At 37.2% G+C, this 55,476-nt stretch overlaps 1 protein-coding gene across 7 annotated transcripts; it reads left to right on the forward strand.

Moving 5' to 3' along the window:
• The first annotated feature begins 886 nt into the window (after positions 1 to 886).
• On the forward strand, positions 887 to 44,775 carry LOC110454095 (protocadherin beta-16-like). 7 transcript variants are annotated; one of them, XM_021503448.1, is made up of 5 exons: positions 887 to 1,035; positions 17,549 to 17,624; positions 33,560 to 36,231; positions 42,572 to 42,725; positions 43,061 to 44,775. In XM_021503448.1, exons 3-5 carry the CDS (start codon positions 33,622 to 33,624, stop codon positions 43,687 to 43,689), a joined length of 3,393 nt encoding a protein of 1,130 aa, XP_021359123.1. In that variant the 5' UTR covers positions 887 to 1,035; positions 17,549 to 17,624; positions 33,560 to 33,621; the 3' UTR covers positions 43,690 to 44,775. The 7 variants fall into 7 exon arrangements, with proteins under 7 accessions (XP_021359123.1, XP_021359119.1, XP_021359120.1 ...); XM_021503444.1 differs by lacking the exon at positions 887 to 1,035 and adding an exon at positions 12,676 to 12,872; XM_021503445.1 differs by lacking the exon at positions 887 to 1,035 and adding an exon at positions 12,886 to 13,212.
• Positions 44,776 to 55,476: the final 10,701 nt, after the last annotated feature.

Here is a 55,476-nt window from a genome sequence, read left to right on the forward strand (position 1 = left end):
TCCTTTTTTTGTATAGTGTCTGAAAACCGGTTTGACATTTGTTTTGCACTCAAACAAAATTCCATTGAATATTGCGGTAAATGAAATAAATCCAATAGACCACATAAATAGCTTAGTTATTAAACAGTATTACTAGAAATGTGAGTTTAATTACGGACTCATCCTGTGTGTTAAAAGGATTTATTATTCTATGAAATCTCTTTTGTAGTTGATTTCCCTGCTGGTATTACCGTAACACTCTCTAAACAGCAATAGCATTAGGTACAAATGTTACATTATTCTCTACACACTCACCCCATCAAATAATGAAAAATAAATAAACAAATAAAGGTTCATTAAACACATTTTAAAAATTTCGGTTAAATTTCATCATTCATCGAACAATTTTCTGTTTATTTTGCAGAATGTATGTTTATTGGATAAGCAAGAACATTTTAAGATGGATCACTTATTGGAGTTTGGGTTCATGAATAACAACTGTATCATTGAAAATAACCGTAAACCCATGTATCTAAAACTCACCAAGATGTATATTATATTTATAATGGGTTTATTAATTAAAACGATTTCATCCTTTAATAGCGCATGAAAATACGCGTACAATGATTATGCCTTCATTATGGTCCTCCGTGTGTCGAGTGTAGGACGCGACTTCAGCATCAGTAGCCGACAAACACCATCAATATACATAACAGATGTCGGTAGACTATCACGCTCATTAACATTCATCAAAGTTACTTTTTAACCCAATTACGACTGGTGACGATATCGATCGCTGTCATTGCCAGTCAGCTGACCTGGCTACCTGGCCAGGTGACAAAGACATCTATCTGTCAATCACCCGCTCGGTCAGGTGGAAATCGACAACAGACGCGCGACCGATCCTCCGGCCATCAGTACACACGTGTGTGTATCGTAAGACGGGGGGACTCTGTGCTGCACGTGTGGGGATACGGGTGAGATATCTGTGTATTACCTGTATTTACCTATAGACAACAGATAATCGAGGGACATCACTTACGCGACAACAAACAGGTGAGTGGTATTTCTGTGTACATTAATTCGATAGTTACCTAATAACGTTGTACTTTAGCTATAGATTGACGCAGTGTATAAGTCATTGTTGTGTTGGCTCAGTATATAATATTCTTACAAAATCAAATACCATTTTACCTCATAAGGATGTATTGTTAAATGTTTATATACATAGCGTGTTTTATTTTTTTCTAAATATTTTAAAATAATCCATTTAAATAAATAAATAAATTCAAATACTTTCAGATTCTTTACTAATTGCCGAGAGCCAGACGACTTTATTGGCGTATATAGAAAATATTAAGATTTTTTTTCACATGTTAAAAAGACCAAACCAATAATTGTATACACATATGTTCTTACTGACAGTATTATACATATGTAATACAGTCTTTAGTAGCCGGGGTTTCATCTGGTCCTAACACCATTTAAACATCATTTTGACAGATAAATGTCAAAATGTGTGAATTCTTGTATTAGACCCATTGAGATACAACCGTCAAGTGTAGTATTCCCGAGGATAATTTCTCTATACATTGTATCCGAACATGATGCATTACGTGTCCTGGTCATACCGATTATACTTACATGTGTTCTGTATAAAACTGTTTATCCGTGGAGTCTGTGTGTAAAGAACTCTCAGCAATATCTCGGTATAGCCTTATTTGATTTAGAATATGATTTTTTTTTTTATTAGTATGGACTTATTTTGTAAAGGAACAAAAACACAACCCAGTAAGAATTTATTTTTATGCTCAAACTTTCTTGTGCAACTTGCCTTAAAAAATATACAAAGCAACAAGTTGTCGGGATGAAATTTGTTTTTGTTTCAGATTAATTAATGGCGATTTGAATTTGTTTCACGTGGTTGTAGATAAATTATCATTCGATATTAGCATATTTAAGTGTCAGATTACAACAATATGATTACGCATACCTTATAACAAGGCATTATTACCGCCCTTCCTAAATAAATACACAGTTCACCAATTTTACACCAATAACGTACATATTTGAATATTAACACTAATCTCTAAAATACGTGGAAAAGGACCCTGATTTGATACATGTTAATCGTTTCCATTGATTTTAAACTGTTTCCGGATTATATGATATTGTGGATTATATGATATTGTGGATTATATGATATTGTGGATTATATGATATTGTGGATTATATGATATTGTGCTCATTTCTAACAGTAAGTACACATGTTGCGCACCAATAAAGCTTCCGTTTATTTTTATGTGAAACACCAGTATGACGACCGCTACTCTGACAATTGTTTACGGTACATTCGTTTCAATGTATGTCAGGATTTAAGTCACGTCTGTCTTATTGTCTGTTATTTATTAGTTTCCGCTGTACACGAGATGTTTTAGACTATGTATTTCTTTACAAATGTGTTAATAGTGTTTTTGATTGTCCATATTTAGTCAAGCAAATGTGTTTTTTAGTCCCTGGTCGTAATCTACGATCAATTAGTTTCAACCAGTTTTACTGCCAGAGAAGTAGAATAAACGTTAGAAAGTATAGTATTTTAAACAGGATTCAATGCAATTTTAACTATCTTGATTTTGCACCAGACTGTGACATGTTTCGTCCTCTCTCGCCGAGTTCAAAGTACGGTTAAAGAAGATTTGCTATCACTAATTCCTTTTGTTTTACATATTAGTATCTTTTAGTCTGTGTTACATGCATAACAGACTGTGATATTTTATACTTGTGTTGTAATGTTGTTATCCATTCTGTAAGTGGACCCTTGGGTCTGTTGAATTTTGAAATAAATAAATAAATAAAACAACACATGTACGTAGTAAACAACGCGTCTCACTGCGCTGTAAATGAGTAGTAACAAATGCAAGTTTTTTACATGCCTATTTTTACCTAAATAAATATTATTATTATTATGACTGTGAACGTGTACTTGCTGTGATTACTATGAACACCTTAGTTTAGGTCCAAGTATAGCTGTAACAAATTCTCAGGTCCCTGTGATTCTAATTATATAGGGGGGAATCAATTTTATTTAGAGCAATGCCAACACTTTAGTATATCGTTTTTTTATTATTCTAACATAGGGTCGGAACCCTCGTACAGGTTACACAGCCATTATTAATAAATATTATACACCAGATTTTTTTTCATATCTACCTACAAAACAAAACAGTTTTAGCTAAACAATAGCGCATTTTGAAATTAAGAGACAATGACGTACACATTTTTATTCAAGAGGGTACTAGAATAAACACACGAAAAAAGTAAATAACAAAAAAAGAAAACTTTAATCAACGATTTTTCTCGAAGTCGAGATATATGTCTTCTCCACACAACACGGATTATAAAATGAATGTTTTACTCAAAATTTGTCCGACTAAACCGTCAGCCAATCATGTCTGGTTGTTAGTGCTATAACATGTTGTAAATGTGATTGTTAATTAAGGTAGAAAAACACCGAGTAACCACAACCTGATACCGAGGCGTAGCATTATACTGTGGATATAGATATCTGTGATACAGTGACATGTATCTTATATATTACCATAACATGAGCAGTAGAATCCATCGGTATGAAGGAAAAAACACTACCCTAAAATTGTGTAAAATAATGTCCTAGGGAAGGTGCTTATTGCTACTCCAATTTAACAGGGAATTGTCACGTAGTCTAGAACAGCTAACATCTTCCCATACCAGTATACAAATGTCTTTAATTTAATCAATCGAATCAATGAGATCCGCTTAGACTATGTATCGTATTCCACTGATGGTAATATTCTATCATAAAACCCAGAAATGTCTCAATAATGTCAGCGAGGCTCACTTCCGGTTTAACACGTTTACTGTCTTCCGGTAATGTGGTGCAATTTCCCATGTCTCGTTCAACCAGACGCTTGATCACTGGAAGCTTGCGCTGACAAAAAGAGTCCGTTTGAACGAGACTACAATTTTCCTAGCCGAGTCGATGCCATTAGAGAAAACTGACATCTCGTGATGACGCGAGGTCAGACGAGATCATGACATCTACAAAGAAACCATCACCTACGCTTTGAAACCTGAAACATGTCACTGTTGTCTGCTTCCCCCATACTTACTCTGCTAATTATAGGGTCTCGTCACATCTATCAGGGCTGACGGAGGAGGGAGGGGGAGGAGTTCGGAGTATCCGTCAGATGTCGTGCACCCGAGCACTACGAGATGGATGGCGTTCCTTACTCCACTAATCATACATTAATGCCTGCCTGTCCCGGATCTACTTTCCGCCATTGTCCGTATCGGACGATCTATTCTTTAACTTCATTCCTCCGTCCCTCTGCTGTCAGTAGCTCCATTTAACGGAAGAGGGCAATGATAGACGGCCCAGAGTTGATTTAGGGGTAGTCCCGGGCCAGGTAACACCCATAAATACCGGTTATAGTTAGTCGTGTATGCCTGGTGAACGTATCTATGTCTAAGTAAGCTTTTTGTAATTTATTACTGATACAAAGCCCATGCTACTACTGGGCATTGTACACGAAATGTAGCCATGTTTGTGATGCCCCAATGAATACAGACATGGTTTCTTCTTGTCACGTGCTTCAGATTCCGCCATATTGTCCACGAACGGCAAGAACGACGCAGACAACTTATTTGTTGATGCTCTTCCATACAACCCATAGTACATTTTTTGCAGTGGGCGGTTAAGTTAAGATAAACCTCTATTCAGCATTCCGAGAGTCGCTGAAGTGATGTCATCGTACCGAATAGCCGCTGTACGCCACTCATACTGTATATACAGGTTCATATAGCACAGCCAGTGGATTGATTGTTTATGTGTGACACAAACATTTCACTGGTAATACTAAACGAACCAGTATATAATATATACCCAACTGAAGAAAAGGGTCTGGAGTACGATACCCAGTATTGCTTCCCCATGTATGGAGGATGGTGCGGGAGTGCCGTTGGTCTGGACGGGCTTCTGTTTGTTGGTTTATGCAACATAAACAGCAAATGATAAAGGTTATCATTTTTTGCGCAATATTGCACGTCATCACATCCAATCACTTTATATTATTTTTAAATCGGAAATTTAGGTAGACCAAAAAGACACGGTAGTTAGTAGAGTATTGCAATGAGCTCCGCAGATCGAATGATATATTGTGTATCTCTAAGCAGAAAACAGAAGGAAGCACCCAACCTGGTACGGGACCACCAATTGTCGCCTCGTGTAATCACGCAGTGGGATACATCCAGGGTCACATGGTACATTCGTGAATGTTTCTTGCAATGGAAAGTTTGTAAGAAAAACATGCAGCATAATTTCAGAAATGTATAGAAGTTTAAGGGGATCACAAGATAACTGCAATTGATTCATTGGGAACGATCGGACGGATTGTAGAGGGAAGTTGACAGCGTAGCGGTGGAATAGAGGGGGTTGTTCGCTCATCTGTCCATACCTGTATTACGTGGCCGTATCGCCACCTTTATCCAGGTGAGAATTATAACGCATATCGTTATAAACAAATTAATCATCCGTAGGTCTGCTGGGGTAAAGCCTGGGATCGCGGTTATCTGAGGGGGATAGAGAAGGGTTTGACGGCCGTGATAAATGAACCTATATGTTCTCATTGTTAATCTGCATCGCTCAAAGACGCTCTATTGTGTTTGTACAACTTAAGATGGAGTCTTACAGTTGGTCGACATATTGGTTTCGATTTTACACCAGGTATCAAGTGTTTAAACAAGAGATACAATTGGAGATATTTTCCTGTTTTAAGTAACTCTGTATGTGATTAGAAGTAAACCCGTGGATACGTCTCGGCAAGATAAGAATACTAGCTGTCCATAGTAACCTTACTTAAGGGTGGCCGTACGAAAACTCTATCGACACGAACAATACCATTATAAAACAACTGTAAAAATTGAAAACAAACATTTGAAAACGGTTTACACCTTGTAATAAGTGCAGTGGACCATCCCGTAAAAATAGAAGACCCAGCTAAAGTCACCGGGGAGGAATTTGTTTTCCCCGATGTGATAACATCTGTAATTGGTACGAAATAAGAAAGAAACACTGACAAAGGTTTGATTTCGTGAAAACCAATAGTCCGGTTGAGTGTCAGCTTCATAATTAGCGGCCAGACCTATACATTGTCTCATACAATGTGTGTATGCTACCCAGACCGCGGAGGGAGGTTACCGTTACTCCTCTGTACCCCTGTCAGAGCGGGATAGTCGACAAGGACATCAGATAACGTGGGTTGACACGCGAACTCAGGGCTGTTTTTGTGACAATTTGTGTGGTCGGCTGGTCACAGGACCAGCACGTGGCGAGATCTCCCCCCAATGTCGTGTTTCCCCCCACCCAGCCATCACACGTGCCACGTGTGTCCATCCCGAACTCCCGCATCGCCCCGGAAGTACTACAAAACTAGATGGGTTCGTGGAAGCTGCACTCTGATAAAGAATGACATTTTATATCATTGTGTACGGACATTAGGACCGAAGTGCTAGTTTTAACGTTCTGCTGTTAAAAACAAATATAAGTGTTAGTTTTCTCTCTACCAACGCCACCATCTGTTTCGAAGATTGTGACGAAGACATTTCAGAAAAATGGGCCATGAAAGCCATGTGGCGCTCCGGATAGTGGATATGGCACTGTATGATATAGCCTAGCGATTAAGATTGGTCCAGATTATGTAAGAACCAAATGTGATGGCATAACCGAACATCAATTACATGGTTTCATATACATGTGTACTTCGAAATGACACGGCGCAGTTTTGTCGATGTAATGAAAAAAAAGTAGTGCTTATGCCATATTTGCGCGAACATCTCAGCATTTTTTTTTAAATTTTGCTTCCAAATGTAGAGATCACAAAAAAGTCAATCTCCAATCGATGTATCAATACCATTATTTTGTCTCGCACATTATTTAAAACGACTAAACACCAAGCATTTAGAACTAATGTGTTGTTTTTGCTGTTCACTGATGCTTTATACTCGCAGTAAAGTTTGTCCTGCATTTAGTTACTTTTTATAGACACAGCTTCCAGCCTATGACACGGTGAGTGAGCTTTCTTACTAAAGGACCAAGTCGGAAAAACACGCATCCATGAACGTTTGGGTGAAGAGTCGGTCTGTTTTGTATTCCTTATGCCTCCTTCGTGGCCTACGTTGGGCAGTCACCAGGTACTGGCCATAGGTCGGTGGTTTTTCTCCTGGAACTCCGGCTTTCCTTCACCACCAAAACCTGGCACGTCCTTAAATGACCACAGATTAATAGGACGTAAAATACAAACAACCCAAACATGGCACGTCCTTAAATGACCACAGATTAATAGGACGTAAAATACAAACAACACAAACCAAGCACGTCCTTAAATGACCACAGCTTAATAGAACGTAAACCACAAACAACCCAAACCTGGCACGCCCTTAAATGACCACAGCTTAATAGAACGTAAACCACAAACAACCCAAACCTGGCACGTCCTTAAATGACCACAGCTTAATAGGACGTAAAACACAAACTAACCAAACCAAGCTTCCTTCTAGAACTCAGCACTCGGCTGTGTTTCAGACGTGGCTTGTATTGCCAAGAATCGTCTTATGAAGCTTGTATATGCAACTAGTGATAACACTACCCTATATTCGTATGAACATCATCTTTAATAATTTCCCTGCTACTCACACCCTTTACGCATGCCGGTTATGCCTTGAGGTCATTCGGGGATCGTATCATGTTGATGGATCGTAAAATGTATTCATATCTCAAATGTCAATTTGGCATATGGTCCATAGGCACTTTTTACATGAGTTGAAATGAAGAAAACTCAGCATACGTCAATGATGGAAACATTAGTCTCACTTCCGTACAATCAGAGTCGACTATATAGGTTTGCATTCTGTCCGTCCGTTCGTCACTATATCTGGGACATATCTCGTATACTCTGCCACCTACAATTGCTAAATTGTGTACAGGGGTGCCTATCGTGAGTGTAGGCGCACGGATACTGGGCTTCAGGTCAAACAATATACAGAGTTATCGCCACTTTTTCAATGTGCATCACTTTACGGAAGTTTGTCCGGAGGTGGGTCCTATATATCTGTCGCAATTCTCTGACGAGTTATTTAAGCATATGTATTTCTCGTATCAGGAATTAAAATAGAAGGAAATTGAACTTAAATCCGGTTCCAAATCACACATGTTTTGGATCGCCAGAGCCAGTGTATCGATATTTATGAGAAACTACGACTCTGATGACGCCATGTACAATAAAAATAGATTAAATGGAATGAAATTATTCATGAAGCAGTATACCCGGGACTCATATGAGTGTTTATAAACTTAATTACAACGCTTCAGTCTCCAAATGTCACAATCAAAGCATTCCAGGTAGTCTACAGGTACAGGTTCGCTGTAATAGTCAATGTAATTAATGCAGATTGGAATAGTTAGCGTTCGAACTCTCCGGCGTGGAGGGCCGTTTAGCTGTAAATATGTTATAAGTGTCTATTGATTAGTAGGTGTATCAATTTCAGTTTAAACGTTTTACTACAATTAATTCACAGAGGAAATCGTAAATTTGAATGTGTTAACAGGGTCAAAGATCATGCTCTTAACTTTATTTCATGGGAACTGTTCCTCGGGCTGGAGCTAGCGACCCCCATTACTACCGGGTAGAACTCTGGCAGTAATGAGTGACTAGGTAATAACAGAGAAAACCAGAGCAGCACTTAACACAGTGATAAAATCTGTCCACTGATGGCGATGATTCAGAAAAAAGTGCGATTTACTTTGGTACTTATAGAAACATACAGGTACGTCCAGAAGGTTAAATGTTGCCGATTAAAGCCCGTTTAGAGCTTCTGATTTCTCAGGTATGACAATTGCGGGTTTTATACGACAACAGGTCCAGGCCATTTTACACGACATAAACATATCTTTTGGAAGTACATGGACGCCTGAATGAACAGAAAGTATTTCTTACTTTTTCTCTCTCACTAACACGTTAGGAATAAATGAGCAATATAAATTTCAAAAGTCATAAACGCGTCGGGGTTAGTTCAACATAATGAAAACATGGTTTTTTGGGTTCTTGAAATATGCAAAAGTTGTATATATTAAAGGTCAAAGGTCGTACATGCTTGAAGGTTACCAAGGTAACCGGGAACGGTGACCAAGGGTTGCTACGAGCTTTATTGCGTTTTAAATAGCTACGAAACACAATCGTCACAAAACCGTGTCCGGAGGATGTGGGAAAGCACCAGCAGGAGGGACATTACAAGTGTCAATTAATTAATCTTACAAATATAAACATATTAAACAGGTTCTTAATGAAATGTCTTGATCATTATCACGATTCACAAACATAGTTTCGGTCGAGTTTTATTTGTTATGTGCGTGTGTAACATTTGGGTATGGTCAAATCGTGAGGCTGAGAAATGCATCGATACACATCTCTGATCCGTGTCAGCCGGAATTATACTCGATTGCATACGACATATTTATGTGCAAGATTATATATTTATCTCACCAACTTCCCCCACTTAAAAGGTATTAGTAAAATCACACAAAACACACCTGATGCGCTTCGACTGAAGATACGCGTAATTTTATCTGGAAAAATGTTTTGTAATTCTGCACTGCTACCTCGCACGTTTAACCTGTTAAAACGTATCGGTTTATGAGTTTATATGTTTCAAATTTTCTCATGTGAATCTCAAAGGAAAATATTAAAAAAAAACAAAGTGCTTTTAATACTAATGGAGAAAGTTTTATGATGTTGACGTTTCTGCTTTATCATGGTTTGTCATCTTATATTTATCTAGAAGGAGCAATGAAGTACTCAGGGGGAGGGCAACAACACGTCAACGGCTTCACATCTAGATTGTGAAATGGAAGGGAACCAATGTATCAACACTGATGCATTTGTCGAATTACGGCCATAAAATGTTTCAGATTGAACACTTTCTCACATTAAAGACTAGTAAATTCTAGAGAAGAATACTTGTTGGTCGATCGAAACCTCTTAATAAACATACAGGTAAAAATTTACCCTGGTTCAAGAAAATCAAAAAATTAAGATTACATCATTATATGCGATGCTACATACCACTTGGCTCTTGGGTGCCACGACAACGTAATTATAATGGGATTGAACAAAATACGCCGATGCTATGACAACGTTGGTGTGTCACGCGCACGCAAGACGGATGCATACGCCTGCTGTTGTCTTAAACTGATTTGCATACAACACGTTACGAAATATCCAATCTAGTTCGAACAACAATGCACCCGTGACAAAGATATATTGGATATTTAAATGAGTGTGTCCACACATAACAAATACTTTAAGTTTTCTATGTGTTACAGGTAACGGCCTACGCTTTTGACAGCCATACCTATGTTGTGTAATTCCACCGTCTGTTTGGTGATCAGTTCTCTGGGATTTTATATCAATGTAATTACCATAAAATGGAGATATCTCCAAATCAAGTATCGACCCTGTCCTAACTCCGGTTTTATGTTCGACCTGTGTCACACTAACTTCTGTTATACATGGGAGTGGTTCTGTGTCGCAATGTGTGCAAAAGTTCATTCCTGAGAGAAACTTTGACGCCCCACAATTTGCTTTGACTCTGGGTCTGAAAGGACCGGTGTTTTGATGGTCAAATCTGACGGGAAATTTTTATTTGACTTAGGGAGTCGGCATTTACTATATTTTCAGTGTCATCTGAAACGGACATGATTACACTCTAATTGATAATATGTCCAGCTTTGCCAGAAATGACGGGGATTTTGTGCTAAATAAGAAATGATTATTATAGATTTAAATATTTAAAATTATCTGAAATTGCTACATTGAGATGAATTTTGACAGAAACACGTTGCTGTTGTTATTTTCTAGCGTTTTATTATGTATGACCATTTATCATAAAGATGGGACCAGCAGAGATACTTAACAGCGTATAATTATAATTGAGAGATGAAATCAGGAAACACGATAAGTGCTGCCATTCATCATGTTGTAATAGACTTTAGAATATCGGGTTTATCTTACAAGACGTCGTGATACGGACTTACAGTGTAAGTAGTTATCCTGTAGCCACAATGAACATAGATACGTCTAAATCACAGTAAAATGGGACACTCATTAACATTATTTATATATATGCTCTTTGTGGTTGTATTACTGTCGTTACTTCTGTGATGGGAAGCTGATCATATCGTTTGATATTTTCCATTTTCCATTAAAACTTTCAATTTATGGTAAAATGTTTGTGACGAGTGTGAGACAGCTGGGAGATCGTCACAGCTACAGTCAGCTGCAGAACGCTCCACTGCCACATGCTGTGTTGGAGTACCTACCCGTGTCCAGTATCAACATCATTTACTGTGTCCGGCAAAGTTGCACGTCCAGTGGAGTTGCGCACCCGCTTGTTCAGAGGCAGACAAGGGCGAGAGTTCACATCATAGAATACTGCAAAAAAAACACCAACTAAAACAGTGAAAGACTCAATTATTATTCCAATTCCTTGACGTCTTTGGTCATTTGTCCATCTTACTCAACCTCGACGTTTTTTCACCCGTAACGTTATTTTAATGGTGCGCAAGTCCATTAGACGTAGATTATGATACACACGAAACCGCGAACATTGGTGACACCAACTTAGTGTTCATATCCGCACACCATCGAATATTAGCAATTAGACGCTACCGGAAGTTGTTTTAAAATTAATATACGTGGTGTAAGCAGACCATGACTTTTGTATCCCAAGAGGTACAGGTGAATACACTAACGTCATATAACGTTGAAACAAAATGTAGAATGATTGTGTAGGATTTAGCAGGGAGTTTATAGTAATGGTTATAGTAATACCCACAACCATCAGTAAAATGTGTTCAGCAATACTACCGCTGACGTAGCAAATACTTACAAAAAGGAAAAGGAAAATTCGTTTCTTATGAACCAATGACGTCATGTCACAACGTCTGTACGCTGTCATGCAAACACGTTTACGAAGTAATTCGATATGAACAATGACAAACATGTTATATGAAATTGAATTAATTCCAATATTAGCGCGACTTACATACATCGAATACCTTTCAAAACGTGTCTGACGCTGACCTCTAGTTTAAACATATGACGTGCTTTCAGTGGATTAAACAGACAGTTATCTCTATGACAAACGTTATCCACCTCTTCTCATAATTAAAGGAACTGCCGTCAGAGCTTGTTCTGGAAAAGTGATATTTGTACTGTTTCAACGTACGTGATCACAAGATACCATGTTTATTTACCCATATGAACTAAATCTGTAGATGTATTTAACTTATTGTTTCTTATCAAAACTGTTTATGAAATTATTTCGTAATTTGGAAAAAAAATATACGTTGACGTATTAAGGTAGTGCTCTGAAGCCAGCTCTGTTACTTTCAGTTGATACAGGTACATATTGTTAACGTCTAGCTTTTTATGTTGTAACGTTCCTGTGAAAACAGAAAGTGAAATACATTAGTCTATCATATATATGGGTATGTTGACTTGCTCCACTGGGCCGCACATTTAATTTTAACATTTTAGTGGGTTTTCATGGCGACAATACCTAAGTTGTTACACTTTTGAATGGTGACAAGTGCCGGCGCGGTAAATGGTCCCTGCACCCTTTTGTGAAACATTTGATCGAGACTTCTAGCTATCTGATCTAAAGTGACTCGTAGCTTTTACCTAGCTTAATTATCCCATATTATACGGAATACATTTAGAATATAGCTATTTATCATATTGAAACAGCATCTTGTCCATACCGCCAGCAGTCAGCCTAGCGCAGCCAAGCTTTCGTTGCAGGTAGGTTTTGATGTTGATCCTGGGCACTGCCTGTGATACCTTTATTCCAGAGCCGATCTGACGTGAATGGCTTTATATTTTCCCGTAACATGTCGTCAGTCTTGGAGGGATTGCGATGGCCATTGTGGTACAGACACAGGCGATCACCTGTCGAGGATGTCTGATAGAAAACTCATCCATCTTGGAATTATTTTCGATTGTGTCAGCGCGTGATTTCTTTGAAATTAATGAGTCTGTCTCCTACAGATTTTCTTTCTCCGTCAACAATTATTCATCTTAAACGATTTCAGCACCCATATCTATGTGAGGCAGACTGGTACATTTGGGGTTCTCTACAAAGGTACGTCTGTGGCAGCCATTGTGTACAGGTGTGTCGACACATATGGCGGTTTTCATTTTTACAAGTGGTAATCTCGAGATGACGGAGGTTGGTTGAGGAAGTTCACTCGAGGTGTTTTGTATTGCTATTGGTTTTGTGACTGAATTGGAAATTCTTAAAACTGTAGTGTTATCTAACTTTGGTTTATGAACCTATCTTAGGCTTGGAACTAAAGATATATTAAACTCTATTTATCAAAGTTTGATATCACTGATGAAGATATTAGATTGTGTAGTCGGTAAGAGTGTCAAGCTCTGATAATTCAATTTAATTACATATTAAGTTTTTGTTGGGTATATTTTACAGAATTACACAGTAATGCCTCACTGAGGGTTTAGGGGTTTCTGTTAGTGGATGATGAAGTGAAAGATAAAACATTGGGGGCTTTAGAGTACATTCTCAGGACTATTGGGTGGTGTTGTTTTCCCATACTACAGCTTGTGACATCATCAAACTCTTTCTGATGTCGGTTCATTTCCAAATCAGTGGAGGTTCTCAGTGAAACAATAAACACCATCTCTCTGAAAGGTTCATTTATGTCTTTTGTAAAACATATAAGACACAGGTCTCAATGGGTTTTTTAAGGTTTTGCCTCCATTTTGCCTGGTATATTAAAGGGTTTGTCAAACTTCTCCCAACAGCGCTCAAAGTGACAAATGAATGACTGAACTGCTGTTTCCAATAAGATTGCCAGATTTAGTCACTGAACAAACTTAAGTTTGTCTTTTTCTTACCTGGACTTTCTGTTTGATTTGTTTTTAATTTGTTGACATTTTACTGATGTTTTAGATTTGTTGCTATACTTGTAATGTGGTAGTAGAAGAGAATGGGGTTTTAAAAACTCTGCTTCTTTTATGAGGTTTGTCAGCTTTATTGATGCCTTATGCTAATTATTTAATAGAAGGTAAACGTTCTTTATTTCCTCTTTAGTATGAAACAGTAGTGTGGTATACATACTGATTTTTATGGAGCAAAATGTGTTGTCTATATAAACATGTAGTTAATTGTCACAGTCACACAAGCTCTTTAAGATTTGTTTTATTGTCTAAAAACACAAATCATTTCCCAATTTTCTTAACCCAGTCAGTTTTTTACACCCCTGAAATTTCGAAATGAACTATTCCAACATTTGAATTAGAAGAGCTCACATGTGTCTTCAGGGGTGAACGAGTTAATTAATTAGCTGTTTAAAGAAGGAACTTCTAACAAACACATGTCAGCATTAGTCAGTTTAGTCTATGTGACTGTATTTTATGGGAAAGTCAGAGATAATATATTTTCCAACTTAATTGGTTTTGTTCAAAGTCTGAATTATTTTGTTTTGAAGGTAGAAGGTATCTTAAAATCTGTACTTAGAATCAAAACAAATTTTCTAAAACCAGTTTATATGTATATAAATTAATTAGACTGATGATCCAATTTTGAACAGTGATTGAAATCAATATGGTCAGTAGATAGCACCACCATATATTTATATATATTTAGGGGTAGGTATAGCACACAATTTTTATACTGCAGTATTTAATGGAATTTTGTAATATATCACAACATGTTGTATTCCTAGACATACAATTTTCTGTTGAATACACAAATAATGAGCATCAGTTCAGCAATTTCAATGATAAATTGAAAATTATTTTATGTAATATAAGAGGTTTATCAAAAACAAACAGGTTTAATTAGGTAAATTGATAAATTTCAGCATTATTTCTGTGAATTAATTTGAAACCTGTGCCTAAACCAACAAGAATTTAATTGAGAAAAAAAGCCCACAAAAATATCATATTTCAATTTGTTGGTAATTGCAAAAAGAAAACCCAGTCTTCAATATTTGAGAAAATGTGTTTTGCAAACCAGATCAAGGACACATATTGGTACACTGTTAGGTCTGTCAGGGACACAGCTCGGTACACTGTTAGGCCTGTTAGGGACACAGCTTGGTACACTGTTAGGCCTGTCAGGGACACAGATTGGTTCACTGTTAGGCCTGTCAGGGACACAGATTGGTACACTGTTAGGTCTTTCAGGGACACAGATTGGTTCACTGTTAGGTCTGTCAGGGACACAGAATGGTTCACTGTTAGGCCTGTCAGGGACACAGATTGGTTCACTGTTAGGCCTGTCAGGGACACAGATTGGTTCACTGTTAGGCCAGTCAGGGACACAGATTGATACACTGTTAGGTTTGTTAGGGACGCTTGACTGTTAGATTACTTGGTCTGTCAGGGACAGTAGACTGTAAGATTACTTGGTCTGTCAATGTTTGGGATTATTACACTATGTTTGTCAGGAACACAGATGTTTAACGCCTAGAGTGACAGGTTAGTTTGTCAAGAACTACGGTCACTTTTGATTCTTCTGTGCATTCTTTACTACCACTGTGTCTCAGAATGTACTTTCAGGAACAATTACATAAAATTTTAACCGTAAAAAGACATTCAAATTTAAACTTAACTTTTACATTTATGCCCTATACAAATGCCAATTATGTATTCATCGTCAGGATAAAAGGAAAATTATTACTGTTTTTCATTACAATTCATTGAAATGACGAAGCTTTAAATGTTGTGTTTCCAAGGTTTTCTATTTTAAAGTTGTTCATAAAAGTTAAATAGCAAGACTATGTTTGATTACAAATTCAATGACAATTTTATGATGTCATGGTGTTTGCATATTTGGCGGTGATAAAGGTGTCTTTTTTAAGTGTATAGATTATCACGTTTACTTGTATGCACCGTGCTAATGTTTCACCAGGTATTATGACCTCTTTCACCTTATCTTTTAAATATGAACTTTCCTCATATTGAACAAACTCTTAAGTTAGTGATACAATTACGCAAATGACAAAATATTTTCAGATATAATTATGGCATTGTTGATCATTTTGAAAAACCGTTGATGACTAAACACAGAATTTAGAAAAGTTTGAATTTTTCTAAATTTACCTGTCAGTGGTTAAGATTTAAATCTAAATTTAGTGTAAATTTTAGAAAAAGAAGACTGTAAAACAGGTTGATGGGCAGTGAGTCACACGGAGGGTACAATATGTATTGTTTAACTAACGGCTTCCCTTTTTGTCCCCAATCTTTACAAGACCATAGGGTGACACGGCGTAAACAATTCAGATATATCCACTTTCGTTGGGAGCCTTGTGACTAATTTCTGTACCTCGGAGAAACAAAAAGACATATGATATCTGTTTTTGTCTCGGAGCTTCTTACGCCTATTACTCGTGTGTATTATGATCTTTTGTTTATTATTTTAATTAAAAGCAATTATTTCCCCGTAAATAATCAGATTATCAGTTAATTAAGCTTATCTTTTCGTAGTTATAACTGTAAAAGTTTTTTTGTTTTCTTTAGACTTTTGTTAATACACAGGACAATACTTCAGTATGACAAAGACAAGGTTGATCATACAAAGGTTGTAGCTGATTGGAGAAAGTTGTCTTCACGCCAAATTAGCGACAATAAGTTTTTGAGTGGTAATTGTGGAAATCTTCCGTAGCATTAAGTTCACTTTCAACAGACAACTGTGTCATATCTATAGCAAACAAGAAACTGTAGACCCGACAAAGAAAATCGTGAAAAGAAATTGAAAATAGTATAATTATTCTAACACAAGCTGTGAAATACAATGGTTTTTATCTGCCAAAAATCACCAATGGTGTGATGTGGTGTCAACAACTATCCCAGGGAGCTTTTATATTGGACGGAGTGACGCTGAAATCAGCAATCTCTTTAATTATTTGACTTGAAAATAAATATTCTTTGACAAACTTGTAAAAGAACAAAAAAATATAATAAGTTGAGAAGTGAAAAGTCAGTGCTATTGTTTACATTGTAAGAAGGTCAGTGCTATTATTTACTTTGTAACTCCCATTTTAATTGGCGTTGCTTGGCCTGACTTTTAACAACTAAAAGACCAACAAAACTCTCAGTCAGGTCTGAAGCGCTCCAGAGTTGGTTTGGTGAGGTAACAATGCCCGTGATTTGCTAGACTAGGACCGCTATAATTTATAAGCAATTTGTTGGCTACAATAATTATATGTGTTGAAGAGCTGTGGGTAGAAACTGGCTGTAATGTTAAAACATCTCTCAGTGGAGTGGTATCAAATCGTCAGGTGAGTGGATGGGCATTGTTCCCCTTCCTTACAAGTGCTTCCTGCTTTTCTTCCCCTAAAGAACGATTTCAAAGTGTTTGTTGACTTTTCTAGAATAACATTGAAAAGGAATATTTCAAAGCTTTGCCTTACGCAAACATTTAAAAACTAATGTTTTCGTTGTTGCTATTCCAGGAGACTTGAGGGTGCGTGTGACAGTGTGCTACTATAAATTGTACTGGAACTAGGGCGGGAGACTGCAGAAGTCAAGGTAAGGTATTGTGTGAAGTTTTTACAGATAATCTTAGGTAATTTTTAATATTGATCATTCTCCTATGGGGATACAATTTATGGCATCTTTTTTTTTCAATAAGAAATTACACGTACATGTATTTTAATGCATCATTCAATTTGAAACTGAATTTATCACTTAGATTGATTTTGATTTTTTTTCTTATTCAATTTTATGTGAAAACAGGAATTAAAATTTAAAGACATTTAAACCAAATGTGTACTATGTCACATTTAATGTGTAGATGTAAGGAACGGCTACAAGAAACGATTCCAGGCAAGCATAACACTTTTATTGTAATCCATAAACCAATTTTTTAAAAATCTAGCGAAAAAACTTAATTTGAAAAGAAATTGCCCAGTCATATCCCAGAGAGTTTTTGATAGATATTTCAAGTTATTCACATTTCCATCTGATGACATTGATCAGCTTATTGGAGTTGTCAGATTTCAGCAGTTATTGTCTGAAGGTGACATTTAAAAGGTGACAGAAAAACTTTAAAACTTGATGTGTTGTGAGATAGAGCTACCCTGAATGTATTAGTCACTGACGCGGCCACGGGGACAGATTATCGGAGCCTCGACTACCAGTAAGGCTGCTACAAACTCGGTTCTGTTGTTTTACAAGAAAAAAGAAGTGAAATTCAATATTTATCACCTTGAATTTAGGAGTGTTACGGTGAGAGGGATAACGGTAGTGTCATTAAAATCCCTCGTTGTAGTGACTGGGTACACCATTAGTTAGCCAGGGGGTTAGGACGCAGGTCACACTCTCATCATCAAGGTAGGTTTTTAATTTTACTTCCAAGACAAAAATATCGGCAACATCTAACCAAAAATATTGGCAACATCTAACCAAAAATATTGGCAACTTCTAATCAAAAATATCGGCAACATCTAACCAAAAATATCGGCAACATCTAACCAATTTTTTTTTTTTATTATTTAAGCAGTTAAAAGTAATTTTATTTATTAATAAATCGATGCCATTATTAATTATATTTAAGAACATTGATTTGACATGAGATATTGTTGTTAAAATGATGGCTGTTGATTGGAGCAGCTACCTTAAAATCTCTGTGATCTGGACTCTTCATTTTCAATTGGGCCTTCAGTAAATTTTGTTTTTGTTCCGGAAATCCTTACATTTGTTTATGAAACAAATACACCTTTATACTTTCTTAGGACATATGTTGGAATATAACAGAGGTAGCGGATGTTTATAGACGTTAGTTTTACAGGTGTGTCCTAACGCCAGTCAGCATTGATTGGTCTGTACTCTTACCCCAGTAATGGTGAATAGGGAGCCGGCTCGGCCCCTAAGGTAATATCGGATATCTCACAGTAGTAATAACAGCCCATGGTTTTATTACTGGTGGGTTTTTGTCCCTGAACCATCTGTCATGGAGCCATTTTACAATCATATCATAATAACACATGAACTACCCGTAAATAAATTACTTCTTTGTTATTTTAATCTGCCTGGACAAGTGCAAAAGTGTTCAAGTTTTATGCCTCAGGAAAAAATATGCACCTTTGAATTATGTTTCCTGTGCTTTCTGTCAGGCCAGGAGTCGTATAGATTTGGCAGCCAGGTATTTGGGAGATGTGGTTCGTGCTGACTTTTGATGGCAGTTCCCCTTTGTTTATATGCATGTAAAGCTGATAAAAATTAACACTTGATTACTTTCACTGTTTTCTGGCTGTTTAGTAATTCTATAAAAATGTGTAGAATAAAGTGTCGATGATGAGTTTAACCCAGAAGCCTGACCTCACACTTCACCCCGTGTCACTGTTAGTGTTTCCCGGGATTTAAGGGTCAGAGTCTACAGAAAATCTTTCATTTGGTCTCACAATTAATCTGATGGATTTTAGACCGATATTCTTCCAGAAAAATAGTCTCTCTCAGGTAAAAGTAGCCGAGTCGCCAGCTAGCTTTTACCACCAGTATGATAATTCACGGGTGAATGACCACTAATTGTTGCAGGTTAGTTTCTGAAGCGTATCTGAGGTATGATCTGTAAGGTATCCATTAATGCTAATGTCCATCCCGAATGTCCAGTTAAAAGTGATTAGAACTGACCACTTAGACATATGCAGCTGTAAATTCAACATAAAGTGTCAGTTTCTCGTTAAGTACAGTCATCATAAAGTGTCAGTTTCTCGTTAAGTACAGTCATCAGGGATGAAATCATTGTCTTCAGTTTTATGCTCTGTATTTTTTCCATGGTAACATAAGGGTTCCCATGGTAACATAAGGGTTTCCATGGTAACATAAGGGTTCCCATGGTAACATAAGGGTTCCCATGGCAATAGAAGTCCAAGGAGGGATACATTTCAGGCTGGGACGCATTAATTTCCTGCTGTATTTCATTTTAAAAGATTAATATCGTCTGTTTTCAGTTCTCTCATTTCACGTTCCTGTTTTTTCATTTGTACCCGTACCCATTACTTGTTTGACGCGGTATACCAGGGGCTGATTGTTTGACACGGTATACCAGGGGCTGATTGTTTGACGCGGTATACCAGGGGCTGATCAGTACCACCAAGGGAAATATTTATTCCATTAGCAATACATCACAATATTTTCTCTCACCGTTTTCACACATATTTATCTGAATGTATCTTTGATCATGCCGACAAGTTCATATCTCGCTATAAAATATATTATAGTTTTATGTTTTTATTTTTTTAATCTTTAAATCTATTTGCAATTTTTAAGAATTGGATGTTTGTAGGATCATAAACAACATTTGTATGTAGATGGATCCACTTTGATTAAGTTCAGTAGGACAAATTTGATATCTTAACCCCTGATCCGTCATTCCATATATAAACTGTACTGCACTGTTATGTATATAGGGATCAGTTCTATTAATACTATATCAAACTCTTCACATATAATACTGCAAAACCACTTTTCTGAAGAAATTTATGTTTAAATATATATCTCTAAATTGTCAATTTTTGGTAATAGTGTGGTGTTCTTGTGCTGAAGTCTAGATAAACAGCTTGTGTTGTGAATTATTCAACAGAACCAGGTGGCATGATGTGTTCTAAAATTGATGGAACTACATGTAGTGCAAACGTGTCCCAGTTCCAGTGAGTGTCATGGTCACCGATCAGAGTTTGTAAAATGTTATCAATTACAAAAACAGATCCCTTGGAAATCATGATGGATGTAGAACACTAGGGAGTTTTATATCTTCAAACTCTTGGCATCAAATATGTAGGGTTTGACCTTCATATCATAAATCTAGCTCTGATTGTGTGAAAAATTGATGATTGTTTCCTCTGAATGTCCATTATTTATACAGGTATGATTATATATGGCAGGTAGTCGTGACATCTGACGATGTTAGGGGTGTGATGAACAAACCAGACAAGTTAGTATAATGGTAACCATGTGTGGTATACCTGTACAGGGACCAGGCAAGTTAGGATAATGGTAGCTATGTGGGATATACCTGTATAGGGACCAGACAAGGTAGTATAATGGTAACTATGTGTGGTATACCTATACAGGGACCAGACAAGTTAGTATAATGGGAGCTATGTGTGGTATACCTGTACAGGGAACAGACAAGTTAGTATAATGGTAACTATGTGTGGTATACCTGTAAAGGGACCAGACAAGTTAGTATAATGGTAGCTATGTTTATTATACCTGTACAGGGACCAGACAAGTTATTATATTGGTAACTATGTGTGGTATACCTGTACAGGGACCAGACAAGTTAGGATAATGGGAGCTATGTTTGGTATACCTGTACAGGGACCAGACAAGTTAGTGTAATGGTAACTATGTGTGGTATACCTGTACAGGGACCAGGCAAGTTAGGATAATGGTAGCTATGTGGGATATACCTGTATAGGGACCAGACAAGGTAGTATAATGGTAACTATGTGTGGTATTCCTGTACAGGGACCAGACAAGTTAGTATAATGGGAGCTATGTGTGGTATACCTGTACAGGGAGCAGACAAGTTAGTATAATGGTAACTATGTGTGTTATACCTGTACAGGGACCAGACAAGTTATTATATTGGTAACTATGTGTGGTATACCTGTACAGGGACCAGGCAAGTTAGGATAATGGTAGCTATGTGGGATATACCTGTATAGGGACCAGACAAGTTAGTATAATGGTAGCTATGTTTATTATACCTGTACAGGGACCAGACAAGTTAGTGTAATGGTAGCTATGTGTGGTATACCTGTACAGGGAACAGACAAGTTAGTATAATGGTAACTATGTGGGGTATACCTGTACAGGGACCAGACAAGGTAGTATAATGGTAACTATGTGTGGTATACCTGTACAGGGACCAGGCAAGTTAGTATAATGGTAGCTATGTGGGATATACCTGTATAGGGACCAGACAAGTTAGTATAATGGTAACTATGTGTGGTATACCTGTGCAGGGACCAGTCAAGTTAGTATAATGGTAGCTATGTGGGATATACCTGTATAGGGACCAGACAAGTTAGTATAATGGTAGCTATGTGTGGTATACCTGTACAGGTATAATGTTAATTATGACAAGGTAATGTATACATTTGTTTTCTATCATGTCTGTGAAATTGAGAAATATTGAGCAGTTTAAGATAGCAGCTATTGATAGGTGACAGGTATGTTTACTGTAACACAAAGGGGGAGATAACACAAAATAACAGGGGTAAGTCTCCGCTCTGTATCTGTGGAAACGGGCCACCCATTCTGTAGGATAGGGATAGAGATAAATATTAATGAAATACCTCTACCTCCAACCCAGTGCAGTGATGATAGAGATTTGGTAATTGTGTCCTGTCTGACACGAAACCTTTATCTGATAGTCAGTGTTTCAGCTCTACCCCATTGTAATACAGAACCTGTACAACCTCAAACCTGTCTGCTCTAAATATTATATTTCTGTCCCAGACATTTTCTGATTGGAGCAGATTCATAGTTCAGAATTTTCTGAATTTGTTAATTACAGTCACAAATGGTTTTGTTTGGGTATTTATCAAAACTTTAGGGTTGTGATATCATGATAATTTTGTTGTTCAGCTTGCTGACCTAGTGGCTGTAGGCTGTTATTGGTATCAGGATCTATACCAATATATATTTGTCATTGGTAAAATGCAGTAGTATGATTCAGAATGAATATTTAATTTGATAGTAAAGGATACAGGCTATTGTAGGGTAATGTAGTGATGAAAATAGATACAGCTGTAGGTCAATGGTGTGGAAGTAGTGGAAATGTACACTACAGAATACTGCCCCAGACAATATATAGCTGGAAATGTAGGCCCAAATGTAGGCCCAGCATAACCTTTGTCCTATTTAGAGAATTTATCTTACTCTCTCTGATTGGTTGAAAACTTTTCATTTTACTAATGTATCAATCATACAATGGTGTGTGTACCTCAAAGTAGTGTGACAATGACTTAAACCAGCACCCAAAACAGTGTGACAAATTACTTAAACCAGCACCCAAAACAGTGTGACAATAACTCAAAACCAGCACCCAAAACAGTGTGACAAATAACTAAAACCAGCACCCAAAACAGTGTGACAATAACTTAAACCAGCACCCAAAACAGTGTGACATTAACTTAAACCAGCACCCAAAACAGTGTGACAATAACTCAAAACCAGCACCCAAAGTAGAGTGACAATAACTTAAACCAGCACCCAAAACAGTGTGACAATAACTTAAACCAGCACCCAAAACAGTGTGAAAATAACTTAAACCAGCACCCAAAACAGTGTGACAATAACTTAAACAAGCACCCAAAACAGTGTGACAATAACTTAAACCAGCACCCAAAACAGTGTGACAAATAACTAAAACCAGCACCCAAAACAGTGTGACAATAACTCAAAACCAGCACCCAAAACAGTGTGACAATTACTTAAACCAGCGCCCAAAACAGTGTGACAATACCTTAAACCAGCACCCAAAACAGGACATTGATGATTATCTCCATGGTGACCAAAAGTTGCCCGGTTAGAACTATAAGTCAGTACAATATGATACGGAGGCTGTGTTGATACAATATGATACCATGGCTGAAGTTATATGATAAAGCTCTGTTGAGTCGCAATTTGTTGACAAAATGCGATCTATAGATTTGTTTGGTTTGTCTGACAATTGAGGAAGTCTTTCTAACATGACACAATGGAGGAAGTCTTGGGGCCAGATATAGAGTGTCCCCGTACAACTTCTGTCAATAATGGCTTTGAAAGCATCTAAGATAAAAATTCAATATCTATAATTGTGTATACATGTTAGTTGTGTTGAAGTGTATGATCACACAGAGATATTGCGTCAATATTTCTATAAAAATTCCATTGTTATTTTGTTGAATTCAGCCAGGTACATGTATACAAATTTTATAGGTTTTATGAATGTCAAGATCAGGCTTAGAAACACTAAGTTATTAACATTTGTAATGGCCAAATAATTGTTATATCAATCTTGAAACAATTTGTAGTTCATCAGATCAGTGATAGTGTTATCCAAATTGATTTTCCTAAAAGGTGTGTAAAAATATCTTAAGGGAACATTGTATGTTTGTCAAAGAGAATTCCTGTTTGTCTAAATCTCAGAGTTCTTTTCTGATGCTATGGCCGGTGCTAGCCACACTGTAGCGTTATTAGTCCTTATAATGGCCATCGCAGCAGAAAATGGCTGCTTTTATCTTCAGTACATTAAGTGCCAATATAATTAACAATCATCATAATGAAATATATTTTCTGATATCACCGGAGATTGATGTCTAAATGAGAAGTAGTGTTGGTCATTCTAATTAGATTTAATAAAGTTCCTCTAATCGTCCACATTTATATTTACAGTCAACTGAGTTGGAACTTGTACTTGTTAGATCTCCGTACTTCTCATTAAACATCAAACGACACTGCCCTGTATGGTCGTCAGTGACCGTTTATGTCTTCGACTCGACATTGACTGGGTACGGTCATCAGTGACCGATAATGTCTTTGACTCGGGCAATACAGTACAAATAACCACCATGACATCTGTTAAAGATGAGTCTAATGATTGTTATGTGTAGAAGGTATCGGAGAATGTACCAGTAGCATGTGAAACAGAAGTTAACGTTCAAGTTCATTACAGTTGTACCTTTAGATAAGTTATCAGTACATTCTATCCCAGTTCCTAAAGTCACCAACAACACATCGACAAGGGAAGTAACTCTGAAACAGAATGGACTCCTTTTTGTTGTTTCATTGTGTATATAATAAACAGCTTTAGAGTGGAACTCGGCTTCGTGATCATGACTGATCCTGTGTTAGTCCTGCATAATCATATTTCCACGGCCAACCATACATCAGACCAACATCTGTTCCCACGGCCAACCATACATCCGACCAACATCTGTTTCCACGGCCAACCATACATCAGACCAACATCTGTTCCCACGGCCAACCATACATCCGACCAACATCTGTGTCCACGGCCAACCATACATCTGACCTACATCTGTTTCCACGACCAACCATACATCAGACCAACATCTGTTTCCACGGCCAACCAGACATCCGACCTACATCTGTTTCCACGGCCAACCATACATCCGACCAACATCTGTTTCCACGGCCAACCATACATCAGACCAACATCTGTTTCCACAGCCAACCATACATCAGACCTACACCTGTTTCCATGGTTGTCTGTACATCAGACCAACATCTGTTTCCACGGCTAACCATACATCAGACCTACACCTGTTTCCATGGCCAACCATACATCAGACCTACACCTGTTTCCATGGTTGTCTGTGCATCAGACCTACATCTGTTTCCATGGTTGTCTATACATCAGACCTACCCCTGTTTCCATGGCCAACCATACATCAGACCTCCACCTGTTTCCATGGCCAACCATACATCAGACCTACCCCTGTTTCCATGGCCAACCATACATCAGACCTTCACCTGTTTCCATGGTTGTCTGTACATCAGACCTACCCCTTTTTCCATGGTTGTCTGTACATCAGACCTACGTCTGTTTCCATGGTTGTCTGTACATCAGACAAACATCTGTTTCCACGGCTAACCATACATCAGCCCTACACCTGTTTCCATGGCCAACCATACATCAGACCTCCACCTGTTTCCATGGCCAACCATACATCAGACCTCCACCTGTTTCCATGGCCAACCATACATCAGACCTCCACCTGTTTCCATGGCCAACCATACATCAGACCTTCACCTGTTTCCATGGTTGTCTGTACATCAGATCTACATCTGTTTCCATGGTTGTCTGTACATCTGACCTACACCTGTTTCCATGGTTGTCTGTATATCAGACCTACATCTGTTTCCATGGTTGTCTGTACATCAGACCTTCACCTGTTTCCATGGTTGTCTGTACATCAGACAAACATCTGTTTCCACGGCTAACCATACATCAGTCCTACACCTGTTTCCATGGCCAACCATACATCAGACCTACACCTGTTTCCATGGTTGTCTGTACATCAGACCTACATCTCTTTCCATGATTGTCTGTACATCAGACCTACACCTGTTTCCATGGTTGTCTGTACATCAGACCTACATCTGTTTCCATGGTTGTCTGTACATCACGACTTCTTTCTGTTATGACTGCTGATTTGTTGATTTGAGGACAGGATTTGATAGTTGATTATATGCCTACGTATGGATGTTCCGGTAACACACAAACCCACTTGAGACCCATAACTTTCACATGGATAGACCCCATCAGTAAATACTCCTATCCGATAAAACTGATCAGCCACATAAAGTCTATTTCCTATTAGAAAAAAACATCATTTAGTAGAGTATTATGGTGACGGAATCCTGCGCAATACTGTCATACACCTCACTTGTCTGGCTTTGAAGTTTCCGTCAGTTTTCGGTAGAATACACATGTACATGTTAATAGTGAGCGTTCGGTAGAATACGTACATGTTAATAGTGATCGGTGCCACACTCATCAATGTACATGTATATAGTGATCGGTGCCACACTCATCAATGTACATGTTAACAGTAATCGGTGCCACACTCATCAATGTCTCCTATTGTAGTCCAAGTCTAGTCCAAACTTGGTATTACTTGCTCAGCCTTGGATGCAATTTAATTAGTAAATAATTTATTTCATGGTCAATAAATTAAAATCAATCATGCACCTTTCCTTAATAAGGACAGATTGATACACAGAAACAATCATGTCAACTAACCAGCAGGGAGTATAATGGTGGATTTCATATGGGTTATCACAATTCTGGGATTTAAGACTGATATCTTACACGATTCAATGGCTATGGTAATGGAACACAGTGACTCATGAATATCTTATTATCCTCCTTAATTAGATTTACATAATGATTCCATTAAGCTTACCTGGGTCTTTGGCATCAATTCTTGTACACACATTTCATGGACTTTCAAGAATTATTCTCAATAAAAATAATCATTATGAGATTATTGTTGAATTGAAAAAGGTGATTTGATGGAAATCTTTTCAACCTAGCTTTTTGGCTTTTACAATATCTGATGAATGAAAAAGAGTATTAATTGAAAATGTACCCTTTAACACAGTGCTACGATCTGTAAAAAGTACCAATGTATGATGTATAGGTTGGTTTCAGCTAATGATTTATTTACTTTCATTTTAAATTCAGAACAACAATATGAGGGATAATTATTTCTTATATAACATTGTATGTTCTGTCTAGAAAGACAACGTGTTCAGGGTGTATGGGCTGAATTAGTACTAAATGACACTAAGGGAGATAACTAGCGTTAAGCGTTTTGGGGCTGTGTTGGCACCCCTCCATGTGTACTGATTATTGACAAACTCCCTCGGATACCTGGGGCATTGTTGTCTTAACAAATGGACTTTACATAAATCTGGTGGCCACTGAATGATGGATTTGACTTGAAGATGACATTGGCTGTATTCAGAGATAATCTACTGTGTCAATATCCTCCCTGCCTCAAGAGGTCACACTATACACTGTTAGTAACCCCCTTAAACCCTAATGTCAACACCTCATTTGGGCTTTCAACAGTTTTGTAATCAGCTTCACTGGAGTTTTAAAATGGAAACAAACATGATCGAGGAGCGTGTCCGTGAGTAATTTATACAGCTCCTCAAATGGAGCTAGATAATTATTACAACATGTTTTACTGAGATTGTCACAGCACTGATGAGTTACACAGTAGAACTAGGGTGAGGATCACACAGTTGTTTAGGTAAATTGTGGGGATTTGAACCTTGTGATCGAAACGGATGTGAACAGAGTGTGAGCAGAGTACGAGAAAGGCTATGTGAATACTACCTGTAGGATTTGTGTGTGAGTATTACTGTTTAGAAAACGGTTTATTAATACAGATACCAGAATGATCTTTATCAGCTGTTTATATACACTCTTTATAACAAATTATAATACACACTGGTGATATTTAAATGATTTTAGATATATTTTTTATCAAACATTTTCGAACTCCCTTTTTAAAAAATGTAAATCATATTTATTTTCACTAGTAAGAGCGGATGTTCTTGTCAAGGACTTTTTATACAATATTTGTATTGGTGTTTTGACTTATGATTTTTTTTTACCTTTATCAATGAATTTGAGATTTATTTAACAGCTTAGAAGGGTGTATGTGCATATCCCCGAATTGTAAAGTAGGCGCTGCTAGGGAGTGACTCAGTCTAGATCCTCCAAGTATTTGAATAGTGACAGAAAGTAAAGTAAAGACACACAGCACAAGACATTTACACAACACACATTTACAAGGACGGTGATCCGGAGAACCGACAACAGGGACAAAGTTTACAGGGACGACAGGTTAACATGGACGGGAATGGTGGGTCGGCCTCAGAGGAGTGTACCGTGTTGAGTTAGGCTAGTCCGAAACTCAAACACTATATCAGCCCACTGAGGACACTGGTCAATGGACCAGTATGGTCAAGACTGGACATAACATGTACATATAAACGGTGGTGCTCAGATCTTTAACAGATGGACAAACTTATTATTACAGATTTTTAAGGACAAGTTCAGGTAATGTTTTTAAGTGACAAACAGTTTTAATTTACTGACATTTTATAGTACAAATTCACATGTATTTCCTGATTTGAGATTTATGGCAGGAACAAACTTGTGTATCACTGATTTTACAGAATTATTTGAGGTGATATTTTAGGACATAAACTGCTGTTTTACAGTGAGATTTTTACAATGGGTTACAGATTTTGTTAGTGACTTATAAATCTTCAACATGTAAATGTGATTCAGGCTATAATTTTACATCTAATGATAGGATACATTTACCAGCAAATAGTTTTGCAGGACAGAAAACATTTTAAATTTCCTGTCATATTTTTCTGAATTACTGGCGTCAGAGTGACATGTTATTGTCTACATGAGATAATTGGTGTATTCCCACTAGATAGGCTATTTATACATTCCATTGTTTACTTTTAAACCAAAACAAAAAAATTGTGCAAGTGCACAAAACTATTATATAACTTTAATACTGAACCAACAGTCATTTGTCAGCAGGACGTAGAGTTATTGTTACAGGATGGCTATCATAAACAGTGCACAAAAGTTGTAACAGTCGGAGAGCAGGCAAAATTTCATATCTTTTGAATTCCTTTATAGCTTAATTTATGATATATTTTTTGATAACTTTAAACTTATATTTTTATAATTTTTCATTATGATTTAGGAATAACCGAATGACAAAAATATAGGAAAAATTAATTCATCATTATGTATGAGGAAACATGAAGCAGTTTTAAGGAAATAGGAAGGTGAATGTTTCTGTTCGTGTTAGTATTTGTCTGAGCCGTGATACTCTTAGCTAGGGAGCAGGCTGTGCTACAGTTGTGGACGCCAACATGAGTGTTCTGAGCTACACAGGTGTAGTATTGTGTTATCTGTAATATTCACATGTTATGTCAACATTTAACTGCTTAGATCAATTCAAAAAGAAATTCACAGGACAAAGATGGTTTAGTATTTTTGTGAGGATATATCTGTCACTGTAGACATTGTTACCGGACTAGTATTATGTGTATTTACCAGTGATCGAATCGGTTCACAAGAGCTCGCCAGGTGTGCATTTCTACCTGTACGACACCGCCTTTGTAATTCTTGCGTGTATGGCAATCACAGCTTGCAGTATTGCTTCGGGTTGTCAATTGATTGCTAGCCATTGAGGAACAGATTCTATATCTACCGGTCTGAGATTTTGTAAGAATTCCTACTGATGTCGTACTCCTCCCTAATTTAAAGTAAACTTTGTAGCATTTGTATTAAACGAAAATATTTGGAAGCCCTCAATCTATATATCTATATTTTCATTTAAGTCTGAATTCAAATGGTCATAAATGGGTAATGCTCTTTATTTGTTAAACTGTAATAAGTTCTGTTTTAGATAAACTCTGTTCAGATAAGATTAGATCAACTCCCATTAGTTCTGTTCTAGATAAACTCTGTTCAGATAAGATCAGATCAACTCCCATTAGTTCTGTTTTAGATAAACTGTAATAGACTTATATAAACTCTAATATGTTCTATATTACACTCTTATGAGTTCTTTACTTAACAAACTAATAGCTTCTATATACTTAGATTAACCCGTATAGGATCTGTGTTAGATCAACTCTAATAAGTTCTGTTTAAGAAAAACTCTAATAAGCTCTGTGTTGGATAAACTCTAATAAGCTCTGTGTTGGATAAACTCTAATAAGCTCTGTGTTAAATCAACTCTAATAAGTTCTGTTGAAGAAAAACTCTCTCAAGCTCAGATAAGATAAACTTTAATAAACTTATAAAAACTGTTATAAGTTATATAGTAAACTTTAATAAACTCTGTATTAGATAATTAAACTCTAAAACCTTGTGTTAGAAAAAGTCTAATAAGCTCTGTGTTAGATAAAGTCTAATAAGCTCTGTGTCAGATAAAGTCTAATAAGCTTTGTGTTGAATAAACTCTTAAAACGTATGTGTTAGATAAGCTCTGTGTTAGATAAGCTCTAATAAGCTCTGTGTCACATAAAGTTAAATAAACTTTGTGTTAGATAAAGAATAATAAGCTCTGTGTTAGATAAAGTCAAATAAGTTCTGTGTTAGATAAAGTCTAATAAGCTCTGTGTTAGATAAAGTCTAACAAGCTCTTTGTTAGATAAAGTTAAATAAACTTTGTGTGAGATAAACTTTAATAAGTTCTGTGTTAGATAAAGTCTAATAAGTTCTGTGTTAGATAAAGTCTAATAAGCTCTGTGTTAGATAAAGTCTAATAAGCTCTGTGTTAGATAAAGTCTAATAAGCTCTGTGTTAGATAAAGTCTAATAAGCTCTGTGTTAGATAAAGTTAAATAAACTCTGTGTTAGATAAGCTCTAATAAGTTCTGTGTTAGATAAAGTCTAATAAGCTCTTTGTTAGACAAAGTTTAATAAACTTTGTGTTAGATCAACTCTAAAAACTTATGTGTTAGATAAAGTCTAATAAGCTCTGTGTCAGAAAAAGTCTAATAAGCTCTGTGTTAGATAAAGTCTAATAAGCTCTGTGTCAGATAAAGTCTAATAAGCTTTGTGTTAGATAAACTCTAAAAACTTATGTGTTAGATAAGCTCTAATAAGCTCTGTGTAAGATAAACTCTAAAAACTTCTGTCAATACACTTTGTGTTAGATAAAGTCTGATAAGCTCTGTGTTAGATAAAATTTAATAAGCTCTGTGTCAGATAAAGTCTAATAAGCTTTGTGTTAGATAAGCTCTAATAAACTCTGTGTTAGATAATCTCTAATAAGTTCTGTGTTAGATAAAGTCTAATAAACTCTGTGTTAGATAAGCGCTAATAAGTTCTGTGTTAGATAAGCTTTAATAAGCTCTGTGTTAGATAAGCTCTAATAAGTTCTGTGTTAGATAAAGTCTAATAAGCTCTGTGTTAGATAAAGTCTAATAAGCTCTGTGTTAGATAAAGTCTAATAAGCTCTGTGTTAGATAAAGTCTAATAAGCTCTGTGTTAGATAAAGTCTAATAAGCTCTGTGTTAGATAAAGTCTAATAAGCTCTGTGTTAGATAAAGTCTAATAAGCTCTGTGTTAGATAAAGTCTAATAAGCTCTGTGTTAGATAAAGTCTAATAAGCTCTGTGTTAGATAAAGTCTAATAAGCTCTGTGTTAGATAAAGTCTAATAAGCTCTGTGTTAGATAAAGTCTAATAAGTTCTGTGTTAGATAAAGTTAAATAAACTCTGTGTTAGATAAGCTCTAATAAGTTCTGTGTTAGATAAAGTCTAATAAGCTCTTTGTTAGACAAAGTTTAATAAACTTTGTGTTAGATCAACTCTAAAAACTTATGTGTTAGATAAAGTCTAATAAGCTCTGTGTCAGAAAAAGTCTAATAAGCTCTGTGTTAGATAAAGTCTAATAAGCTCTGTGTCAGATAAAGTCTAATAAGCTTTGTGTTAGATAAACTCTAAAAACTTATGTGTTAGATAAGCTCTAATAAGCTCTGTGTAAGATAAACTCTAAAAACTTCTGTCAATACACTTTGTGTTAGATAAAGTCTGATAAGCTCTGTGTTAGATAAAATTTAATAAGCTCTGTGTCAGATAAAGTCTAATAAGCTTTGTGTTAGATAAGCTCTAATAAACTCTGTGTTAGATAATCTCTAATAAGTTCTGTGTTAGATAAAGTCTAATAAACTCTGTGTTAGATAAGCGCTAATAAGTTCTGTGTTAGATAAGCTTTAATAAGCTCTGTGTTAGATAAGCTCTAATAAGTTCTGTGTTAGATAAAGTCTAATAAGCTCTGTGTTAGATAAAGTCTAATAAGCTCTGTGTTAGATTAAGTCTAATAAGCTCTGTGTTAGCTGTGTATGACAGACAAGGTCCTCCGATGTTCCTGGTGTTACGTGGTGTACTGGGATTATAAAACAGTAATATAATCCTTGTTCACAAGTCTGAGGGAATGATAAGCCAAGCATATTCCTTATTTATCCATGAGAAGCTGACATTTATATACTGATGTCATAAATCAGCTGGAATCATTCTTTATTTCATTGATTTTGCAAAGGTAATGACTTCACAATATTTGCAAAGAAACTCAGTGCAGTGCCTGATAAGCTGGCCTATAAAACTGACATGTTCCGGGGTTAGATGCCTGCTCTGGGGAGAGCTTTCTCCATTTCCTATGTTGTCACAATAAAAAATGAAAAAAAATGTTGTATTATCATGTTCTTGTACCAGAGAAGATGTATAGAAATCAAAGTTCTGATTTATTTCAAAATCACATCCTTCTCTTCTGAACAATTATCTAATTATCTTCATGTTTGTTCTTATATTTCACCAAAGAAATGCAGTGTTTATTACCAATTATAACCAATATGTACATTGTGTTTTGTTGGTCGTGGTTATGATGGGTGTGACTGTTTGTGATTACTTCCTGTAATTATATATGTTTAGAAATATCATCCCAGAGATCTGGACACAATCTGTGACATCTGTGTCAAAATAATCGTATCAAAAGGTGATGATGACTTATCTAACGGGGGATAGACCTAGATTTAACATGACATAAACAGTCCATGTTAGATAATGATGATGACTTATCTAACGGGGGATAGACCTAGATTTAACATTTTACAGTAGCTGTATACAGACTTTTTTTTGTAGAGTTATTTTAAAATCATTTCAAGGCAAGGTGAATTTAAATAATTTAATTCTGTCTGTAGTTACTTTATTACAATCCATTTTGTGTACTTTTTGTTATTAGCCAAGTTGTGTATTTCTCTGTCACAATGGCTGCTTTAGCTGTATAGGCTATAATCCGACGGTACATATACTAACTATATGTCATGTTGCCGATATATCTTCCTCACTCATGTTGCATGAATTATAATCCTTTATATCTTTTCAGCTTGTGTGATTGGAGGACCTTGTTAGTGATGTCACCTGTCCTGACCAATCAGCAGTGACAATATGATCCTTAGCTTCGTACTGGTGAGCGCCGCCCTGGTGGTCGTCTCTGGTCAGGAAGCAGACTTCAAATACCTTCTTCAAGAGGAAAAACCAAATGGAAGCGTTGTTGCAAACATTGCGTCAGATGTTCGTCCTTTGATCAATGTAACGGACAGTGTGTTCAGTAAGCTACGGTATCAACTCCTAACCGAGGGCAATGTGAATGCCAAATTGTTCTCCCTGAAGGAGCAAAGTGGTCGTTTGGAGGCTACCAAGATTGACCGCGAGAAAGTCTGTCAGGACTTGGATGTCTGTGTCCTTCAGTTGTCTCTTGCCATCTTTAAGGACGACCCTGACTTCCCTAACAACCCAGATCTCATCAAATTACTCCTTATTGATGTTACAGTCCAAGACATCAACGATCACCCCCCGCTCTTCTCCCCTTCGGAGATGGTTGTATCCGTTTCAGAAACTGTTAGCATCGGTTACGTGATACCGATTGACGCAGCTACAGACGAGGACAGTGGAGCTAACAACTCCGTACAAACGTACGAGTTTGTCACTGTCCAGGATGAATTTCGCTTAAAATATAATACTGACCAAGCTACTTTAGAAATAGAGGTGAATAAACGTTTGAATTATGAGGCGGACAAATTTTACCAGTTAGAGATTGTGGCTAAAGATGGTGGGTCTCCCCAAAGGAGTGGCAGTGTGACAATTCATGTTAATGTGCTAGACGAGAATGACAATTCACCGGAGTTCACAAAGCCTGAGTACAAGGCTGTCACAGAGGAGAACCGAGGCAATGGAGAAGTAATTGTACAGGTAACGGCCAGAGACTTGGACTCGGGTGATAAGGGGAATGTATCCTACAGGTTCAACCCCAGCTCTGTACCTAGCGTGTTTGGAATAAATGTCACCTCAGGGGAGATATACGTCACTGGACAGATAGATTTTGAGTCAGAGCAGACTTTTTCTTTTTTTGTCCAAGCTGTTGATGGTGGAGTCCAGCCTCAGTCGTCATCTGCCTTAGTGGTCATTACAGTGACCGATATCAATGACAATGCACCACAAGTCAACATCAACCTGCCCCCTGGTGGTGACGTGATTTCTGAGGCTGCAGAACCAGGACGTTATATCGCCAACGTGGCCGTGTCGGACCCAGACAGTGGAGCATTGGGTAACGTCATCTGTCAGTTACACAGTGATTATTTCAAGATGGAGACACTATACATCAACATGTACAAGGTGACACTAAAACAGAAGTTGAACCGAGAGGGCCTGGCCACACATAACATCAGTGTCGTCTGTGCTGATGGGGGCACACCTAGCCTCGTCACTACCACCAGTTTCCTCATCCATGTTGGTGACGTCAATGATAATCCTCCAACCTTCACACACTCACGATACAATGTATCAATCTACGAAAATAATCAAATAGGAGCACCTGTCACCATAGTAACGGCCTCAGATAGAGATGAGGGAGAGAATGGCAGAGTGACCTATAGTCTATCTGGGAATGAAGATGACTTTTTCTCCATTAATTCAGATTCTGGAGTGGTCAGTACTAATGTTGTGTTTGACAGAGAGATACACTCCGAGCTGCTGTTTCAGGTAGTGGCGAGGGACAGTAATGTTATCACACAGTATAGCTCTACAGCAACAGTGGTGGTGACAATCCTCGACATGAACGACAACCAACCGTCTTTCTCACAGGAAGTGTACTCGTTTACGGTGCCAGAGAACCAGGCTCCGGGTACTGTGATTGGTCGGTTGTATGCCTATGATAAGGACATTGGTGCCAATGGTAACATCTACTTCCCTCCGACTCACCCGTACACTAGTATCTTTGAGATCATTCAAAGCACTGGTCAGATCCAGACAAAAGTTGTGCTTGACCGGGAGACTCAGGGCATGTATGACTTCCACGTGACTGCAGAGGACAATGGTCAGCCACCTCTACAGACGACCACAAACGTGGTGATAGTGGTCCAGGATGTTAATGACAACGTACCCAATGTCACCTTTCCCACCGATGTCAACAACACTGTCACCATAACACCAAGCAAGACCCAGGGCACACTGGTAGCTAAGGTAATGGCGACCGACCCAGACCTGGGTGTGAATTCCGTGCTTTCTTATGTGGTTATGAAAGGTGCAAGTAGTCTGTTTAATGTCAACAACAGGACTGGTGTGGTCAGTCTGGGGCAGGACCTCAAGGAGGACCATTTGGGGACCTACACTATACTATTGGCCATCCAGGACTCAGGCACCCCCAGTCAGACAACCTGGTCCAACCTTGTGATCATCGTTAGCAACCCTGATGCCAACAAGAACGTCATCATCGTCATAGCCGTGATATCTGTTACCGTCACCCTGTCTCTGAGTATGATCATCATGATCTGTCTCATACGACGTCAGGATGGCAAAAAGTTCGACAAGGGTGATGGAAAATTGTCAGACCATAAGAAGAAGTTTGTCCTGGACTGGCTTCGTTGTCTGTCAACGTCCACTAGGGACGTCCACAAACTTGGCAACGATAAGACAGAGGCACAGCTCCACCGACCCACCGATCTGAAACCTATCTGTTCCAACGACAGCACAGCATCAGAGGGCAGCCAAGACTGTAAGGTAAGGTCAAAGCATCTCAAGGTCATAGTGACCAAGGTCATAACAGCAGGGATCTATACAAGATATTCCCTAAGGCAGATACTAGTTGGTGAACTGACACTGTTCTGTCCTTAAGTTAGACACATTTTAAACACTTTTATGTAAAAATCATCACTTGTCAATAGCATAGAAATCATTACAGAGTTATAGTATCTGAAATTTCAAATCAGAATCAAATTTTTTCTACGATTATAAATATCCTTTCTATATGTCAGAAGGAAAATGATAACCTTAGAGTTAATAAATGATCTCTTCACTGGTTACTTTAGTAGGAGACAATATCGTGGGGTTTTGATGAGGAAGTTTCACAAGAGTTGGTTATAAATCTACCTATTACCTGGTACACCATTTTGACCAACATATCTGTTGACGTTTTAGTTCCATGTAATATCCTTATTATCACTTGAAATATAAATTTCTCAAAGAGTGAAGTTTATGTAAAATCATACTGTCATATTATATATCTTCCTCAGTTTAATTTTGTTTTTGTACCAATGCCTTTGTGAAAGGTCCTAAAGACCTATTTTTCACATTAAGGAGACATTAACTCTATCTGTATGCAACTGTGTCCTGTCACTTATCTACAAAAACATTGACAGACTTTTTTCCCCTGAGAAATTTAAAACTTGTCCATTTGGAGTGACATATGCTATCAGTACTTGTTTGAAGGTCTGACATGTTATAGGTGGTACAGGACCTGGGGAGGTACACACGGTAATACACACACACACAAACCCACACGGTAATACATCCGTAATACATCGTATATATCTGATAGAAAGGTGTAGATAGAGATGTTACAAAATCAGTGAAGCATTGATGACACTTAGATCGAGGTATAGATAATGATCACGAGTCCTCAGGAAATGTCTCCTCACCGCAACTTGTTGTCATACCTACCGGGATATGCAAGCATTATAAAATTAGTTCAACAAATGTCATATGAAATCACGCTCTATAGTAGATTTAAAGTTTTGACCAACTCATTATAAGCCATATTCTTCTAACACGAATTTGATTAAGCTGTTTCTAATCATAAACTTCATTAAGTTTCTCAATAAAAAACTTAATTAAGCTGTCTCTAAACATAAATTCAATTAAGCTATATCTAAGGCTAAACTTAATGGGGTGTTTCTAAATATAAACTGAATTAAGTCATCTTAAACATAAACCTTATTCAGCTGTCTCTAAATAATAATTTAATTAAGCTGTCTCTAAACATAAATATAATTAAGGTGTTTCTAAATAAAAACTTAATTAAGCTGTATCTAAGGCTAAACTTAATGGGGGTGTTTCTAAATATAAACTGAATTAAGTAATCTGAAACATAAACTTTATTCAGCTGTCTCTAAATAATAATTTAATTAAGCTGTCTCTAAACATAAATATAATTAAGCTGTTTCTAAATAAAAACTTAATGAAGCTGTCTCTAAACATAAATATAATTAAGCTGTATCTAAACATAAACATAATTAAGCTGTTTCTAAACATAAAAATAATTAAGCTGTATCTAAGGCTAAACTTAATGGGGGTGTTTCTAAATATAAACTGAATTAAGTCATCTTAAACATAAACCTTATTCAGCTGTCTCTAAACACAAAATACATTTTCTGTTTCCAAACATCAACCTGTTTAAAGCTATCACAAACTTTATTAAATTTCTTCAAACACAAAATATATTGTCTCCAAACACAGATTAAATTGAGATTTTTCCAAATACAAATTGACTTTATATTAAATAATTTAATATATGTGCAGACAACGGCCACATCCTGGCCCTTATATTAGGGACCTGTACATTAGAGTGCACATCCTGGCCCTTAGGGACCTGTACATTAGAGTGCACATCCTGGACCTATAGAAGCTGTGCATTAAACATTGTACTGCTTTACTTCCAGGTCATTCATCTGCACATATTTTAGAAAAGAAAAAGCTTTCAACTGTCAAAGTATCTATCTAACAGGATAATTATGCTCATTAAAAAAAATATTTAGGAGAGAGTGTACTTTTGCGGTGAAGTTAACACAATGATTTATGATAATTTTTACAGGTGGCTTCCCACTCATTTTGTGCAATTTTTGAACATTATTGACAGCCATTTTGTGTTGTAATGTATTGGAAATGAACAAAATAAATGCAAACAGTATGAAGTAATGTCATTCAACATTGTATTTTAAAACACTTAAATACCCATCCAACAGGCTGTCAACTAGCCAGCAGCACAGGAGTTATTTGTTTGACATAACATATAGGTCTACTTTCAAATTCAGGGGTTCTCAGGTTTTACCTTTACCTGATGTATACATTAATAATATACATCTGAAACTGTTACTTTTACCTCATCCATTGAGCCATGAAAATAGCATGACCATGGTTTGACTACCCACTGTAACTATTGTAATTATTTTGCACTATTTTAGCACTTCAGAAATTCTTTTCTTGTTGTTTTTTTCAAGAAGTTAAAGAACTTTTTTTATACTGGAACATTACTCTAATGAACAATTTTTAAAGTTGCGAAATATTGCTGTTAACCTGTTTATCAATTCTCTTTAATTTCCCAATGACCTGTTAAGGACATTCTCATACAAAATCTTATCCTTCATATTTACGTCTATTACACATAAAACCTACAATCTTGAGCATGGAAGATATTTTGTCCAGCGCTCAAAACAATTTGTCAAGCTCTCAATATCTTTAAAGAAGAACAAATAAATATGTGTTTAAAACATACAGCCGTAGTTTCGAGAATAGAAAGCAATTTTCCTTAAAGACCAAAGACAAGATTTTTAGTGAGGATTGTAGGTGGTCAGTTTGTAGAGAGATGTGATCTCCCCCAGGAATCTTGTATATCATCTGATACCCGTTATTATATCTCCTGGAATTTATCTCCGTCAACAAACAATAAAGGGACTAGTTTTAAAGTCAGAGTTTTCCCTATTTTGTCAGTTTGTTGTCTAGTGTGATAACTATAGGGGACTTTCTGGCTATACTTTTTGGTGTTTTGTGGAGGTTGAACGGGTCCATGATAGGACCACGGGTCCATGATAGGACCACGGACCGCGGAGGGGTTGATGACCAGTGGCTGGACAATTCTGTTTATACAGTAGCTAGATTATCTGTCTATATCAAACAGGAGGTTGGATATTGTTACAGAGTTAGGTGTGAGCTATAATAATATAGTAAAATCAAACACAGATACACAGATTAAAGATTGTATTTTGTTTCAATGAAAATAGTTTACGGGAAATCTGACATGTTTATAGTTGTGTTATATAGAAGATTTTGTTTTTAACACATGTATCACTTTTATAATAATTACAATAAAACTTACAGCAACCAATCATGTCCAAAGAAATAACACCTCAGAACTGTATATTTTTCCATGAAATTTAAGATTTTATTTTCCTTTGTACTAAAAAATTAAAATAATATATAGGTCAAGTAACTTATAAAAGACAACTCATTTACTGTTTCAAAAATTAGTGTCTAACTTCAAATCTGACAATCTATGTTTTGTTGATGATTCGAAATTACAAAACTTGTTCTAACTCGATCGTTGATTGTCGATTGACCAAAACACTTTTAGGTTTTTAACTTAAGTGTTGGATTAAGTCTACAGAGATTGTTGTTTTAGGATATTATGCTGACTAAAAGACCCTGACCAGTGGGTGCTAATATAAATGGTTTTTGACCAGTGTTTGGTTGAGCAGTCTATGGGGTCTTAAAAACGGATATTAGGTGACCCTTCAGACTGCTCAGTTGAACAGAGAGATAAAAATATTTTTTAAACACCAAAACAAATGTTTGAACATGAGATTTCTTTTTTTTCCTTTCTTGATAAACTTGACACAACAAACCTATAGTCTATAATAGACAGGTAAGCTTTGTTCTTGTAACAGGTGAAATGAATGATGACAAGTGCTAATCTCAGAAGGGCACATTTGGGTATCGGTTTATTTTAGCTCTAATAATTCTATCAGTGTGTCTCTTGTTCATACCGTTAAGACTGTATACACCAGAGACTGATCTGCTGACCCGTAAATGTCCATTATTGGGGAGAAACCCATCAGAACCTCGCTTAGATTGTACTTGATAACATTGTATGGATTTCGATTTTAAAACGGCTGAGTTTTGTTTTTAAACGGCTTTCTGTAATTGGTGGTATTGAATTTGACAATACCTGAGGAGTACAAGACCTTCAAACAAGTACTCTACAATTTATTACCGGATGTAAAGGACTTTAATATCATCTGTAAACATCGCCAATGTGTACCTAATAAATCTCCACTGAGATGGCTAATTGTGGCCTGGCTGTGTAGGGGATTAGGTAGGCTTTAGAGGACTGGGGGCAGTCTGCTGTCTCGGACCCTCCTCTGTAGGGGGGACAGGATACTTGTTGCGGTTTCAAAAGCTCTCTGATAGTACCCAGTAGATTTTTTTTAACACTGTGACAGGGCACTGTTGTTTGTGCATCATAGAACCACAATGGCAGCAGTGAGCTGTTGTTGTATTCTTCAACAAGTCTGTTGACCTTGATTGGTCCATGCTGTCCAGCTGGGTACCAGCACGCTGGGAAGTGGTGATCCTGAGAAATCCTACCAGGGCTTTATTTCCAGGGGCTAGGACTCTCAGTCATATTACACAACAGAAACTGGGAACAGTTCAGCTCTAAGGGTTACTATATTGGCTCTATGGTTACTAGTGGCTCTATGGTTACTAGTGGCTCTATGGTTCTCTATGGTTACTAGTGGCTCTATGGTTCTCTATGATTACTAGTGGCTCTATGGTTCTATATGGGTTACTGGTAGCTCTATGGTTATTAGTGGCTCTATGGTTCTCTATGGGTTACTGGTTGCTCTATGGTTACTAGTGGCTCTATGGTTCTCTATGGTTACTAGCGGCTCTATGGTTCTCTATGGGTTACTGGTTGCTCTATGGTTACTAGTGGCTCTATGGTTACTAGTTGCTCTATGGTTCTCTATGTTTACTAGTGGCTCTATGGTTCTATATGGGTTACTGGTAGCTCTATGGTTATTAGTGGCTCTATGGTTCTCTATGGGTTACTGGTTGCTCTATGGTTACTAGTGGCTCTATGGTTCTATATGGGTTACTGGTAGCTCTATGGTTATTAGTGGCTCTATGGTTCTCTATGGGTTACTGGTTGCTCTATGGTTACTAGTGGCTCTATGGTTTTCTATGGTTACTAGTGGCTCTATGGTTCTATATGGGTTACTGGTAGCTCTATGGTTACTAGCGGCTCTATGGTTCTCTATGGGTTACTGGTTGCTCTATGGTTACTAGTGGCTCTATGGTTCTTTTTGGGTAACTGGTAGCTCTATGGTTACTAGTGGCTCTATGGTACTCTATGGGTTACTGGTAGCTCTATGGTTACTAGTGGCTCTATGGTTACTAGTGGCTCTATGGGTCACTATAGGCTGGACTTAAGTTCTACGGGTCACTAGACTTGTGAAATCAGGGGGAAAAAACAACATTAGAATTTAGATAAAGCTGTTCTTTTGCGTATTACAGTACCTTACATGTGGACCAAGAGCTCTGACAACCATGAGCTTTGAAATTTCCTATAAAAGCGGAAGATTTGATGATTCAAATGACAGGTCAGGACTATGAAATATTGTTGGACTGTAAATCAGCTGTTTGTTAGTACAAGTTTCTCACTCCGATTTTGTATTTTAAGGCTTCTCTGTCCATATACTTATTGTAATTATGTAATTAAATGATTTCTTATATAACCACTCTTGATGGAAACTGTCACCTCTAGAAACGTGTGGTAAATAATCAAAAGATCTTGGTCGTGATAGGTGTATCTAAGGGACTCCTACTGGTAGGTTTAGACGTCAAGGTAGAGCGATTCGTAATTACCTGTGTTTTTTTTTGCATTTTTAAATATTCCTTTTATGCTCAGCAGAGTAACAAGAAGTTAACTTTTTTTCCTCACAATTTTATAAGTTAATTCTTGTAGTGAACAGATATAACACAAAGAGAATGGTTTTATTCCCTATTGTGTAACTTTCTGACAAAGTAACACCTGAGTAATGGTATACGGCCAATCTCCATAACGCAATACCAACGCATCAGAATCAAATTTATTTTCGTATCTTTAATGCAGCATTTATGGCTCGGAATGGTACAATGCATTTATTATATATGCCTGAACGGCCAATGTTTACGCCACATTAAGTTTGTGGACAGGCGGTGTGTGTGCTGTCTTGGATTGTGGACAGCTATGTTTGTACCATGTGAGATGCTCCATAGCTTTAATCCCCAATCAATATATTTTCAGAATGAATCCCAGGAGAATATCGGGCGTACAGATGAGGATGAGGGGTTCGTAGAGACACCTGGTGGCACCCTGTCACATGACAGTGGTCGCGGTGACAGTGTCCGCACACGTCATGACAGCTCGATGAGTCAGCAGGAACTGATGACAAGTCAAGGTCAGTCTCAAGGTCAATAGTTTTTGAACGGTTTATGACTACAGTTTGGTAATTGGTTGAAAAAGAATTTTGTGCATTATCTGTTGACCTTCCTTGAAAGTAATACCTTAGTATCATAAGAACAAATAAAAGTTGTGAAACGGATTGTCAGACATCTTTGTACATGTAACAGTGCTTCACAAAACAGGTTTTGTAACAATTTTTACCTGAATCAAAATATATCATATAAATATGTTACAATCAGTGTGGTGTGGCATTATTAAATTTCTAAGTTTTCAAAGCTATTTTGTTAATAATTCCATTCATTATGTAATTTTTGTTTACTGCTGTTTCAGATTCCAGAATGTTTTACTCGTTGCCACGGTGCCAGACAGGAAGTAAGGATGCTGTGAGTGACACACGGTTCTCCACAGCTACGTCAGACGGTGTTTCGATACCGGAGAGCTGGCAGCACAGACCTGTACCTCCTCGGCCCAGTTACAACAGAAATATCAGTCTGGATGAACAAATGTTACGAGACAGGCAAAAAGCCCAAACTATGTCCAGTTTTCGTGAAGATGCTAGATTTTCTTCAACAGACTCGTCTATTGTTCCTGTGAGTAGGAACTATAAACAGATTAACAAAATAGGGTTAGGACTGTCCTACGATAGTCATACATTACACAGACATATACCGGGACAGTATCAACGACCTTCAAACAGCACCTCTACAAAACTGGCTCAGAAGCGAACCCTCTCCCCAATAAGTGCGACCCCTGAGCCAAGTGAGGGTGGCTTCTCTAGCTCCAACTCCTCCTTCACGCCCCACCCCCGGTCTCCATCACATCAGCCATACTCTGGAGTCCACTTCTTTAAGTCTGGTTCCCAGTCCAGCGGTCAGTCACTCAGTAGTGTCCGACAAGACATTGTACAGCTGGAAAGTGATATAGAGAGTCGACTCAACAGAGAGGACTGTATAGTGTAACAGTGGTTAGTCTCTCTCTGTGGTCAAACCATAATCTCTGGACCTTGGTCAAACAATATTTATGATATTTTTTAGACCAAATATTAAGGAAAATAAGCTTAAAAATCAAATGTTTTTTACGAAATTATTAAATTTTGGTCATTATATTCAAAATAATGGTCTTTTTCTTGTTGTTTATATTGACCCTGTGCCAGGTCTGCTTTATTACAGAGAGTGATGCCATGACCTTTAGGGGTCACGTGCCAATAGGGACCAATTGATGATCTCATGTGTAAGATGTAATCCAAAAGTGCCAAATATTAAAAATGTCTATTTTAAGTGTGATTGTGTTTGTATGAACTGAGAATGTTGTGTGAAAAAAATACTTAATCTGTTAATTAGCCCCGAGAATCTTGGCTTGATGGGGTGACAGAATTGAGGCAGAGCATGAGGTTATGGAAGGTTAAATACGGTATGACTGTTGATAGAGTTTTTGGAAGGTTAAATACGGTATGACTGTTGATAGAGTTTTTTATACTAGATACTGTTTTAGCAGCTAGCTACTGCCAAGTCTGTTGTATGTATTGTGTTTTTGATACTATCAAAGTTTACTTAATGTAGAAAATATTGATTCCAAATTTGTCACAGTCTAGCATTTTCATTTGAATGGAAATTTTTCATGAATAATTTATTGCTTTGATGTTGAACTCATAGTTTTGCATACACAAAATTGTGTCGTATTGCTACAAAAGTAGAGTATTTTCTGGAGTTAGTTCCATGAGCGTGTTAGGTGTGATGGGTATTATTGAATTTATTAGCATGAGAAATACTAGAGAAATCTCCATTATCACTGATATGCTGGTCGTTTTCTGATTCTCAAGAAAAAACGTGCATGGAAACTGTTGAATGTCTCAATATACTTTTAAAAGTCAATATATCTAATATATATTGATATGTTGATGAATTGATTTAATTTTAGTTTTTTTAATTCTACAGGTAAGGTTTTCAGCCAACAGAGATAAACAATGTGTAAAGGAGAGAAGAATAAGCAAATTAAAAAAGAAAAACCTATTAATATGTTTATGAAAATAAATGTAAATGAGCGTACAATGTGTTTGATTATATGTTTATTGATACAAATATTTATTAAACGTACAAATTCTTGTAAAATCGTTTTGTGGGAAATGGAACAATGCAAGATGTTAAACATCACACATTTTTTGTTTTGGTGTATTTATAATACTCTGTTTATAATTTCTCAGGATTATATTTTAGCTAGTGATAACACAAAATATTGGATTTTATAAATGAATAACTCCAAAAATAAAACTCGTAACATGTCTCAAATAAGATCCTCCACAGGTTCAGTGTGTTATAAACACGTTTTTTTTCATCATCTGGAAGCCGATCACTGATATCAGAATTACAATATAACCAATATAATCAGAGGTTTACCAACACATTTCCAGGCCCAAATCACATGACATTTTACTATCAATTCCAACTAATTATTGTCCCTGCATTTATTGTAAATCTAAACCAGTTCAGATAAGAGTTGTGCAAGTCCTGAAGTGATAGTTATTACTTTTCTGTAGAAAAGGTATTATCTATTTTACAAAACAAAACCTGTTATATTTCAACTAGGAACTACTTTTCTGATTGGTTAAATCTGATGAGTTACTAAGAACTGCTTTTCTTATTGGTTGAATCTGTGCTGTGTCTGATGAGTCTGCCCTAGTGACCAGTCGTAGAGATAGCTGGTACCTGCGACAAGGTCTAGTGTATAGCATTAAACACAGGAAATTCCTATATCAATGTTTTTATCCTACTTTAAAAGTTACAATGTTGACACCTAGTGATAAAGTTTCAAATATTTTGTTATATTTGAGATATTCTAGAAATAAAAGGAGAGAATACATTTTTAATGTGTTGTGTTTTAATGATTTTATCCAAATACCATCAATGCAATGATCTGACTGTAACAACTGGAAAAGCAGGTGGTCACTCTAGAAAGGTGATAACTATAGACAGGTGATCACTACAGACAGGAAGTTGGTATCAACACTTGGTCACTATTGCCAGAAAATCATGATAGATAGGTGATCACTAGAGATGGATTTAATATGGACTGGTGGTCACTATAGACAAGGAATCGATATAGACAGGTGGTCACAATTAACAATGAGTCGGTATGGACAGGTGATGATTTTAGACAGTTTGCATCAACAGGTGGTCACTGCAGACAGGGAACCAATAAGGACAGGTGAACACTATATACAGGGAATCAATGTGGAGAGTTGACCACTATATACATGGAATCTATATGGACAGGTGATCAATGTAGGCAGGGAATCAATATGGACTGGTGATCACTAAAGACAGTCAGTATGGAGAGGTGGTCACTATAAACAGTCAGAATAGACAGGTGATGACTACAGACATGGGAATCGGTATGGACAGGGATCAATATCTAAATTATTACCATAGACAAAGAGTCGGTATGGATAGGTGATCACTATAGACAAGGAATCAGTAAGGACAGGTGATAACAATATACAGGAAGTCAGTATGGACAGATGATCACTAGACAAAGAGTTAATATGGATAGTTGATCACTATAGACAAAGAGTCAGTATGGACAGGTGCTCACTAGACAGATGTCCATTTGGACAGGTGATCACCAGATAGAGTCAGTATGGACAGGTGATTACTTGACAAGGAGTCAGTATGGACATGTGATCACCAGACATGGAGTCAGTTAGACAGATGATCACCATATACAGGGAGTCAGTATGGACAGGTGGTCACTATAGACAGGTAATCAATGTGGCAAGTTGATCGCTATATACAGGTAATATATATGAACAGGTGATCAAAGTAGGCAGGGAATCAATATGGACAGGTGATCACTAAAGACAGTCAGTATGGAGAGGTGGTCAATACAAACAGGGTCAGTATATACAGGTGATGACTATAGACAGGGATTGAGTATGGACAGGTGGTCACTATGGGCAAGGAATCAATATCTAAATTATTACCATAGACAAAGAGTCAGTATGGATAGGTGATCACTATAGACAGATTTAATATTGAATGGTGAACACTATAGCCAAGGAATCGATATAGACAGGTGGTCATCATTAACAATGAGTCGATATGGACAGGTGATCCTTTTAGACAGTTTGTATCAACAGGTGGTCACTGCAGACATAATCAATAAGGACAGGTGAACACTATAGACAGGGAAAGGTGATCACCAGATAGGGAGTCGGTATGGACAGGTGATAACCATAGACAGGGAGTCAGTATGGACAGGTGGTCATTATAGACGGAATAAAGATGGACATGTGGCCACTATATATGGTGAATCGATGTGGACAGTTGATCACTATATTCATGAAGTCAGTAATGACAGGTGGTCACTAGACAATGAGTCAGTATGGACATGTGATCATTATAGACAGGGAGTCAGTATGGCCAGGTGATTACTATAGACAGGGAATCAAGATGGACATGTGATCACTATAAACAACAACTCAATATGGACAGGTGATCACTGAAATCATGAAGTCAGTATAGACAGGTTATCACCATAGACAGGGAGTCAGTATGGACAGGTGACACTATAGACAGGAAAATCAATGTGGACAGGTGATCACTAGACAGGGAGTCAGTTTTGACAGGTAATCACTATAAACAGTCAATATAGACAGGTGATCACTGAAGACATGAAGTCAGTATGAGTGGGTAATCCCTATAGAAAGGGAGTCAGTACTGACAGGTGACACTTTAGACAGTGAATCAATGTGGACAGGTGATCACTGTAGACATGGAATCAGTATAGACAGGTTATCACCAAAGACAGGGAGTCAGTATTGACAGGTGACACTATAGACAGGACATTCAATGTGGACAGGTGATCACTAAACAGGGAGTCAGTATGGACAGGTGATAACTATAAACAGTCAATATGGACAGGTGATCATTGTAAACATGGAGTCAGTATGAGCAGGTGATCACTATAGACAAGAAATCTATCAACAGGTGGTTATTACAGACAATATGGACAGGTGACTATTAAAGTCAGAGACTGTATCGAGTGGTTAGTATGGACAGGTGACTACTAAAGTCAGAGACTTATCGAGTGGTAAGTATGGACAGGTGGTGTCTATAGACAAAGAAGCTGTATACTAAACAGTCACTATAAAGGAGTGGTCATTATAAACAGGTTATCACTATACACAGGTGGTAATTATAAACAGATCACCAAGGTAGTCATTATACACAATGCATCACTTTAATCAAGTGGTTACTATAAACAAGTGGTCACTATTTACAAGTGGTCACTATAAACAAGTGGTCACTATAAATGGGTGATCACTATAAACAAGTGGTCACTATAAACAAGTGGTCACTATAAACAAGTGGTCACTATAAACAAGTGGTTACTATAAACAAGTGGTTACTATTTACAAGTGGTCACTATTTACAAGTGGTCACTATAAATGGGTGATCACTATAAATAAGAGGTCACTATAAATGGGTGATCACTATAAACAAGAGATCACTATAAACAGAGGGACACAATTAACAATTGGTCACAATTAACAAGTGTTTATTACAGGTTTGAACAAGTTGTCATTATAAAGAATTCAATGATATATTGGAAATATGAAAAATTGGTAAACAGGTTAACACTATAGATAAGTGCTAAACTGCTTTAAATATTAACTTATAATTATAATTATAATATTTACATTAAACTAATGATGGTCACTTTTAACAATAATATAGGTAACAAAGACAGGACATTTCACGCAGAGAAATACAACCTGATATGTGTCCATTATAATAATCACTTTCAAATCTTACCAACTATTTTTTATACTTAAAATGTTAAGATCTAACATTACAATGCCCACCTATTCGTTTAGGAGTGCTGAGCTCTGTGATAGTAATTCAGGGTCTGTAGGACCTCCCTAATACCCTGTGTTTCCTGGATACAGACTGGCACATGATACAAGTATCTCTTCACATTTGTTATTTTTGTTAAAAAATATATTTAAAGAGAAACGAAATATGATCAGGATTATATGTGTCTTACAGTGATTTACAACAGTTCTACAAAACGGTACATAAATAAGCTTTACCATTTCACTGTATCATGTTATGTAATTCGTGCTAATTACGAGAGTTATTTCCCTTGGATTGGTGATATACACTTTTGTCAAAGCGTCTCAGTTGGTAAAGGGAGGTAATCCATAGTGAAAATTTGACTCGGAATTTTTTAGATTCAGATTTTTTTTTGGCAACGAACTGCTAGATTATATTTTTACAATGGCCATTAATTAAACAAGCAAACAACAGATACACTTTAATTTAGTGAAATCTTTATGACAATCGTTTGAAATGCATTAAAAATAACAAACTCAAGAAACAGGAACATTATTACATGGAATAGCGATTTTATGTACCAAAATGTGAAAAGTTAGAATATATTTAGTGAAGCAAACTGGCAAGCATCACATGTACTTGAATTAAGTGAGATATTTGTGACAATCATTTAATAATAAACTTGAGAAACCTATGTATATTATTATATGAAAATAGTGGGTTTTTTTTACCTACATGTTATTTATTTATCAAATTGTGATAAAGTGAAAATATATGAAAGTGCCTGGAGAAACTCCTCAGAATGTGGGGTCTGATGTTGTCATAGCAATGAAATGAGGCTAGAGCCAAATACAGGTATATGTCAGACAGACGACCATTACAAACAGCTGTATTCTATATACAGGTTTATGTCAGACAGACGACCATTACAAACAGCTGAATTCTATATACAGGTTTATGTAAGACAGACGACCATTACAGACAGCTGAATTTTATATACATGTATATGTCACACATACGACCATTACAAACAGCTGAGTTCTATATACAGGTATATATCAGACAGACGACCATTGCAAACAGCTGTATTCTATATACAGGGTTATGTCAGACCGACGACCATTACAAACAGCGGAATTCTATATACAGGGATATGTCAGACAGACGACCAATACAAACAGCTGAATTCTATATACAGGTATATTTCAGACAGACGACCATTACAATCAGCTGAATTTTATATACATGTATATGTCACACATACGACCATTACAAACAGCGGAATTCTATATACAGGGATATGTCAGACAGACATCTGAATTCTATATACCGGTATATGTCAGACAGACGCCCATTACAAACAGCTGTATTCTATATACAGGGTTATGTCAGACCGACGACCATTACAAACAGCTGTATTTTATATACAGGTTTATGTCAGCCAGAAGACCATTACAAACAGCTGTATTTTATATACAGGTTTATGTCAGCCAGAAGACCATTACAAACAGCTGAATTCTATATATAAGTATATGTCAGACAGACAGCTGACTTCTATATACAGGTATATGTTAGACAGACAGCTGAATTCTATATACAGGTATATGTCAGACAGACGACCATAACAAACAGCTGAATTTTATATACAGGTATATGTCACACAGACGACCATTACAAACAGCTGAATTCTATATACAGGTATATGTCAGACAGACGACCATAACAAACAGCTGAATTTTATATACAGGTATATGTCAGACAGACGACCATTACAAACAGCTGAATTCTATATACAGGTAAAGGTTTATTTTAGATAGATGTCATTCATGAACAGGTGACCTTCTTGTACAGGTTAATAGGTATCTTTTATAAAAGTGTCCTTCATTAACAGTAATGAACAGGTGAAAGTTGATGTACACATACCAATTATGTGCAGGTAACCTTCATATGCAGGTATATGTGCATACATGTTTGTTTTTGATATCGATGTGTCAGTTTTACTTAGGAACGATTCATTTGGTTTGCTTGTGTTTTATGTTCAACAGCTTAATGTTTAACAGCTATGGTCATTTAAAGACGTGCATGGTTTTGGTGGTGGAGGAAGGTCGGAGGTCCCGGAGAAAAACCACTGACCTACGGCCGGTACCTGGTGACTGCCCGATGTTGGTCTCGAACCCACGACCCAGTGGTGGAGGGCTAGTGGTAGCAGAATGTCAGACGCCCTAACCACTTGGCCACCGTGACCTCTTTTAACATATTCAAATGTTTATATATTTTATATAAGACTGATAATCAGAACCCTATCATGTACAACGTCAGAGTGAACTTTGAACTGGCTGGCCACCACATGGTGTTATTGGCGATTTTACATGGATATTTTGGTCGACACCAATCAGTTGATATTATTAATTCATATTCCAGCAGACTGTGTGATTGGCAGTTGACCAGTGGAAAGGGTTGACTGACCACTCTGGTCAGAAATTTCTATGATGTAGCGGTCACTAGGGGCCAGAGTGTCAGTTCTTGGCTATGGTCAGTTACCAGTTGGACAAGTCTAACAAAGGAATTAGTTTCCGTGCGAGTAAAACAGATGAAACCCAAATCATGCAGCTGACCAACTGGACAATTGTCATTCTTCAAGAGGAAACAAGATGACAACTGATTTCATTCAAACGTTGGTTAATAGAAATAATACTGTTTTAAAAAATACCCAAATGAAATAGATGTACACTGTAATTGGACGGAGACACTGATAGGTACTAGTAGTAATGGAAAGCTGTGTGTTGTTGATAGTATACAGTCTCTGTCTAGGTCCTGATAGTATACAGTCTCTGTCTAGGTCCTGGTAGTATACAGTCTCTGTCTAGGTCCTGGTAGTATACAGTCTCTGTCTAGGTCCTGATAGTATACAGTCTCTGTCTAGGTCCTAATAGTATACAGTCTGTCTAGGTCCTGATAGTATACAGTCTCTGTCTAGGTCCTGATAGTATACAGTCCCTGTCTAGGTCCTGATAGTGTACAGTCTCTGTCTAGGTCCTGGTAGTATACAGTCTCTGTCTAGGTCCTGGTAGTATACAGTCTGTCTAGGTCCTGATAGTATACAGTCTCTGTCTAGGTCCTGATAGTATACAGTCTCTGTCTAGGTCCTGATAGTATACAGTCTCTGTCTAGGTCCTGATAGTATACAGTCTCTGTCTAGGTCCTGATAGTATACAGTCTCTGTCTAGGTCCTGATAGTATACAGTCTCTGTCTAGGTCCTGATAGTATACAGTCTCTGTCTAGGTCCTGATAGTATACAGTCTCTGTCTAGGTCCTGATAGTATACAGTCTCTGTCTAGGTCCTGATAGTATACAGTCTCTGTCTAGGTCCTGATAGTATACAGTCTCTGTCTAGGTCCTGATAGTATACAGTCTCTGTCTAGGTCCTGATAGTATACAGTCTCTGTCTAGGTCCTGATAGTATACAGTCTCTGTCTAGGTCCTGATAGTATACAGTCTCTGTCTAGGTCCTGATAGTATACAGTCTCTGTCTAGGTCCTGATAGTATACAGTCTCTGTCTAGGTCCTGATAGTATACAGTCTCTGTCTAGGTCCTGATAGTATACAGTCTCTGTCTAGGTCCTGATAGTATACAGTCTCTGTCTAGGTCCTGATAGTATACAGTCTCTGTCTAGGTCCTGATAGTATACAGTCTCTGTCTAGGTCCTGATAGTATACAGTCTCTGTCTAGGTCCTGATAGTATACAGTCTCTGTCTAGGTCCTGATAGTATACAGTCTCTGTCTAGGTCCTGATAGTATACAGTCTCTGTCTAGGTCCTGATAGTATACAGTCTCTGTCTAGGTCCTGATAGTATACAGTCTGTCTAGGTCCTGGTAGTATAGTCTCTGTCTAGGTCCTGATAGTATACAGTCTCTGTCTAGGTCCTGATAGTATACAGTCTCTGTCTAGGTCCTGTTAGTATACAGTCTGTCTAGGTCCTGGGTTCAAGTCTCTATAGGATTATTTCATTTATTTCAAAAGTGCCCCAGACCCCTTTACCCCCAATGTTTTAACAGATGTATGTTAATTAAATCAAGGATGCAGATGTGTTTTATCTCTCACTATATTTTGCCAAATATTTACATTTTTAACGACTTACAATGACAAATATGTTTTGCATCAAAACAGTTGGGGTTATAATAGTTTGAGCTTTAGGCACCATCTACTGATGATGCTGTGTTGACCCCATTTTCAATGGGATGATCAAACAATAACACCAGGTCAGGTTTGCTTACAAAATATTGTCAATGGTGTATTTCTGTAGCAGAGATGTACAATATAGTGAATAGAAAGAACAGTTTTAACTCATTCACCCCTGAATTTCATAATGAACTGTTCCAAACTTTGATTTGGATCAGCTCAAATGTGTCTTCAGGGGTGAATGAGTTACCGGGTAATTGGTCAATATCAGAAGCAACATTTTTTCACTCGGTGACAGGTATCCCCTTTGATATCAGTCACAGTGGGAAAGATATCAGTTTTATATCACAGTCAAAGTTGTAACAAATAAGGCACTTTTATCACAATTAAGATGATTGGCACAGAATGTTATGAAATGAGATTAATCACAACTAAATCTGATATAAAAGAAATTCAAAATATGACTTTGGTAGACAATATTCTTGATTCCATTTTTTTTTCATAAAATTGTCTGATGTTATAAACCATATTTTATTTCATAAATTTGCAATTACAACATACAGAACATTTGAATATTACATACATGAAATAGGATCCAGAAACAAGTTATTAAACTTTTATCAATCTGTTTCCTTTTCTGATGTTGTATCATGACCAAATCTTTGGCTATAGTGAGAATACTGCTTCACCAGGAAACCAGTTCAGCAAAATGGTGATATGTAGACATTTTATTGCAGTGGGAATTAAGGGGGGAATAAATTAATCCCTGGACGTATAGATCAAGTATCAAAGATGTCAACATTTCCTGCCTTCCCACAAATCCTTCGCTAATAGAGTAGGTAAAAACTTAGCTGTGTTACGGGACGCCATGTCTGCTGTCAGTCTTTGGTAGGTAACAACTTAGCTGTCTTATGGACGCCATATCTGCTGGTCAGTCTTTGGTAGGTAAAAACTTAGCTGTGTTATGGATGCCATATCTGCTGTCAGTCTTTGGTAGGTAACAACTTAGCTGTGTTATGGACGCCATATCTGCTGGTCAGTCTTGGTAGGTAAAAACTTAGCTGTGTTATGGACGCCATATCTGCTGGTCAGTCTTTGGTAGGTAAAAACATTGCTGTGTTATGGACGCCATATCTGCTGTCAGTCTTTGGTAGGTAAAAACTTAGCTGTGTTATGGACGCCATGTCTGCTGTCAGTCTTTGGTAGGTAACAACTTAGCTGTGTTGCGGATGCCATGTCTGCTGTCATGCAGTCTTTGGTAGGTAAAAACATTGCTGTGTTAAGGACACCATGACTGCTGTCAGTCTTTGGTAGGTAAAAACATTGCTGTGTTATGGACGCCATGTCTGCTGTCAGTCTTTGGTAGGTAAAAACATTGCTGTGTTATGGACGCCATGTCTGCTGTCAAACTTTGGTAGGTAAAAACATTGCTGTGTTACGGACACCATGACTGCTGTCAGTCTTTGGTAGGTAAAAACATTGCTGTGTTACGGACGCCATGTCTGCTGTCAGTCTTTGGTAGGTAAAAACATTGCTGTGTTACGGACGCCATGACTGCTGTCAGTCTTTGGTAGGTAAAAACATTGCTGTGTTACGGACGCCATGTCTGCTGTCAGTCTTTGGTAGGTAAAAACATTGCTGTGTTACGGACGCCATGTCTGCTGTCAGTCTTTGGTAGGTAAAAACTTAGCTGTGTTACGGACGCCATGTCTGCTGTCAGTCTTTGGTAGGTAAAAACTTAGCTGTGTTACGGACGCCATGTCTGCTGTCAGTCTTTGGTAGGTAAAAACTTAGCTGTGTTACGGACGCCATGTCTGCTGTCAGTCTTTGGTAGGTAAAAACTTAGCTGTGTTACGGACGCCATGTCTGCTGTCAGTCTTTGGTAGGTAAAAACTTAGCTGTGTTACGGACGCCATGTCTGCTGTCAGTCTTTGGTAGGTAAAAACATTGCTGTGTTACGGACGCCATGTCTGCTGTCAGACTTTGGTAGGTAAAAACTTAGCTGTGTTACGGACGCCATGTCTGCTGTCAGACTTTGGTAGGTAAAAACTTAGCTGTGTTACGGACGCCATGTCTGCTGTCAGTCTTTGGTAGGTAAAAACTTAGCTGTGTTACGGACGCCATGTCTGCTGTCAGTCTTTGGTAGGTAACAACTTAGCTGTGTTATGGACGCCATATCTGCTGGTCAGTCTTTGGTAGGTAAAAACTTAGCTGTGTTATGGACGCCATATCTGTTCTCAGTCGTTGTAATGAGTGGTCTAGCTGCTTCATTGTAGTGAACTCTAATTGAAGAGATTCTGACATCTCCGTCAACACATGCTGAGGGTTGCTCACTTTTCACTTAGATAATTAGGTTTCAGAGTATTTACGTCTAAATCATCTCGCTTTACTACAAATGCCATTCCTTTTGTCTTTGTCAATTTTTAACATGTCATCTATACATGAATTAAATTGCAGATTCTCATCAGTAATGATTAAACCCAAAAATAATTTGGAAGAATATTTTCACATCCTTTTTTCCAGGACATGACACTTTGTGGATGTTCTTTCCATCTCATTGTTTTGTACCAGGAAACGTAACAAAGTCTGACTTTGATCTATCACTTGTGTGTATTGGGACCTCCTTTTGTGACATAAAATTCTATTTAAATAAAATAATCAGACAGAATAACTTTTCTGAAATGGGTGAGTGTATGAGATATCAAGTTGTATTTAATTCCTTGAACTTCAATC

This window comes from Mizuhopecten yessoensis, unplaced genomic scaffold, assembly GCF_002113885.1.
Source record: "Mizuhopecten yessoensis strain PY_sf001 unplaced genomic scaffold, ASM211388v2 scaffold7669, whole genome shotgun sequence".
Taxonomy (NCBI): domain Eukaryota; kingdom Metazoa; phylum Mollusca; class Bivalvia; order Pectinida; family Pectinidae; genus Mizuhopecten; species Mizuhopecten yessoensis.

What these genes read in the sequence shown, in the direction of transcription:
- LOC110454095 (XM_021503448.1), top strand. Translation starts at nt 33,622, where the DNA reads ATGATCCTTAGCTTCGTACTGGTGAGCGCCGCCCTGGTGGTCGTCTCT. An exon ending in AGGGCAGCCAAGACTGTAAG is followed by an intron (nt 36,232 to 42,571) that starts GTAAGGTCAAAG and finishes ATATATTTTCAG; the next exon opens with AATGAATCCCAGGAGAATAT. An exon ending in GGAACTGATGACAAGTCAAG is followed by an intron (nt 42,726 to 43,060) that starts GTCAGTCTCAAG and finishes CTGCTGTTTCAG; the next exon opens with ATTCCAGAATGTTTTACTCG.